The following is a 72,089-nucleotide window of genomic DNA, read 5'->3' as shown; positions in this document are numbered from 1 at the left end:
ATGCGTGTCATAATAATCAACCCTAATTCCAGATAATTCTTTCACAGAATACAGTTAAGGTACTTGTGTCTATTGCGTCAAACATTTATAAAAGCGCATGTATTCTCAGCCCCAAAAATGTAAAGAGTAAAAAAAGGGAGCAAATGAAACTCACCTAATGTATTTTGTAGTAAAAATACATATGACTATAATGAACAACTGAACAATGCAGGGTTGACCTCGGATTCACGAACCTTAGAAGTATTAAAAAGAAATAACTGCCTGGGACGAGACTCGAACCCAAGACCTCTAGCTTACACCACAACACTCCGAACGACTGCACTACCAATGCTTTTCTGTTCAATAACCATAACAAAGCTTAATTGTACTTAACCCATAATCTGTTATCCCATTCTCCTTCTACTTCATTGTTTAATTCGGCCCATTCCCATTGACATGGCCCAACAATTAAACTGAGTCCACAAGCCCAATACTACCCTATGTCTTTTTATTCCCCACGGCTCAACAGAAACTAAGCTGGCCCTCAGCCCAATCATACAATGTAATTAATTCGGCCCAACATGCTGCTCCAGTCCAATAGCAGTGTTGATCGTTGTTAGTTAAATAAAAAAAAATTGCTGCATGCTAGGATCGAACACAGGACCTGCTGTTTAATCACACGCCTAACTAACCACTGAAGCACTCGTACCTTTTTGAATATATCAAGCCATTTAATGTTTTTAAACAGTAATACCTGATCATCATCTAGTATTATTTTCGTGATCAATATTATCATTGTTCACCCCCATGATCATTCTCAAATCATATCACGATCATTATCTTTCTCTTTATTATTCCATCATCATCATTCTAATTAAATTATCATCATTACTTTTCATATAATCATCCATCATAATCATAATCATATATCATATTCATAATCATATATCCTAATACTAACCGTATCCCTCATCATATCATAATCACAATTAATATCATATCAACTATTCAAGTTCTTCTTCATTACCGTAATCCTAAACGTTCACATAACCTTTTCATTCATTAATCGTCATCATTCATCATTATAATCTAACTATCATCATCATAATAACACATCATCACTCTCAATACCATAATCCCTCAAGAAAAAGAAAAAAATAATTTATAAGTGTCAATCCTTTGGGCCCGGTTTCAATTCCCTTTGTCTAAGTTATTATTACGTTTCCTTATTGCATCATAGTTCTCTCCACTAGCTAATAAAGTAGCAAGTGGGTAATTTCTACTAGGTAAATGTCGGCCCACTGTACCCCACGAAACAAAACAATATCACGCATGCTAATATATCATTATCTAGTCACCACTATTTATATCATATTTCTTCATACCATTTGTATCCGTCATTATCTTTATTCCCTAATCATCTTCTTATTATCGATATCATTAATGTAATATAAGCAGGAAACTAAGCTGCAAGTTGCAGCAGTCTAACGGCAATCAGAAAGGGCCAGAAGTAGTAGGTTTTCGAAAAGAAAGTAAATAAATAAAAGTTACAGTAGGATGATGGAGGTTACTGTTTGAGGTGGTGACTTGTGGTGGTGTTCAAGATGGGTTTGGTTCTTGGTTACAGCAGAAATAGCAAAACAAAATAATATGTCAGTTCGATGGTGGCATGATTTCAATCAAACAATAACAGAAACCGATAGTAGTTGTGTTTCAAAATAGGTTTTGTTGGAGTGATTGATTCTATGGTTTATCGGTGGTGGTTGTTGTGATGGTTTTGTTGAAGGTGGTGTAAGGTGACCGTGGGTTTTGTGATGATCATCGATGGTGGTTTTGAGTAAGTAAAATAGCAGTAATTTGTTTTGATGGTTTACAGAATACTCTTGCAAGTTTGTTCATAGTGAGGGTGGTAATAGGGTGGTGATTTTATGTACACCGTATTTATGTATCTCTATATCTAGGAAGGTGGTAATTGAATCATGAATAAGAAAATAAGTTGGAGATAATTTGTAAGGTGACCATTTCATACATTCTATTTTAACAACTGAATTTGATGGGATTAAATGGAAATTGAATGTCGACAGGAGTTATCAATCAGTGACAGAAAAATAGAAAGAAGAAAGGGAGTGCTAACCACTTTTGGATTAATCCTTGTGGTTAAACAATGATTTGTACGAATTAGATTCTGATCTCTCACAATATTAGACAAAAACAAAATTTTAGAAAGTGAGTTCATAGTTTTAATGTTTCGCATAATCTGTGTATAAAGGTGGATCACAAGATTTCAGTTGTTTCATCCAAAAACGTTTATCAAAATATTCTACGAAATTGAGCACCCTGGTAACTAAACTTAACGTATATATAATTTATACCCTTTGTATAATCATCTTAATAATACACGCAAACCAACGTGTACGCTTCTCAAATAGCATACGTCCGTTAAAAGGCTAGTGCTCTAGCTCGGACGGGGATATCAAGCCCTATGGATCCATATACTACTACTCGCGCCCACCAGTTCTTATAACCGGCAGTTACTAGTTACCAAAGCTAAGGGATTTTCGGTTCAAACTCAGTATAGAATTTAATATGTACTTGTGTCCATTGTTTAAAATAAAGTGCATGTATTCTTAGCCCAAAAATATATATTGAAAAAACATTTAAAAAGGGAGCAAATGAAACTCACTTTAGCAGCATATAAAGTCATTCACCAAAATGTGACCGAAACTCGGATTACCAAATAACCGTAGATCTCAGCCTAGAGAACATATGTTGGTCAATAAATGTTTATCAAGCTAGGTTAGGTCATAGTGTATCACAATACTAATGCTCGAGATCGACATACAAAAGTTATCCAAAGTCGTTTCAAAAAGTCAATTTTGACAATAGTTCAACAAAACGAGACGTACCTTATATAAGGATTCATTTACTCGGTTGGTAATATTCAAAAATCCAATTTATCAATCTCACAAACAAATTGTTTAAATATTAATTGCATATTCAAAAGCAATTCCAATTAACGTCAATTATAATTCAGTTGATCATATATTTTAATCCGTTCATCGAAACTATTCGATATCTAAATGAAAAGTTATTGATTTTTCGCCAGCTTTCCAAAAACATGTATATCATATACCTTTTACCAGTAATATATGCATTTAATTCGTGATCTATTATAAACTGTTTAACGATAAAATTTAGCATACAAGCATGCATAAATATATATACTCGAGCACTAGACATGTATACACTATTAATATAAAAAAAGATAAGATATGAATGCTCACGTATCAATATTGTGATTCAATATTGCAGGAAAGTACGTAGACGTAACGGAGATGATAAACACTAGGTTTGACTTGCGAATATTACCCATGAACATTACCCATAACCTCCATGGCAATAGCCCATAATTTCCTTAGCTCTAGCTTGCTCGAAAACTCGTTTTGAAATCATTTGGACATCACTTCGTCGTAATATTTTATGTATATTATTATTTTTGTATCGTAAAAATAATAATACTAATACTATTAATAATAATAATCTTAATATTAATAATATATATATATATATATATATATATATATATATATATATATATATATATATTTAGAGAGAGTCGAGAGATAGATATATGAATGAATCAGAAACAGAAATCGCGAATTTATAGATGTGGCCAGCAAAAGGGTGCCATGCGATCGCATGGCTTCCCAAGCCATTTCCCATGCGATCGCATGGGAAGGTATGACAGCTCACAAAAGTTTTTGTCCTACGCTTGTCGACATATTTATTAATTATATTTATAATATATAATTTATATAATTAATTATATATTATATTAAAGTCACGTGCATAGTTGACTTGTAATTTTTGTTCCGATAAGTCGTACGTCATCACGCGACTTATGTCCCGGTTCCGGTTTTTTGGACGTCCTTTCATACGCTGAGAAAACTTGCATTTTTCGTTTCGTGACTCGTACCTTTGTCAAAATATAGACTTAAATTATCCATAACTATGTCACTCGAAGTGTAGCTTTAATCAATTAAGTGTTTTGGTCATTTGCTTCTATAAATCATCGTCTCGTAGTATATACATATACATATATACATTTTCATTTTGAAATAGTGTTTTACTGTAGCAAAGTTACTGTAGCAAAGTTTTTTTTACTGTAGCAAATAGTGATTTTCGAAAACACTGTAGTTTTTCGGGTACTGTAGCAATTCGAAAATATTGTAGCAAATTAGTGTTTTACTGGTTCATCTTAAACGTTTTAGTTAACTTATCTAAATATCAATCGAATCAATAATCGAATGTTACTATCGTTTACTAAATAACTTGAAATCATATATATATATATATATATATATATATATATATATATATATATATATATATATATATATATATATATATATATGCACATTAAGTTATATATATATTGTTCATAAATTTACGAGAACAGTCAAAGAATAATTGATTACATGAATATAGTTTCAAAACTTTGAGACTCAACATTACAGACTTTGCTTATCGTGTCGAAAACATTAAATCATATAAAGATAAAGTTTAAATTTGGTCAGAAATTTCTGGGTCATCACAATTTAGTAGTAACAAGACAAAATAGGAAACACATTTTATAAAATGTTTTTAAAAAATAAAAAGAACACTTTACGACGACACTCTTCCAAGTGTGTTTTAATATATATTAAACATCTTTTTAAAAGTTTATAATTAAAATACTTATATCGATGTTTGATGCAATCTATATGATTCTAATTATAATATTTTACTCGCAGTAAACTTAATGGAACATATAAAATTAAAAAAACGATTTCACTGTTAGTGTATGTATGTGTGTGTGTATATATATATTATTAATTATTAAAACTATCCATTTTAAGACGTTACTAAACTCATATAATTATTAATAGTATAAAGTAGGTTTCATTTTGCTAGTAAAATCAACAAACAAAAAGAAAAAGAAAAATTGCCTAAAATAGTATAAAAATATTACTTGTGTGTTTTAATGAATAAAGTTAAGCACGAAAAATATAAATAAAATCAATCAAGTGAGTTTATATTAACTAAGTGTGCGATTGACATATTGTATTGTCGTTTGAGGTCTTAAAAAAATTCAAACATGCGGTTCTCTTTTAGTAAATGCAATAAAATATTAGTATATAATCAAAGCATGTAGTATATGTTAAGGATAAGATTTTGAGTAAAATCCTTGTCTTGTGATGAAAACGGTTTTTTTTTTTTTTTTCATCATAGGATTCTAGAATGAGTTTTCTTTAATGTTATTTTCAATTTAGTTAATTTAAGTTTTATAATCGTTACAAATATTTGTGAGGTCTACAATTCTATTTTATATTTATTAATAATATTCTTTATATAAATTAACTAGTATCTATATATGACATATAATTATACATTAGTTCGAGTCGGTATAACACATCCTCCTAAAATCATTTCATCCCTAAAATCAATGATAAAAAATTTGATGATATCGGTCTATGTTTAAAGTACTTTATAATATAAATGGGCATTGACTTGGCATGCAAAATATAAGGATTTTTTATACAAAAGTGCTACTTTGATCATGAAGGATACATGACATGCTAAAATTTATATAATTAGAATGTGTTGAAATTAAATATGGATTGAAAAATTCAGAGGGTCGCTAGTTATGTAAATGTTTCTGAAACTGTTAACTTTTAAATTACCTTGATTGCATGCAAAAGCAAATGTGCAGTACTCCATTGTAGTTTTTCAATACATCAACCTTTTGTTGATTTTTTTTTCATGTACTTTTCGAAAATATTAATTTCAATATTATTATAAATTGTTAATATAATTTATCTAGTATTTATTTATAATAATATATCGTCTAAAATTCTTAAAGAATACAAATTCACATTGTAAGACATCAAAGTAAGTTCGGGTTAAATATATTTTGACATGTATACATTAAATAATAAATAATTTTTAAAACGAAAGGGTTAATACTTAAAGTTCATATAGTTTAACAGTTAAACATGGATCTATCATTGAAACTGTTACTCAAAATTATTAGTGTGAGTATAAACTATATTATTTGCCGATAATTACAACGAAAATCTCTGTTTATAATTTCCTTGTGACCATATCACTTCCCACAAGTCTCAATTATTTTGACTAATCTAAATGTCTTTATTATCATGATCCATTATTATAATTAATTATTAATTATTATAAATATTATTATTATAATTATCAATATCAACGTTGTGTACATGTAGTTAGGTTATTATATTTTACATTTAACAGACTTTTTATCCGTTATCTAAAACAAGGGTTCACAAACTGAGGGTTTTTTTTGTTTTTTTTTTATGAATCAAAGCACATAAGTGCAGAATATAGTCATTAATAGTTGACGTAATAATGTTGCGGATTGCGAAAGTGATGATTGATGTCTCCCGGTGTTTTTAATGGCGATTACAATTACAAGACATGAATGGCTACAAAATGTGGTTCTAAAAGATATAATGATTTTTAGGGAGATGACTCGTGTTAAGTTTTACTTGGGCTATGGAATATCAATATTTGAAGTATGTAATTAAGCTTTTATTAAAGTAGTTGTATTGGTTTTTGTGAAAGGATTTATAACGTAGTGAAAGTAGAGGATGTAAATAGCGATTGTTAAATTGTTGAAAAATGTACATTGTAGCATATTAAAATGTGAACCAATATTATAAAAGTACTTTTTAGAGCATTTTTTTTTCTCGGTATAACCTACACGTAAAAAAAAAATTACACGTTATAGCTTGTACAAAAGAATTTTATTACGGACCTTATAAATATATAATTATTTACATATATATTTTCTTCAGACGTAAAATATAAGTAATGGGTTAATATGCTATTAATCTCGCTTGATTTGTGGTCGGGATTTGGGGATGAAAAATCTTTAGACTTTAGAGATTACATAATCGCCGAAAGATGTCCTAGAAAGAGGAGAGAAAATGAGGTCTGAGGTGTCGGTGCTCATGGTGCTGCTGGTGATGGTGATGATGCTGGTGCTCGTAAATTTTGCACCATATTCTCCAAAGTCACTACCCGAGCGCGAAGCTCGTTGACTTTTTCTATTACACCGGGGTGATTGTCGGTTCGGACGAGTGGATGAATAAGATCTAGAATTTGAGATAATATATAATCATGACGAAATACTCTGAAAATGAGAGTGAAAATGGTATTACGAACAGATTCGACGGTAAGTGCTTCAGGTTCTTCGCCAAAAGGGGAATGTGGCGGATGGAAAGGATCGGCTTCTTCTTGTTTTCAATGATTAAGTAGGCTAAGAACCCATCCTCAATTCATCCAGAATAGATGATGGCTAATCGGTTGATCCATTCCGGTCACACTGCTTTCGGAGCTCGAGTGAAACTCCATATCGGAATCCGAGGGACTTGAACTAGTGGCGAGTTCCATTTCGTACGATTGAATAAAGAATTTTTCGATATGAAATGATTTTCGGCTATCGGATGGTATTCTAATTATATAGAATATCTATATATATGGAACAAAAAATTTCGTAGATTACGGAGGAATTTGCGGAATATGTCAGGCAAAGTTTACAGTAACAGATACGCTAAGATATGAATTAGCAGATATGCTAAGATATAAATTTTGTCTATACACTATTCATGCAATCAATGCAGTAAGATGTGTCTAGACTAAGAATGATAAGCAGGTAATTTTCTAAGGATGATAAGCAGGTAATTTCGACAAGAATTTATAAGCAAAACTTTTGACATGCAGACACGGTCGAAGTCCAGACTCACTAATGCATCTTAACAACTATCAGTTAGACACACTAATGCAAGACCTGGTTCGCTAAGACCACCGCTCTGATAACACATGTCATACCCCGTCCTAATCCACCTGGACGAAGTCATCAACATTTGGTCCCATTGCGAGGTACTGTCCTAAGTATGCCATGAGCGACTCCATGTAATATCTTTAAAATGAGCAAATGGCAGCGGAAGATTTCTTTCATACCTGAGAATAAACATGCTTTTAAGTATCAACCAAAAGGTTGGTGAGTTCATAGGTTTACCATAAAATAATAAAATCCATCATTTTGATAGACCACAAGATTTAAATACAGTACACCTATCTCGTGTACAAAACTACTTTTCATAATGCTTAGCAGAGTAGGTTAGTATTATTTTCTCCCCCGTAGGTTGCCTCGCGATTTTTTTAATAACCGTACACATATCCCGTGCACAAAAATAACATACACATAACCTGTGTATAAAATCATTCTCTCGATACATAACATTCACTTTGCATTCATTGCTTGGCTTGGTAACTAACCTTAACATAGAATGCGCATCAATAATATCCCCAAAACAGAACATCTCGTCTGTATAATATATAAAGTTCAAAGTACTAAACACCATGCCCACTAGCTCTTTCGTCTAGTGAACATTCTGGGTGGGGGTGTTAAACCCGGTAGCTACCTTTAGGATTCGCGTGAATTAGGGTCATACCCGATTCTAATTCTTAGGTTACCAAGCAATAATAATCAGGGGAAAAATATTCACAACAATTAGTGGCAATTATCACGTCCAACTAATTAAATAATAATCCACAGAACTTCTGTCTGCATAATAATTCATTCGAGGAATATTTTGCTTATGTCTATCTCGTCAAACATTTATAAAAGCATCTCAGTTCAAAAATATAGATTTCAAGGCATTTAATAAAGCAGTTGTAAAAACAGCGCATGTATTCTCAGTCCCAAAAATGTAAAGAGTAAAAGGGAATCAAATGAACTCATCTCGAAAGCTCTGCAATAAAATATTCAGATGCGATAGTGACATGTAACGTATACCGTAGACCTCAACCTAATTAAACAGGTTGATCAGAATATGTCTAATAAACTAAGTCACGTCATGTCACATTTACAATGTCCTAGTTATTTTCACACCTCCTAAAATTCGTTTATATATAAATGTTTCATCCATGTGTTAAAATGTGAATCTTGAATGACTTCATTATGCCTATTTAATAATTATAAACTATAACTTGATTAAAAACAAATAGATATGATTTAGGTGCTAAAAACAAAAACTCTAATTCTAATGAAAATCATTTTAACCTCGACGACATTTGCAAACTATGACCATTTAAATTAAATCTAGGGGTTAACCAGTAATTATATCAAAATCATTAACTAAATCGTCAAACTGTGTGTAGTTGAGGAGGTTGACACGTTAATAACGAATTCTGTATATTTAGTTTTGTAAATATGTTGAAACTTAAAGGACTAAAAATGAAAACTTAGATGAATAATCACTCCATCTTCCAACTTTGTGAGTTCGTACAGAAACATGAAACAAACTGAGTATTTATATATTTTCTTTACAAATCATTTAATTATTTTAATTTTATTAACAAAGAAAACTATTATTAATATATAATAAAATTGCTAGTATAGACGTTTTGTTCCTGATTCAATATAAATTTTTTGTTTTAAGTCAAGAAACGATCTCGTATGGTAACCGAAACCAATGGTTTAATTCGTTTAGTCTAAATTAGTTTGCTTAGTTTCGTTATAGATATGAAAACTAGATGTTTAATAGTAACTAGTAACATGCAAATATTAAAATTAGGAATGTGTTTACTTACAGATTGAAGCCGAAAGCGTATAAAAAAAATAAGTACAAGCTTCCCACTTTGCTACCCTCTTTCACAAATTACGTATGTAGTGTTCTTTTATAGAATGAAGTAACTTATTTTCCAGCTGTTGAGAGATATATATAAATGATTTTTTTTTGTCCATTGATTACGGGATTGCATATGTATTCACACATTCCAATTAGATCAAGTGGGGAGGTGGGTCCATATTTGAAAGAGATATTATCCAATATATTCGAGATATGAAATGTATTTGATAAAAGATTTACATATATATGTCAAGAACGGATGCTATATAATCACGCTGTTAGAATTATTATTATGAATTTAATTTAATAAGATGTAATAAAATAGTTTATTAGTATTAAATGAATTATTATTTTAATGAAGGGATGATTTTTAAATATAGAAATATATGAAGACTTTATTTAAATATGGAAACTTTAAACTTTATTGTTTTTTTTTGTTTTTTTTTATCATTACAATCTTACAACAAAGTGACTATATATATAGCCATCCAATGTCGGTGGACATTCTCCAAATATCTTTGATATTTTGACCAATTAAACCATCTAGTTACTTCTAACTAGTACATATTTTCCTAGCTCTTTTAATAAGTACTAGATAATACTAATTACATCCAGAATTATCTAGAAAAAACATTAATATATTAACACTCCTCCTTAATGTTTTTTGATGTTACTCCGAGCATATTGCGTAAGAACTCAAACTTTGATCTTGGTAGTGCTTTAGTGAAAATATCCGCAACCTGCTCTTCGGTCTTGCAGTATTTTAATTCAATGTCTTTCTTAGCGGAGACTTCTCGTAAAAAGTGATACTTGATGTCAATATGTTTTGTTCTGCCATGAAACACAGGATTCTTAGCCATTGCAATTACAGACTTGTTGTCGCAGAATATTTGAGTGGCTTCATTTTGTTTTTCGCCCATGTCTTCTAGAATTCTTCTTAGCCATATAGCTTGATTAGCTGAGTTTGCGACTGCGACGTACTCGGCTTCAGCTGATGTTTGTGCCACTGTTTCTTGTTTCTTTGATGTCCATGAGAATACACCAGATCCAAGTGTGAATGTGTATCCTGAAGTACTTCTCATGTCATCTACCGATCCGGCCCAATCACTATCTGTGTATCCCTGAAGCTTCGAGTCTGAAGTGGGCTTATACCATATACCATAGTCCATGGTACCTTGCAAATATCTTAAAATTCTTTTAGAAGCTCCATAATGTATTTGAGTAGGGTTTTGCATGTACCTGGATAGCAGACTCGTTGCGTACATGATGTCTGGTCTTGTTGCTGTTAGATATAGTAGACTTCCAATGAGACTTCTGAATCTTGAAGCGTATGCTTTCTCCGATCCATCTTCTTGTCTCATTTTCTCATTGACGACTAGTGGCGTCGCGACAGTTTTACAACCGTATAGTTTAAACTTTTTCAGGAGATTTTCTGTGTATTTCTTTTGGCATATGAATATGCCTTCATTTTCTTGACTGATTTCGATGCCAAGAAAATAGCGCATCAATCCAAGGTCGCTCATCTCGAACGTTTTCATCATGTCTTCTTTAAATTCTTGTATCATTCTCTCATTGTTTCCAGTATATATTAGATCATCGACATACAAGGAAATAATGAGAGTGTCAGAGTTACCTTGGGTTTTAATGTAGAGTGTAGGCTCACTTTGACTCCTCCTGAATCCTGAACTTGTGAAGTAGTTGTCTATGCGACTGTACCATGTGCATGGCGCTTGTTTAAGTTCATATAAGGCTTTCTTTAGCTTCAGGACTTTATCTTCTTTTCCTTCCTGGATGAACCCTTGTGGTTGCTCTACATATATTTCTTCTTCGAGAAACCCATTTAGAAAGGCAGATTTCACATCTAGTTGATGAATCTTCCACCTTCGTTGAGCTGCTAATGCCACAAGAGCTCTTATAGTATCCAGTCGAGCTACAGGTGCGAAAGTTTCATTGTAGTCGAATCCAGGTTGTTGTGAATAGCCTTTAGCTACTAGCCTTGCTTTATGTTTTTGTATAGAACCATCAGGGTTGAGCTTTGTTTTGTAAACCCATTTAACTCCAATAATTTCTTTATTTTCTGGAGGATCAACTAACTCCCATGTGTTGTTTTTCTCGATCATTCTTATTTCTTCGTTCATAGCAGTCACCCATTTTTCATCTTTGGCTGCAACTTCATAGCTTTCAGGTTCTATAGTTGTAAAGTTGCAAGTCTCGTATATCTCTGCTAACGCTTTGACTCTTCCAGGTGTTGACTCTGGACTTGACTCGTCTTGTACCAAAGGTAATCTTGTTGATGGAGAAGTTGGTGTAGCAGGGCTTGTTTCACCGGTACTTTTATGTTGTTCAGAATGCTCAACTTGTAGTGGTTGTTGGGCTGGAGTTTCCATAGATATCCGAGGCAGATATGTTTGTTTTTCAACTTTGTCCTTTTCCCAGTTCCAAGAAGCGTCTTCATCAAACTCCACGTCTCGGCTGATCACGATGTTATTAGTCTTCAGGTTATAGACTCGGTAGCCTTTTGACTGTGTGCTATAGCCCAAAAATATTCCCTTCTCTGATTTTTCTTGGAGCTTGTGACGTTTCTCCTTAGGAACATGGATGTAGCAGATAGATCCAAATACTCGTAGATGTTTTCGCCGACGGTTTCCTTCCACTCCATTCCTTTATCGGAGTCTTGTTTTCTACGGCTTTCGTGGGACATCGATTTAGTATATATACAGCCGTGTATACAGCTTCAGCCCAGAAACTGTTTGGAAGGCCTTTTTCATGTATCATTGTTTTGGCCATTTCCATTACAGTTCTATTCTTACGTTCAGAGACACCATTTTGTTCAGGAGCGTAACCAACTGTGAGTTGGCGTTTTACTCCTTCATCTTCACAAAACTTATTGAATTGTGTAGAGGTGTATTCTTTTCCTCTATCACTCCTTAGTGTTTTTATATAATGGCCACTACTTTTTTCTACGAAGTTCTTGAACTTCTTAAATATCGCAAATACTTCGGATTTTTCACACATGAAATAAACCCATGTCATTCTAGAATAATCATAGATGAAAAGAATGAAGTACCTGTTTTGGTTAAGAGACGGGGTCCTCATTGGTCCACATACGTCAGTGTGCACCAGCTCCAGTATACCTTTCGCTCTCAGAGTTTTGTCACGAGGAAAAGGTTTTCGATGTTGCTTGCCCATCATACAGCTTTCACACGTGTCAGTGATTTCTTCTATGTTAGGCAAGTCTCTCATCATATTCTTCTGTTGGAGGATTTTTAGTGCGTGAAAGTTAAAGTGGCCAAATCTTCGATGCCATAGCCATGATTCTTCGACTTGAACTTTCATGGCCGTGTCTCTGATATACTGCCAACGAAGCGGGAAATTGCGATTCTCCATTCGCACTTCGGCTATTAATTTGTTGTTGTGTTTCTTATCACGAATCACACATGATTCGTCTTCGAAGTGTAGAGAGTAGCCATGCTCCATCATTTGGCCGACACTTAGCAAGTTACTCGCTAAGCTTGGTACTAGAAGAACATCATTGACAGATCGAGTGCAGTTGTTAGTTTGGACTGTTATAGTACCTTTACCTTTAGTATCAACAAGTGCTCCATTCCCTAGCTCGACGCGGGACTTTACAGATGTGTTGATACTATGAAATAACTTCTCATCTCCTGTCATGTGGTTGCTGCACCCACTGTCGATGAACCAAGTGTCGTCCCTTTGTTCATTCGCAACATGACAGGCATAGAATAGCTGATTTTTGTTTTTCTCCGGTATATCTTCATTTTCTTTCGTGAAGTTAGCTCGATGATTTTGTTTTAAACGACAATCTTTTTCTAGATGACCAAATCTTTTGCAATTATTGCACTGTGGTTTGCCTTTATGAAAGCAATCTTTCTCCAAGTGATTTGTCTTTTTGCAGATACCACATGGAGGGTAGCTTTTTTTCTTTGATCGAACCCGGTTCTGAGTTTTTCTCCTCCTCTCGAATTTTCTTCAAGATTTTTCCCCCCATTATTAGATTTTTGAGACCTTATTTTGAGTTTAGACTGAAACGCACTTTCAAGTGAGTTTTCACTGCGTCAACTCAGTCTAGCCTCGTATGCTTCTAGAGAGCCAACTAATTCCGTTACTGACAGAGTCTCGATGTCTTTTGACTCTTCAATAGCGGTAATGACATGATCGTATTTTTCGGTCATACTGATAAGTATTTTTTCTACGATCCTTTTATCAGTTATAGAATCTCCATAGGCTCTCATTTGATTTACTATTTCTTTAATTCGAGAATAGTAATCTTTTACGGTCTCAGTGTCTTTCATATTTAAAATTTCAAAATCTCTCCTTAGAGTTAGTAGTTTGACGGATCTCACCTTGACATTTCCTTGAAATTCTTCTTGAAGAATCTTCCACGCCTCTTTGGCTGTCGTAGCTCCCATGATTCGTGGAAAGATAGACGGTGTCAAAGCTTGTTGAATATAGCCTAGAGCAGCAGCATTTCTTACAACATTTTTGTTGTATTTTTCCTGTTATTCAGCGGACAGAGTTTCGTCTTCTTTTGGAGTTATAAACCCGATTTCGACAATATCCCACAAGCTTTGTGCTTGAAAATATGTCTTCATTCGGATACTCCAAAAATCATAGTTGTCGCCATCAAAGATGGGGACAGGAATATTGTATACACCAACGGTAGTCATGGTGTACTCGAACGAACGCCCAAATAGCTCTTGATACCACTTGTTAGAATTATTATTATGAATTTAATTTAATAAGATGTAATAAAATAGTTTATTAGTATTAAATGAATTATTATTTTAATGAAGGAATGATTTTTAAATATAGAAATATATGAAGACTTTATTTAAATATGGAAACTTTAAACTTTATTGTTTTTTTGTTTTTTTATCATTACAATCTTACAACAAAGTGACTATATATATAGCCATCCAATGTCGGTGGACATTCTTCAAATATCTTTGATATTTTGACCAATTGAACCATCTAGTTACTTCTAGCTAGTACATATTTTCCTAGCTCTTTTAATAAGTACTAGATAATACTAATTACATCCAGAATTATCTCGAAAAAACATTAATATATTAACACACGCGGTAAAAAAAAAAATTAAAAATTGAAACTCAACATAACAGGCTTTGCTTATCGTGTCGGAAATATTTAATCATATAAAGAATTGACTTAAAATAAGCCAAAATTTTCCGGGTCGTCACGCGCACTGTCGTGTAGCTGGATTTGTACGTGCTAGTGTCCTTGTACCAGACATATAGTGTCATTGCACTGACACGTGTACAGACTTTGTCGGGTGATGGGCTTACACATATACATCACCGGTCCGAAGTGTACAAGTTGCCTAATGACGATCTCACGTACGTACGCTGTGACGGCTCACGCATACGTAGTATCGGATGCTTGGTCTTATGTGCACACACTGCCTATAGGCGGGCTTACGTGTACTTACGCCGGTTGGCGGGCTTACATCAGTACACTGCCTTCGTCCAGGGCCGTTGACGGGTCATGTACGATAATTCTGGTCTTACGAACAACTAGGTTGATGACGTTTCGTAAATGCCATCTAACTTTCATCTACCATAAGTAGTGTACTTGTGTGATTTACGTCTAACGAATTAAGGTATTCGTTATGCGTATCATTATTGACTTGTCATATACTTAGAAAAAGGTAAATATATACTAAACAGACAATAAATATATTTACGTTAAGAGGTGAGTCTTCTTATGGTTGGATTGAGTGTGTTGGGATTGCCGATCGATCTGCGTATGACCTGCGTGCACACACAGTAAGAATTGAACACTGTTAGCAAGATTTATCTAGCATATTGCACATTGAGGCGATCTGATTAATAAGTTACTTAATTTGAGATTTAGTGTCAATGATGTAGTTTATTGCAATGCCTTATTTATCAAACTTGTTGAAAAAATGGTATTGAACTTATGGATGTGTTTTTTGTATATAGGATAATAGTGGCGTTCTCTTGTAGCTCAAGAGAAATTTGCAGAGCCTAAAGAAGTGGAGGTATTCTTCTCAGATTCCTAACTAGTTTTCAACTTTTTGAATGAACAAGATTTTAACTGTTGATGTATCTCCAGAAAGTTGTTATAACACCGGTTAAGAAGGAGCTTGGCCTTGCATTCAAGGGTAATCAAAAGATGGTAGTTGAAGCACTGGAGGTAAAGAATTTCTCTATTGCTTTTCTCCATGGTTGTGAAAGTTGCTATTCGTGGGGTAGTCCGTCGGGAACGTGAGGGACTAGTTGGGCGTTGACTAACATTGACTTTTTTTTATATTGATCAGATAAATGCAAAGTTGACAGACTAAATCTGACTTTTGACCATTTTGATTTGTTGACTTATACCTGCGTTAACCAGCGACTTTTGACCGACTTGGCCTAGTCGGGGCGGACTACTTCAAAATTCCGACTAATTGGCCTAGTCATCGACTGTTACAAGCACGTGTTGCTCCTTTCAGGCTTAATATGTAATGAAATGTCAGTAAACCGCATGGTTGCTGAGTTATTTACTGAAATGTTGGTGAACCGGATGGTTTCTTTCTATCATTATCCTTAAAATTATTTATATCAATTGCTTTTCTAGCGAGAATGACATTTGTTTGAGTGATATTTATTATGGTTGCATAACGATTGATTATTTGTACATGAACTGAAGCTGTTTCCTCATGAACGAACCTATATCGTAGATGTTCATCACACATTTCAATTTCATAGCTGTAGACTAGTAAACCATTTAATTTGATCTTAAACTGAGTCTGCATGAACTGCTTGAGAGTCTTTATAGCTGATGTATATCAGCTTGAATTATAGGACTAGGACATCACCATTAAACATCCTAAAATAAGTTTCTTTGCTGATGACAAGGGAGTCTTCTAGTCTTCAACCAGTACCATCATCTATTTGTAGTGACGATACTTCTTACATATGTCAGTTTCGGCCGTTTATATTGATGATAGGTCTGACGGGTAAACTACAAAATAGATTTGCTAAAATAATTGAACGAGGTAAATCGCCTAACAGTTATTCAATTGCTTGCAATGTTCCTACCAATAACTCTCTTTGTATGTGACAATATTCTTTATAACAAAGTTTTTGCAATAAGATTTCTGACATTAGTTACAATACAAATTTACAAAATGAAAAAAAAGGAATAGGGTCGGTCCAAACTGACATACGTATGACTAGTTGACCTAATGATGTCTTTGTAAGGATATTAGGACCCAAAACAACGCAAGTGATTCAACAAGGTCACTCACCGATAGTAATTCTACAAGATTACTAACCCACTTAATGAACGAAAGATTATAAATGCAAGAAATGTAAATCGACACAAGAGATAACGTGGTTATATGCAATCGTTGTGATTGCTTTAGTCCACGGACCAACTGGAGAATGTATTTACTGAATATTTGTGGTGTGTATACAATGAGTTACAAGAGGGTCTATTTATAGAATGGTTTAAGGAGTAAGCTAAAAACAATTCCTTGAAGCTTCGTGTGAGTTTCCTGACAGCTTCATGGAGGCTACATGTGAGTTTCCTGACAGCTTCGTGGAAGCTACATGTGAATTTCCTCACAACTTCGTGGAAGCTACATGTGAGTTTCCTAATAACTTCGTGGAAGCTACTTGTGAGTTTCCTAACAACTTCGTGGAAGCTTCGTGTGAGTTTCCTGGAATCTTCCCTCTAATTGTTTAAAGTTCTCCATATCTCCAACAATCTCCCACTTGGAGACCTTGAACAAACCCAAACTTCGTCAACCCAAAATATCAACGATCTAACCAAGAACGTTAAACCACCATTATACCGCCAAACTCCATTTGGGACAAGCACACTCAACACATACTTCGGATGAGCAGACTTTCGATACAAGGTCTTCAACACTACTTGTTAGAATTGAAACATTAACTCTCTAATTCTCTAGTTGGGGTCTTCTCTTATCAATTCATTTGAAGACCAATTGAGGTAATGCAAAACCTCAATTTCTCTGTCGTAACAACCTTAGTAAACATATCAGCAGGATTCTTCGTACCAAGGATTTTCTCCAATAATAAAGTACCATCATTTATATGTTTTTGAATAAAATGATACCTTATCTTGATGTGTTTCGTACGACCATGAAACACCGAATTCTTCCCAAGATGAACCGCACTTTGATTATCACAATTCAAGACGCAGTAGTCTTGTCTTTTACCCAACTCACCTAAGAAGTTTTTCAACCAAACAAGCTCTTTAGAAGCTTCTGCAATAGCCATATATTCGGCCTCGGTGGTTGACAAAGCAACACTCTTTTGTAGTCGAGACATCCAACTAACCGCCGTCTTCCCTATTGTGAAAACATAACCCGTAGTGCTTTTCCCCGAATCGTCACATCCACCCAAATCAGCATCCGCATAACCCCTAAGTATGACATTGCTTTTAAAGAAGCACAATCCCATATTAGAAGTACCTTTTAAATAACGAAGCAACCATTTGACCACTTCCCAATGCTCTTTCCCCGGATTAGACATATAACGACTTACAACTCCCACTGCTTGAGCAATATTGGGTCTTGTACAAACCATGGCATACATAATACTACCCACGGCCGATGCATATGGAACCTTTTCCATATCCGTTTTGTCTTTTACCGTCTTTGGTGATTGACTTTTCGATAACTTAATCGTCCTACCCAAAGGCATAGAACGAGCCTTTGAATTTTCCATATTAAACCTCTCTACTACTTTCTCAATATATTTAGATTGAGACAAGTATAGAGTACCTTTCACACGATCACGCACAATACTCATGCCAAGTATTTGCCTAGCACCACCAAGATCTTTCATCTCAAATTCACGGGAAAGTAATCCCTTCAATTTGTTAATTTCGGACATGTTAGAACCTGCAAGTAACATGTCATCAACATACAACAATAAGATTATATAAGAAGACTTGAGTTTCTTCAAGTAGCAACAGTAATCCGCTTCACATCTTAAGAAACCAATCTTCTTCATAAAATCATCAAACTTCAAGTACCATTGCCGAGGTGCTTGATTCAATCCATACAAACTTTTCTTTAGCTTACAAACTCACTTCTCTTTACCCTTTACCTCAAAGCCCTCGGGTTGCCTCATATAGATCTTTTCATCAAGGTTACCATGTAAGAATGCGGTCTTCACATCTAGTTGCTCTAGATGTAAGTGTTGGTCCCTTAATAACAACAGGAGTATTGTAGAGGGGGGGGGGGGGGGTGAATACAATTCTTTTCTTAATTAACTAGTCAGTTAAACACGTTTAGTATTCAGTAGTAAATAAGATAGAGTCACAGGTAATTTTCAACGGTTATTCTTTATTGATTAAATCAGAAAGAATCACAACTATCCTTGGCGGAAATGATAGTTGGTTGATACAGATTACCTAGATTATAGCTAAGAGATAAACTAAAGCTATTACACGGTTTGGACTCTAACAGATAAACCCACACCACTAGTTTTTACAATAGTGGATACAACAATATATATAGTAGTTCTATTAACCGTGTAATTAATCTATTGTCCACTAGTACATTGGATGCCTTGTACTTGTGGGGACAATTGTGTCAGAAGGCATGCTCTCCTTCTTTCCTCTTAGGTAGCTATTTGCAGGAACACACCAATTCGGTTTGGCACTACCATTTGATTTAAACAAATGGAATGTTGTGTTCCCTAGGTATGAATAAAGTATAACACATGTCTGCACATGCGTTCCACTTCTACATTCCCACGTGGTCTTGTAAGGTCACTTGTCAGCCGCCGACTCCTGTCCTTTTCTGTTCAACTTTGTCTTCGACTTCTGTTGAATAGTGCGTTGATGTAGACCACTCTGGGAAACTACCATGCTTGTAATGGAGCATGGCTGTCTTGTGTTGTATGCTGATATCCAGACTTACTGGTCCTTCATATGTTGAGTCACTTGATATTCTTGATTTGCTGGGTGCACATCCTGTGCTGATTCAAAGAATACATTTCTACCTTGTGCTGATAGACTAGGCAGCATACTAAACACTCGACACAGCTATATTAGCTGACTATACATAAATAAACTTGTGCTGGCTGCACATAACACTTTAGTGCAAATAAATATTGTTTTGTCATAATTAAATCCTTAATTATTTTGGGGACTCAACAATCTCCCCCTATTTGATGATGACAAAACCTATGACTTGAAGAGAAAACACTAAAGCCAGCACTTAGGGACCTAGTGAGAGTAGACAGTAAATTCGTCCCTTTAAGTTTGTTTTGGGATCTTTTGATGAGTTATCTATATCTTATAATTTGATATGATTTTGAAGATAAACTCACTTTACTTACATTACATCAGATATATATAATAATTACAAGATAATTCGTAATAAAAAGTAAATTACAAAAGATACAAGTTAAGCACATAGGAGACTATCTATCTTTATCCCTTTCTCTTTCTCTTTCTTCATCAGATAGCTCCTCTTGTTTAATCTTCCAGGCTTCAGGGAACAGGAGAGGTAATTCAGCAGGGTCAAAAACAGGGATGAAAGGAGGTAGAACAATTCGGCTTCTCCCAGTTGGTCCTTCACCAGTAGGTTGCTTCCCTTTAGGCTTTTAAGCAAGAAATTCATCAACATCAACTACTGGTGCATTCCCAAACTTAGTTGCCTTCTTGAACAGCTGTTGGAGTTCAGTCTTAAGAGCACTCTTGATAGCACTCTCACCTTTACCAATGAAATACTCCAAGATTTCTATCCATTCACTGAATCCAAGAGTTCTTAAGTCATCAAAACTAATCCTTTCTTGAACATTGTTATCCCTGACAACATTGAAAGCCCTTTTTGTCCCTCTGTTTACCTTGATAATTCTGCAGGGATTAGATCTTCTATTCATCACATTACCATACCTGCTCTTATAATAAGTATCAGGAAACTCAATATTGTGATCAGGTACTACAGGAGCAGTGGTAGGTACTTTCTCAGCAGCTTCTATCTTATCAAAAACCTTATCCTGTTCTTTGACAATGGCTCTGGCTAGTTTGAGGGACTCAGCCTGTTGCTTTCTGTCAGCAGCCAATCTGTCTTCAATATCCTGAAGCCTTGATCGTTCAGCAAGTTCAGCATCAGCAGCTTCTCTGGCTTCCCTTTCAGCAGCTAAACCCATCAGATAATCATCATAAGAAATGTTCAGGGATCTTACTGCTTCAACCATCTTTCTACCCTCTTCAGTACTAAGGGCAGCACAATACTCCCTTATATCCATACCCAGCTGGAGAGCATCTTCAAAATGAATTCTTTCATCAGTAGTGGAGAGCCTGAGACCACTGTTATTCAAGTACACCCTAATGTCAATGCCATGGGTTAGTGCAGCAATATAGTGTGGCTGATCAAGAGGATGATGCAGCAGCCTGACTTGACGAATTCTTTCATTAAGCTCAATTTGTCTTTGTTCAAGCAGCTCTGGAACAGTGATCTGAAGTCTGTAGGCTTCTCTTTCATCTGGGTTCATTTTTCTGATGTTCGGCTCACCATGGGTTACTGAGTCATCTTCCCAAGTGATATGTTTGTCATGAATCCTTGGGGAAGATGGAGGATACATAGATGATTCATAGCTGCCAGATGAACTAACTGGATGCTGATTGACCCGGTTATCCTGTGTTCTGTCAAAGTAAGCTTGAATCTGGGGAGGAAGAGGAGATAGAACAAGTGTTTGGCCGTCTCTTCCCCAGACTGTGAAGTCAGCAGGATCAACCGTTTCATCATCTACTTGTTTAGCACCCAGCTCAACCGGCTTTGCTGGGTCTTTAACACTTGTACTACCCAGCAGCACACTTCTGGCTGGGTCTTCTATCACAGCACTCCTTGCTGTGTCTTCAATGCCAGCTGACTGATTAGTATCAGCTGGCTCAACCACTTTAGTACCTTCATCAGCTGCCTCGAATAGGGGTCCTTTCCTCAAGGGCTGATTGTCCCTAGGAGCAGATTTCACCCTGTATTTGTCAATAGGCCTGGGTTCAGCTGATGGTTCTTGTGTCGATACTGGTTGAATAGGAGGCAGGTAAGGAACAATAGCAAGATGCTCCCCCTGACTAATAACATCATCATCATTAAGGATGATTGTTTCTGTTGGCTGTGTTTGTTGTGTAGCTGGCTGAGCAGCAGATGCTGGTTGAGGAGTAGAGCTGGCTTCTAACATAGCATCAACCCATTTCATGAAAATATCAGCTCTAACTCCACCAGTTGACTCAGTAGAATCAAGGTAATCCTTCATCTCAGCCAGAGTCATGTTCCTGATTCTTTCTGCTCTCTGTGCATACAGCTTTGCCCTCTGTTTGTCGTATTTGACCATGAACTTGGCATTTCTTTTTCTTGCCTCTTTTCTGTGTTTATCAAAGGCAGTCAGGTCATCATCGATTTCCATTGCTTTTGGACTCAGCCATCTTCTGTGCATAATCTTACGACGTTTAAGTTCAGCAAAGGCCTCAAACTTGGCATTGAAGGCATCATCTAGTTCCTGCTGTCGCTTTTGATGTCTCTCTAACTTCCTCTTCATTTTACGTTCAATAGATTGAGATAGCACAAAAGCTTCAGCTACAGCCATATCAGAAACATCACTGGGCTTACTGCCAGAACCAATATCATCCACTGGTGTGGCAGACACACTGGGTTGAGTACCACCAGTTGCCTGTGCACCACCAGCTTCAGTATGAGCGTTGCTGGGCTTAGGGCCAGTGTCTTGACCATCACCATCACCATCTCCATCTCTCCTTGGTTGTTTAGGAGCCTTTTCATGTTCATGCTCCCCCTCAGACTGTTTTCTCTTTTTAGATTTCTTTTTGGACTTTTTCTCCCCCTTTTTGTCATCAGCACGGGCAGTAGGGTGAATAGAAGGGGAGACAGTAGCATCAAGATCACTGTCTGACTGAGGAGCAGAGAAGGCAAAATTGTTCCACTCAGCAACCTCTGGAGTAAGATGGGCACCAGGATCCACACCAAATTGTCTTAGCAGAAGATTGGAGGATCTAACTTCATTCCTGGCTACACCCATAGCCATTTGTTCAACGATGGCTCGAACATCACCTTGCAAAGCAGCCATTCGTTGTATGTTTTCAACCATCTGAACATAGGCAGCAGCAGGAATCATGTTAGCCATTTGAGCTTTCTGCGATTCCAATCTCTCATGTAACACCCTGTTCTCCTCATTTAAGAAAGTATTTCTGCGGTTAGCAGCATCCAAATCAGCTTGGAGTCGGGTGATATTTTCACAGTACTCATTGTGAGAGATAATTCGCCTTTCAAGCTCCTCTTCATCTTCGTGGTGCTTTGTGATTGCTTCGACTGCCACATCAGCAAAAGCACATACCTGCTGGAGTTTAAGATCAATAGGAGTTGTAACAGCCTCTCCAGCAGATCTGACAGCAGCAGAGACACTATCAACAATAGCTCTGCGAATAGTTTCCTCCAAATTTGGTGTGATCCCTTGCAGTGTCTTATAGACAGCAAAGGTGGAAATATCAGCAACCTCATCTGCATTGAACTTTAAGTATGCAGAGGTTGAAGGTTGGTCAGCACAAGCTAACAGAGGAGTATCACCGTGGGGTGGTGGAGATGGAAGGTCAGGAGCTGACTCATCACCATGATCACCATCGTTTTTACCTTCGCCCGAAGGCTTAGAACCACTGATATCCTTGTCAGCATTATTATCAGCATTGTCATCAGTAAGATCCACTGGTTTGTCTTTGGAACCAGTCACGTTATCATGAATGACTGGTTCGCCCTTACCAGTACCTTCATCAGCATCCTCATCAGAAGAAGATGAGGAGGAAGAAGCTGAGGAAGAAGAAGGTACTGGCGAATCAGGGACATTTTGCATAACACACTTACCAGTAGTAGGATCGATGACAAACTTGAGAGGCCTCCATGTACCAGAAAATGGCGAAGCAGCTGGAGCCATACCAAAAACATGATAGTAAGGCTGTTCATTGATTTGCTCCAGCAGAGCTATCCTCTCATAAATTTCTTCTCTAGCTGGTCTATCAAGCTGAGATAATAGCTCAACCATCTCTTCACGAGGTAATCTGCTGGCTGAGACTATTGCAGATTCGGGATCAATGGTCAGCTGATCGACCAGCATAGCAATCTTGGGAGAGATTGAAGCTCCCTTGAAAATGAAGTTAGGAACAACTTCATCTGGATCTGGTACCTGCACAACATATGGCTTTGTTTCCTCAGTAACAGAAGCCTTAGTCGAATCAGTAGTTGTGTCAGCAGAGGTACCAGCATCCTTAACATCAGCAACCTGTGCACCAGTATCAGAAGGAAAAGTAGCACTAGTACCAGCATCCATAGCAGAATCAGATGGAAACGTAGCACTAGCACTAGCATCAGCTGTAACAATACCAGAATCAGAACCAGGAATGACAATAACATTAGCTGCATTCGGCTGAATGGTTTCAAACTCCATCTCAGCAGTTGGTTCAGTAGCAACCAAAATTGGACCAGTAGGATGACGAACTGCAGATTCTGTAAGAACTTGACGTTCCATAGTAGAAGAATCAGAAGAATCAGCAGGCTCATCAGACATTAATGCAGAGTCCACTCTTGGCTGGGTGACAGGTTCATCAAGAAGAACATCCTTGACAATATTGTCAATAACCTTCTCAAGAACAGGAGGTTCTTCCATGATAACATCTTCCACACCAGCAGCAGCAGAATCAACAGTACCAGCATCAGCACCACCAATAACAGAATCAGTGGCACCAACACCAGTAGCAGAGGCAGCAATATCACCAGTAGGAATAACAACATCTTTATTTTGCTCCCCCTCTGCCTGTTCATCTACCCTGCTAAGAACTGAAACAATAGAACAAGTTATGTTAGCAACTGTAGAACCAAATAAATTTGACTCAACAATTGCATCTGTTTTTGGTCTCTGGGGACCGACTTGTAATTTGGTCAGCCCTTCGAATGAGACAGAAGAAGGTGTCTGTAAGTACAGCGGTGACTCTGCTGACTCATTGGCAACACATGTTGACCCAGATAGTGTAAGAGATCTGGCTGGTAATGATGTAGGAGTGTGACTCTTATCAGTATCCGAGTAACGTACTGGCTGTGCAGTCACCTGAGCTGGTTCAACACGATGAAGACCCAGCTCAAGCCTGCTTTGGGGGTCAGTTATGTTCTCTGCTGGTTGTACTGTCAGCAGAGAGTATTGCATTAAGTTCATTTCAGAAAAATGTGGAAGTGCCTGGTTAGAAGAGTATGGGTTGCTACTCTTCTTGACACCTGTTTTAAAACCAGTCAGCTTGGGAGCCAGGGTTATACCTTTAACTCCCTCAACATTTTTCAAGTCAGCAGTTAAAAAATTTTCAATTAAGTTAGATTGTTCTGCTGTTTGGTCTAGAAACGCACCAGGTTCCATAACTACATCCTTTGCAGGAGCAGCAGCTGAGACTGGTGCAATCTCCCCTGTGGTTCGCTTGGAGCCAGCTTTAGCACGCTTAGGTTTGCCTGTTACCAAGAAATAGATGAGCAACGGATTCCAACACTAGAATTGGGTAGTTAGTATATAAGACTAGGGCTGTTCTTTATGATCAGAGAGCACTTGATTCTAATACAACTACTGCTTTACCAGTATATGAGACGGTGGCTGTACTAGTTGAGGTAGCTAGCTGCTTCCTTCGCGTTGCTGGCTTTCGCTGAGGACCCTCCCCCTCAACTGGTGCAGAACCAGAGGCAGTCGATTGGGTGGCTCCACGATGAGCAGCAAGATACTCATTCATTGCTGGTGTCAACTCAGCATATGGAGCAGCAGGTACATCCTTTGGCATGCCCCCTTGTTTTACTGGGACCTCAAATGATTGATCAGCAATTTGCTGATAAGCTTCACCCAGTTCACTTTCAAATACTAGGCTTAAGAATCGTGGAAATGGAATCAAGTTGGTTCTGACTCTAGCAGTCACCATTTCCCTTAGCCTCAAATAAATTTCAAGGGCGTAATCGATGTTCCTGTTGAACAACAACCCATGACCAAGCTTGAGCTAAAAATCTGAGCATTGGTCAAAGCTTCCTGACTTTTGACTCATGCACTGAGTCATCAACCCAAAGAAGTAGTACCATAGAGGTGGCATATGCTTTCTCAACGGTGTATGTGCCACTGGTCCAGCAAACCCAATGGTCTCCAACACCTCCCTTCTTAATTCGTCACTAGTAGGTGAAGCAACAAATGGTCCACCGGGCAATTGAAGAGCACGTCTAATAGCTTCGACGGTGACAGAGCAATTTAGGGTTTCAGTCACCATGCCACGAATACATGGAACGTTGCCGGGAGTGGTGGCAACAGTGGCAGTATACCAAAATCGTGCCAAACAGGCAGCATAGAATCGGGAAGGTACACCGGTGATGGCTCTTGCCAGAGGTGATTGACGGATGTATTCGATGAGGGCCTCATACCCATTGTTAACCTTCGATTTAGGGATAGAGAGGGCATGTGCAGCATTGCCTCTAGATAGGCGAATCAGTGAGTGATCAGGTGCATTGGGAGCCCTAATCAGGTTGGGGTGGAGATTGAACAGTGGTCCTTGAACGACGTGTTCTTGAACCACCAGTTCCTCCGGTGCCGGTGCCGGTTGTGGGGCAGGTTGTGGTTGCTGTTGTGGTTCAACTGTTTGAGGTTGTTGTTGCTGTTGTTCCTCTTGCTGGCTTGCAGCACGTGGTGATTGCTGTTGTTGTTCTGCCATTGATGAGTGTAGGATGAAGATTTGAAGATTGAAGATTGAAAAAGTTTTAAGAGTAAAAGTGTGTGTGTTTTGAATAATGAATAACCGAAGGTTATTATGTAAGATGAAACACACTTTTATCCGTTGTGATTGGGTGAAAAAGTGCAGGAGAGAGAAAATTACTGTCATCTGCAGGCGCGTGGGCAGATGTGACAGACTGGCACGTTTTCAAGGGGAGACAGACTGTTGACATGACATTTATACGGCTTAAACACTCATTCCTCCCATTTAGCATTAAATGCATCAGATTTCATTTCAAACAAATTGATTTAAAACCTCAAAAATAATTTTTGTATTAAATACAAAATACTTTTGTTACATTTAATATGTCATGAATTTAATTTAAATCATTGGAAGTAAATGAGTTTCCAGTTTTAAGGAATCATTAAATTTGGAGAGCTATTTATTATTTCATTGAAAACATTTAAGTAACCAAAATATAAAAGACCTTGCTGTGCTGGTTGTTTGACATGTAGGCAGTAAGTAAATAAATGTGACTTACTGGTTTGCCCTACACGTTGTAGAGCCAGCACACCAACAAAAGTTGTCTTTTATTTAAAGATTTGTTATTAGATTTCAAACTCTCTTCACGTTTGCAGCTTCTGCATAAATCAATTCTTAGGTAGTCAAACATTTCAGCTTTTTCATCATCATTATAAGTTCAAAAATTATCAACCTTATACATCATTTCAGTTTTCCATTGAGGAGAATCTCTGTTTTGATCAGCTTCCCTCATATCAGCCAAAAACGTACTACCACCATCATCCTCATCAGACTCCTCGACCTCTTTGGCCATCAAACACAGCTTTTTACCAGTAGCATAACCAGCACCATCATCATCAGTATCACTATCAGAAGATGAGGACGTGCTGGCTTCATCCCAGTCATGATGTTCAGCAACTAGAACCTTTTCTGGCTGTTTACCCTTCTTGTCAGTCTTTGCACTTTCCTTCATCTGAGCTTTCATAGCTTTGTACTTGTTTTTGTACTTATCAGCTTTTGAGAAAGAGTTAGCATGTGACGTGAAAGGTTTCTTGGACATGCATTCAGCAGCAAAATGTCCAACCTTCCCACAATTAAAGCACTCAGATTTAGGACCCTTGACTGACTTGCTGTTGTACCTAGCATTTGGCTTTTTGCTCCCTTTGTATGACTTGCTGGTTCTACTACGATTGAACCTTTTGAACTGCCTAGCCAGCAGAGCCATACCTTCAGCAAACCCTTCTACATCACTTTCATCTGTACTGCTTTCTTCAGACCCAGTACCACTTTCCTCAACACTATCAGCTGACTCTTGTTCTGCCAGTAACTTTTGAACCAGTAAAGCTTTTTGAGCTTTCTTCCATTTAGCAGCAGCAATAAGAGCAGCATCATCATTTTTAGATGATTTTGAAGTGGTGGGGGCAGACCTAAAGTTTTCTTTCATGTTAAGTTCAAACTTGGCTTCTGCCTTCTCATGATTCCAAAGGGAACTGTAGAGAGAAGACAGGTTAAAGTTCTTTAGGGTCTGTGTGGTTCTTAATGGGTCAGTAACAGGTTTCCATTTACATGGCAGTGCATCAATGAATTTGTTCACTTGTTCAAATTCAGTGTAGGTCACATTTAAAGTGGTCAGGTCTGCTATCAAAGAGTTAAACCTAATGAAGGTTTGCTTAAGGGTTTCATTCTTATAGGCAAAGAACATTTCATATTCTCTTTTAAGAGCAATCATCCTGTTCTGCCTAACTTCTCCCATACCCTCATAGGTGACATCTAGGTAGTCAAGCATAAGCTTAGCATTTTCTTTTCCCTTGATCAGTTTGAACAGTGGGTTAGGCAAAGTTATGGCTAACAGGGTTCTGATTTTAGGGTCAAGACCAACTCGACGTTTATCCTCATCATCCCATCTAGAGGGAGTGATAATAACCTCTCTGCCAGGGATGGCAGGAGTGTCAGCTGTTGCTGGTGCACTACCAACTGTCTCAGTGGGAACGAAGGGGCCATCTTTGGCAATTCCAGGCATGAGTGAATCCACAGACTCAAGATGGAGCATGAACCTTGCCTTCCAGGTTTCATACTCATCTTCATCAAACTTAGGTGGTCTGTTAGACGAGCCATTCTCAAGGTAAGCTGAGTTTGAATACGAAGCCATAAGAGAATTCAGATCCAAGATATTAATTATCAAGACTGACGCTCTGATACCAGTTGTTGGTCCCTTAATAACAACAGGAGTATTGTAGAGGGGGGGTGAATACAATTCTTTTCTTAATTAACTAGTCAGTTAAACACGTTTAGTATTCAGTAGTAAATAAGATAGAGTCACAGGTAATTTTCAACGGTTATTCTTTATTGATTAAATCAGAAAGAATCACAACTATCCTTGGCGGAAATGATAGTTGGTTGATACAGATTACCTAGATTATAGCTAAGAGATAAACTAAAGCTATTACACGGTTTGGACTCTAACAGATAAACCCACACCACTAGTTTTTACAATAGTGGATACAACAATATATATAGTAGTTCTATTAACCGTGTAATTAATCTATTGTCCACTAGTACATTGGATGCCTTGTACTTGTGGGGACAATTGTGTCAGAAGGCGTGCTCTCCTTCTTTCCTCTTAGGTAGCTATTTGCAGGAACACACCAATTCGGTTTGGCACTACCATTTGATTTAAACAAATGGAATGTTGTGTTCCCTAGGTATGAATAAAGTATAACACATGTCTGCACATGCGTTCCACTTCTACATTCCCACGTGGTCTTGTAAGGTCACTTGTCAGCCGCCGACTCCTGTCCTTTTCTGTTCAACTTTGTCTTCGACTTCTGTTGAATAGTGCGTTGATGTAGACCACTCTGGGAAACTACCATGCTTGTAATGGAGCATGGCTGTCTTGTGTTGTATGCTGATATCCAGACTTACTGGTCCTTCATATGTTGAGTCACTTGATATTCTTGATTTGCTGGGTGCACATCCTGTGCTGATTCGAAGAATACATTTCTACCTTGTGCTGATAGACTAGGCAGCATACTAAACACTCGACACAGCTATATTAGCTGACTATACATAAACAAACTTGTGCTGGCTGCACATAACACTTTAGTGCAAATAAATATTGTTTTGTCATAATTAAATCCTTAATTATTTTGGGGACTCAACAGTAAGTCCTCGGATGCAACCATAGAAAGTACCAAACGAATAGTAGTCATCTTCACCACCGATGAAAATATCTCTTGGTAGTCAACTCCTTTCTTTTGTTGAAAGCCTTTAACCACCAAACGAGCCTTGTACCTTTTCTTGTCATCCAACTCATTCTTGATTCGATACACCCATTTACTTTGCAACGCCCTTTTATCATGAGGTAATTTCACTAGTGACCAAGTTTTATTCTTCTCAAGTGACCCCATCTCTTCTTTCATGGCAAGCTCCCATTGTATGGATTCTTTTGTCTTCCTTGCCTCAAAGTAACTTTCGGGTTCACCATTCTCGGTATAGAGCAAGTAGTTTGCTGATGGAGAATACCTAGGATTAGGTTTGGGCATTCTAGTCAAGCGTCTTAGTGTAGGAGCAACCGAAATGGTTGGACCGGTTTCATTTGTGTCCTCCTCATCACTAGAACTCGCACTATGTTCGGAATCATCACCGCTTTCCGAACCATCTCCATCATTAGCATTTTCTGATGCCTCACCGTTAATTGGCAATTCATTGTTACCCGTACTCCCACTAGAACCTGCAAGATCATCAATAGAAACATCGTCAAAAGTAACATGACCCGGTTTAGAACTCCCCGTTTCCGGTTTGCCATAAACCGAATCTTCATCAAATGTAACATCACGAGAACGAATCACTTTTCTAGCTTCGTTATCCCAACAACGATAACCCATTTCATCCGACCCGTAACCTACGAAAATGCACTTCTTTGACTTAGCTTCAAGCTTGTCTCTATCCGCATCTTTGGTCTTCACATAAGCATTACACCCAAAGATCCTAAGGTGATTATAACTCACCTTCTTACCTTGCCATTCTTCCTCGGGAATTCGGAAATCCAACGGTGTTGAGGGTCCCCTATTTATCAAATAAGCCGCCGTATTTACTACATCCGCCCAAAACATCTTAGGCAAACCGGCATGTAGTCTCATACTCTTAGCCCTTTCATTTAACGTACGATTCATACGTTCGGCGACCCCATTGTGTTGCGGTGTCTCCGGTACCATTTTCAACATTCTAATACCGAGCTTTGCACAATGGTCTTTAAACTCAAGACTACCATATTCCCCTCCATTATCTGACTTCAAGCACTTGACTTTCAAATTAGTCTTATTTTCTACCATAGCTTTCCACTTCACAAAAGTATTAAATACATCGAATTTAGCTTTAAGAAAATAAACCCATAACTTTCGAGTGGAGTCGTCAATGAAGGTGACATAATAGCGAGAACCTCCATGTGATTCTACATTCGTTGGACCAAATACATCCGTATGAACAAGCTCTAATTTCTCCAAATTAGGAGCATTCACCGATTTCCCAAAAGTCACCTTCTTTTGCTTCCCATATACACATGGTTCGCAAAACCCAAGTTCTACCTTTTTCAAATCCGGAATTCTCCCACTCGAAACAAGCATCTTCATACCCTTCTCACTCATATGCCCGAGTCTTCGGTGCCATAGAGTTGATTCAGACTCAACATTAACCATAGCAACCACCGTGTCTTCATCAAACACTTCAACCATATAAAGAGTTCCCCTTTTATGTCCACGAGCCACGACACAACTACCCTTAACCACCTTTCATTGGTGGTTTTCAAAAGTAACCGCGTTACCTTCATCATCTAATTGACCAACCGAAATAAGTTTCCTTTTTAATTTAGTAATGTACCTTACGTTTTTCAAGGTCCAATTAGAGCCAAGAGTATTCTTCAATACAACATCTCCAATGCCCTCTATATTGAGTTGTTTGTCGTCCGCCAATCTCACCTTGCCTTGATATGAACGAAAATTCTTCATCATGCTTTTGACATGAGTAGCATGAAATGAAGCTCCCGAATCCAAAATCCAAGACTCCATAGAATTTTCAACACTACATAAAAGTGCATCATCACTTTCTTCCTCGGTCAAGTTCACACCTTTCGCCGGACCATTTTTACAATTCCTTTGAAAGTACCTTTTTTTATTGCAACCCCAACAAACAGCTTCACTTCTATCTTTCGATGGATACCTCTTCTTAGACTTCTTTCTACCATTCTTCTCACCGCGATCAAATTTCCTACCACGGTTGTCGGTACTTAACAAAGAACCGGATGTCGATTCCCCCGAGTTTCTCCTACGAGTATCTTCACCAAGAATCAAATCCCTTATTGCTTCAAACGCTAGCTTAGTAGTTCCCGTAGAGCTACTAACCTCGGTAACCGTACCCGACCAACTTTCCGGTAATGATGAAAGCAAGATTAGTGCTTTTAATTCATCATCAAACTTAATCTCTACCGATTCAAGCCTTGAAACGATATTATTAAATTCATTGATATGATCCGTTGCACTCGTACCTTCCTTCATCTTTGTATTGAACAATTGACGCATGTGAAATACCTTATTAGAAGCGGTAGGTTTCTCATACATGTTAGAGAGTGCTTTCAAGCAAGCAAACGTCGTCTTCTCATTCACAACGTTGTATGCAACGTTCTTAGCAAGTGAAAGACGAATAGCGCCCAAAGCTTGATGATCCAAAAGCGTCCAATCGGCATCGTTCATGCTTTCAGGCTTGGTCTCTAACAAGGGTTGGTGTAGCTTCTTTTGATACAAGTAATCTTCAATTTGCATCTTCCAAAAGCCAAAGTCTCTCCCATCGAATCGGTCGATTCTAAACTTTCCGTCTTCCGCCATCGTTCCCTTAACGAAACCTTATGCCCTGATACCAGTTGTAAGGATATTAGGACCCAAAATAACGCAAGTGATTCAACAAGATCACTCACCGATAGTAATTCTACAAGATTACTAACCCACTTAATGAACGAAAGATTATAAATGCAAGAAATGTAAATCGACACAAGAGATAACGTGGTTATATGCAATCGTTGTGATTGCTTTAGTCCACGGACCAACTAGAGAATGTATTTACTGAATATTTATGGTGTGTATACAATGAGTTACAAGAGGGTCTATTTATAGAATGGTTTAAGGAGTAAGCTAAAAACAATTCCTTGAAGCTTCATGTGAGTTTCCTGACAGCTTCATGGAGGCTACATGTGAGTTTCCTGACAGCTTCGTGGAAGCTACATGTGAATTACCTCACAACTTCGTGGAAGCTACATGTGAGTTTCCTAACAACTTCGTGGAAGCTACTTGTGAGTTTCCTAACAACTTCGTGGAAGCTTCGTGTGAGTTTCCTGGAATCTTCCCTCTAATTGTTTAAAGTTCTCCATATCTCCAACAGTCTTGACCTATTACTGACCTGCTGATAGTCTCACCTTACCGAGTCGAAAGTACACAGACTTATGTTGAATCTTCTACACGGTAGTGTTTAATGTGATTTCCCTTTGCATTTTGTTAGACGATGAATGAAAAAGAGGCGATGGGCATGAAGGCTGCTTTAGAATCCAAAGGAGAGGCAGAATTTGAAGTGTGCACCCTTGATAACCCGAAGGTGTTGATAAAGAAAAACATGGTTTCAATATCAAAGGAAATAAAGAAAGAACACCAGAGAGTTTTTACTCCGTCTGTGATTGAACCATCGTTTGGTATTGGACGAATCATCTATTGTCTCTATGAACACTCCTTCTACATGAGACCAAGCAAAGCTGGGGATGAACAGTTGAATGTTTTCCGTTTTCCCCCTCTTGTGGCTCCCATCAAATGTATTGTCTTCCCGCTCGTCCAGAATCAGAAATATGAGGAAGTTGCTAAAAAGATTTCAAAATCTTTGACTGCTGCTGGAATTTCTAACAAGAAAGATATCACAGGGTTTTTTTTTTTTTAATATACTCCTTTTTTTGCCCATTTACTTGTGTATAATGCTGTATTTATCTCCAAAGGGTCAAATGGGTAGAAAAGGTCAGCTTAAATTTGGTAAAATGTACTCCCTCCGTCCCATATTAATTGTCCCCTGACAAAAAACACACAATGTAAGAAAATGTCATAAAAGTGCTGTAATTTCTGTTTACTTTCTAGTTTTACCTTTACCTTTTTTTTCCTTTAATTCTATCCCCATACATTAAGGGCATAATAGAACTTAAGCTTTTTATTCTTTTCTATTAATGGAAGTGGACAATTAATTTGGAACATTCCACTAAAATGGAATGCTAGACAATATATTAGGGACTGAGGGAGTAATGGATTATACAATTATAAGTCTTTTCACTTAACTTTTTGTTTTTCTACTTGATTTTTTGAACCATTGTCATAAGAGCTATGACAACCCTTTTAAATCAATTTAAGTTTTTATTATTATTATATATATTAGACCACTTGTATTGGTAGAAGGCGTTTCTTGTGGTGTCGCTTTTTTGCACTTTTTGATGATTAGGACGTGTTACTTTTTTGAGTGGAGTAGTGGTGGTGTTACTTTTTAGTGTTGGTTAGGAGTACTGTGATGATGTGTTAAAAAGTAATTGGGTTTATTAAAATGGGGTAAAAATAATATTTTAAAATAACAAAAAATAATAAAAAAACAAGTGCCGGCCGTGACTTGCCTCGTCACTTTCGAACTGGAGCCTCAAAAACGCCGCGAAGTACCTCCGGATTACGCCGGAAAATGGCGTTTCTTGTCTCCACGTCACCTTGTGACGCCGTTTCTCTCGACGGATACAAATGGTCTTAGTCATTATGTATATAAAGTATAAATAAAAATTGTGAAAACAATCTTTATATGCAAATGACAAACCTGTGATAGTTTGATTTGCTAATCTATTTATAGGTACATCCATCGGAAAACGATATGCGAGAACCGATGAACTTGGTGTGCCGTTTGCTGTTACCGTGGATTCCACAACCTCGGTAACAATTCGGGAGAGGGATACCAAGGAACAAGTTCGTGTGAATGTGGATGAGGTGGCAGCGGTTGTGAAGGATGTTTCTGAGGGACGTATCACATGGGCTGATGTATTACAGAAATACCCTGCTCATGTTTCTGCTTCTGCGGATGAGTGAAAGCTGCTAAGATTTATCAAGACCTTATATTTCTTTACAATTTCTTTTTTTCCATCTTAAACCTACTGTGCTAAGATTTATCACTCAATTTTCTTTCTTGGATGCCAAAGAGATGTATAACCTCTAAAGCCTTCACTCTGTGTGCAACTTGTATTCTAAACCTTGAAAGGTAACTCTTCCTTATACAATCTTTGAACATAGGCTCAGGTCACACATATAACATGCTTCTTTTTTCAGGGTTATTGTTGGCACTTTGTTGGGCGAAAATGGCACTCATGATCACTGTCAACTTTTAAGGCTCCTTTGTTGTTGTTGAAAAACTCTAAAAAATCTGATGGCCACATTTTGTGAGGAGAATATTGGAACCAGTCAAAACTCACTTGCTGCCTTACACTTTGAAGGCAAGTTTCCTGCTTTATGGCTCTTTAAGTCATTACTCTCACTGCAGCACATGTTCTCCAAAGATGAAGACTCCCAAGTGCACGATATGATGGTTTCACTAACGGATTACACATCATATGTGTTTTTGACACTCATAAAGGGTAGTTTTGTCCACGCAAGCAATTTTCTTATATCTGCTAGGAAAGTTTATCAACCAAATGTTGTATCCACATTTGATCAAGAAGATAGTGATGATCATTCAGAGGGTGATGTTGCATGCAAATTTATGATCCAAGTTGCTGAGACACTACAAGATCACTCACAAATCATGCATACCCGTCCAGGTGAAACCACTTTATATGAAAGTTCTTCTATCATTGCTTGCTTTCAGGGATTTTTGTGGGGCCTCTCATCTACGTTATCCCATATGGACTCGCTAAACATCAACCTGAAAGCCATATTTCTTAGAAGAAATTTTGAACCAGTTGACAAGTTAAAACTCTACATTGATAGTTACACATCATTTATAAACAAGTTTTTGTTTGAGTTGGTTCTTCAAGATGACAAGCTACTTAAAACCACGGATGAAAGCTACAAATTAGAAAATGTGGATATGGGCTGCTTGCATATAAATAATGCCTTTTTGAGCAGCCTTGTAGCTGGAGAAAATGTTGAAGCCACATTTTTCCTCAGACAGCTATTTCTTGCATATTCAGCGATTGTCAGGCTGAATTTACAGATCAAAACATCGGTGTCATTAAATTTGGTTAATCTATTACTAAGTAGTTCAGATAGTTTGCTAATGAAGTTCTCAATTAACACAAAACCACCATCAGAGTTTGGTTTCGTCTTCTTAGATGGGGTTGGAAAGTTTCTTGAAGAATTTTCAAATCACCTTTCTACAACCAACTCTACTTTGCCTACAAACGTTTATTCAAGATTGGTTGATTTGCACTTAAAAGCTATTGGGAAATGTATTTCTTTACAAGGGAAAGGAGCTACTTTGGAATCTCATGATACTGAATCAAGAACAAAGACAATGAATGATTCTGAATGTGCTTATCCTGGTGGATCTTCTAGCTTAGATGAACTCAAAAACCGATTACGGATGTCTTTTAAGGTTTTGGTCAGAAAACCATCAGAGTCGTACTTATCCTCTGCAGTGCAGTCTATAAGAAAAGCCCTGGTTGCTGCTGGTGGGGGAAAAGTTTCTTCCATTGTCGCTGCTAGCATTGATTGTTTAGATTTAATTCTTGAAGCTATTACAGGTAAATTCTTACTTAAATGCATCATTTATTGATATACCCTTTTAAGATATGTATATTTCATGTGTGCCGAATTATAGCTACTAGTATAAAAATTTATTGCATACTGACGATTATATTGGTCTTGAATAGGGCAGAAGGGCTTGGACACGGTGAAGGCTGATATCTTGGGTTCAGTGGGTTGCATCTTCAACATTATATATCATTTGCAGGGCCCAAGAATCTTTTACAAAAATCCCATTTCTAATTTAGTTAGTTGTGCTGATCCTGATCCAGGATCTGTAATACTTATGTGTATTGAGGTACTTACTAAAGTGTCTGGGAAACATGCTCTTTATCAAATGGATGCGTGCTCTATGGGACAAGCACTCACTATTCCAGCAACGATCATTCAAAGTATTCTCCAGCTTAGCTCCTGTCTAAGGTCCTCTAGTATCGCAGATAAGAATCAGAGCATGGATAAGCAACTTTTAGATCGACAATATTCAGTTAATTTATGTGCTGCATGTTGCCAGATGTTGTACACTTTTCTTAGGCATCACAAAAGGTTCGATCTTAAATATGGTTGAAAATGTTTCATATTGTACAAGAAGATATGGCATAATTGGCTGGTTGTGTGGGTTGGTAGTAGATCTAATAGAAATTCTTTTACTAGTTGGACTTTTTTGAAGAACTTTCTTGCACACTTTCTATTTTTATTTGTATATGGTACAATAGGTAAAGTATCCAAAATGAAACTTCGGTAAAGATGGTACCATTTTTGTGCCAGTTACCATATTTCAAGAGTAAAAGCTATAATAATCACTACCCGAATTGACCCATTCTTAGGTGTGATTGCACTAATTAACTGTTGTAAATTTAGTGTAATTTTGGGTTTTAATCTACACTTGTAAATGGGTTTGGAGATACGGAGTGTACACCCATTAAGTGATAGATTACCTGGACCCAAAAGTGATTTTGTATTATTTACTATCATGACTTGGTCTACCTGAAATTTGACTAAGTGTTTTCAGTACTAAGTTTTCTTAGTAAGCTGAATTTTGGCTAAGTGTTTTGTGCTGGTTGTTCTGCATTGCTGGTCCTTGTACTGGTTGTTCTGCATTGCTGGTCCTTGTGCTGGTTGTTCTGCATTGCTGGTCCCTGTGCTGGTTGTTCTGCGAAGCTGGTCCCTGTGCTGGTTGTTCTGCGCAGCTGGTCCCTGTGCTGGTTGTTCTGCGCAGCTGGTCCTGTTTGCTGGTTCCCCTGCGCTGCTGGTCCTGTATGCTGACTTTTGCGCTGCTGGTCCTGTATGCTGACTTTTGCGCTGCTGGTCCTGTTTGCTGATTTTTGCGCTGCTGGTCCTTTTGCAGTGCTGGTTCTTAAGAGACAGCAGTAAGAAAACACTTAACACAATTTTGAGTGATTACGGAAGAATTATTCTTGCACCCACTTTTGCTTTAGTGGTTGAAGGAATAATACTTGTTTATTATAAAGTGATCACTCATGCTTTGATAGTTGTAAAATATAATATTTGTTTATTGTAAAAGTAACAACTTTTACTTTAATGATGGAAGTGATAATATTTGTTTATAGAAATATTCTTCCTGTAACCACTTTTGAATATTATAGAAGATACTTTTATTAATCAATTGGCCAATTGATTTTAATAAAAGTCTCTTTCATGATTAAGGGTGTATATAAATATATTAACCAATATGCATGAGAGATATACACAAGTTACGAACACCAAAATATTCTTCTGCAAAAGGAATTCTTGTTTCTGCCAAAACAAGAATTTAATGTATGTCTTATCCCAAAGTGATATTCGTGTAACCCAGGCTATAAGGGTCGAATAATTACTTTCGGAAAGTGATACCACGATTCAGTGATTTATCCGGCTATCGATTATTTTACCCTACACGAAAGAATTTAATAAAACCTCCAACAATCGAAAGTAATTATTTGTTATAATCGATGGCAGCTACGATGAAACACATGACGGCGAATTTCTCCAAACTTGATAAGTTTGAGGGAATTGATTTTAGGAGATGGCAAAAGAAGATGCACTTCTTTCTGAGCAGCATGAGTGTGGTGTACGTACTCAGCACACCAATTCCTGAAGATCATGGTGATGATGCCACTATTGAACAAATTCGAGAAAGGTGCAAGTGGGAGAACGATGACTACATCGCTAGAGGTTTAATCCTCAATGGTATGGCTGATTCCCTTTTTGATATTTACCTAAATGTTGAATCTTCTAAAGAACTATGGGACTGTTTAGAAACCAAGTATATGTCTGAGGATGCTTCTAGTAAAAAGTTCCTTGTGAGTAATTTTAATAATTACAAGATGGTCGATTCTAGACCGGTCTTGGAACAATACAATGAGCTCATTCGTATACTTGGTCAATTCACACAACATAAGATGAACATGGATGAGTCTATTCAAGTCTCAAGCATAATTGATAAACTACCTCCATCTTGGAAAGAATTTAAACATTCTTTGAAACATAAGAAGGAGGAGTTAACTCTTGTTGAGTTGGGTAGTCATCTGCGTATTGAGGAATCCCTCAGGTTGCAGGATAATGACAAGCCAAAGAGCAACGAAGTTGCTGGTACGTCTGTTGTCAATATGGTGGAACATAAAAAGTTCACTAGTAATAATGACAAAAAGGGCAAACGTAAACATCAAGGTTATAACAAGGCTAATCCGAACAAGAAGTCTAAATTGACTTGTTGGAAGTGTGGTAAAACTGGACACATGAAAAAGGATTGCAAGGTTATTTTTGGTAATAATAATGCCAAAGGATCTAGCACAAGCGGTTTGGGAAATGGTTTAAACAACCACAACTCGAAAGGTCAGAATATATTTAATAATTCAAATGAGAATTATTATGTTTCATATATATCTGAGGCTTATTTTGTGCAGGATGATGATGTCGCGTGGTGGGTTAACTCGGGAGCCACCACCCATGTATGCAAGGATAGATTTTGGTTCAAGACTTACGAGTCCGTGACTGATGGATCAATTCTTCATATGGGAAATGAGTCAACAGCCTCTGTTCATGGACGTGGAAGTGTGGATTTGTGTTTTAGTTCTGGAAAAATTATTTGTTTGTTTGATGTTTTGTATGTACCACAAATAAGAAAAAATTTGGTTTCCAGTAGTGTGTTAAATTGTTGTGGTTATAAACAAGTGATTGAATCTGATAAGTTTGTTTTGTCAAAACATGGTATGTTTGTTGGTTTTGGTTATTTATGCAATAGAATGTTTAGACTTAACATTAATCACTTGAATGTTAATCTTGCTTTTATATCTACTTCTAGCATAAATAATTCTACACTTTGGCATGCTAGACTAGGACATGTACACTTTAAAAGAATGCAAGATATGTCTAAAGATGGATTAATACCGGCCTTTGACATGAACAATGAAAAGTGTAAAACGTGTATGTTAACAAAGATCACTAAGAAACCATTTCAAAATGTACATCGTGATACTGAAATTTTGGAATTAATACATAGTGATTTATGTGATTTGCATGCTACTCCTACTTTAGGGAACAAGAAATATTTTGTGACTTTTATTGATGATGCTTCTAGATTTTGCTATGTTTATTTGTTACATACTAAGGATGAAGCATTAGATAAATTTAAAATATTTAAAACTGAAGTAGAATTACAACAAAAGGCTTTGATTAAAAGACTTAGAACGGATAGGGGAGGTGAATACATTGACCAATCGTATTTCCAATCCGTTGGTATTATCCATGAGACCACAGCTCCTTATACTCCACAACAAAATGGTATATCTGAAAGGAAGAATAGGGTCCTTAAGGAAATGGTTAATTCCATGTTATCCTATTCGGGTTTAAGTGAAGGATTTTGGGGGGAAGCTATGTTAACAGCTTGTTATTTGCTTAATAGAGTTCCTAACAAAAGAAACAAGATTACACCTTATGAACTTTGGAATAAAAGGAAACCTAACTTGAATTATCTTCGGGTATGGGTCTGTAGGGCGGTTGTAAGACTACCTGATCCCAAGAAGAAAAGTTTAGGTGAAAGAGGTATAGATTGCATATTTGTTGGATATGTTGAACATTCCAAGGCATATAGGTTCTATGTAATAGAGCCTAATGAGTTTGTCTCAATCAATTCTGTGATTGATTCAAGGGATGCAATCTTTGATGAAAATCGATTTTCATCTATACCTAGACCAAAGGATATGATTCCAAGTAACAATGGAATCAATAAGGATTGTAATGATGAAGTCTCTGAAAAGGCTGTTGATCAGTCACTTGAGCTTCGAAAAAGCAAAAGAAAAAGGAAACTTAAATCATTTGGACCAGATTTTCAACTATACTTAGTTGAAGGTTCTAGGGATGACGTTTCTACCCAATATTCGTATTGTTTCAATGTTGATGATGATCCTAAAACATATGATGAAGCAATGAGGTCTCAGGATGTTGCATTCTGGAAAGAGGCAATTAATGATGAGATAGATTCTATCATGGGCAATAACACTTGGGTGTTAGCTGATCTACCTTCTGGTTGCAAACCTTTGGGTTGCAAATGGATTTTCAAAAAGAAGATGAAGGTGGATGGAACTATTGAAAAGTTCAAGGCAAGGTTAGTCATTCAAGGCTTTAGACAAAAGTCTGGAATTGACTATTTTGATACTTATGCTCCCGTGGCACGTATCACTACCATTAGACTGCTGATTGCTTTGGCTACGATTCACAATCTAGTTATTCACCAGATGGATGTGAAGACAGCATTCTTGAATGGTGAATTGGATGAGGAGGTTTATATGAACCAACCTCAGGGCTTTGTCATGCCAGGAAATGAAGGCAAGGTGTGCAAACTTGTGAAATCCTTATATGGTTTGAAACAAGCACCTAAGCAATGGCATCAAAAGTTTGATGAAGTGATTTTATCTAGTGGTTTTAAATTAAACCAAGCAGATAAATGTGTATATAGTAAATTTGATGATTCTGGTAAAGGAGTTATAATTTGTCTATATGTTGATGACATGTTAATCTTTGGGACTGACCAAAGTCAGGTTGATTTAACAAAAGAATTTTTGTCATCAAAATTCTCCATGAAAGATATGGGGGAGGCTGACGTTATCCTTGGCATTAGGATCAAACGTGAAAGCAAAGGAACTTCGATTTGTCAATCTCATTATATTGAGAAGGTGTTGAAAAAGTTCAATTGCTTTGAATGTAATCCTGTGAGTACCCCTGTTGATCCAAGTGAGAAGCTTATGCCTAATCAAGGTGAAGCTGTATCACAACTTGAGTATTTTCAGGTGATTGGCTGTTTGATGTACGCCATGACTTGTACAAGGCCGGATATTGCTTTTGCTGTGGGAAAACTGAGTAGATATACTAGTAATCCTAGTACTCATCACTGGCAAGCAATTAGGCGGGTACTGAAGTACTTGAAGAAAACTATGGACTATAGTTTATCTTATAATGGGTTTCCTTCGGTAATAGAAGGATATTCTGATGCGAGTTGGATAACCAATTTTGAAGATCATTCTTCAACGAGTGGTTGGGTGTTCTTGCTTGGGGGAGGTGCTATTTCATGGGCTTCTAAGAAGCAGACATGTATTACCAACTCAACGATGGAATCTGAGTTTGTTGCTTTAGCTGCTGCTGGTAAAGAAGCAGAATGGCTTAGAAACTTGATCCATGAGATACCATTATGGCCTAAACCTATAGCACCCATGTCTATCCATTGTGATAGTGCTGCGACATTGGCAAAGGCTTATAGCCAGATGTACAATGGAAAGTCTAGACACTTAGGTGTCAGACATAGCATGATTCGTGAACTCATCATGAATGGGGTGATTTCTATAGTGTTCGTGAGGTCACAACAGAATTTAGCTGATCACTTGACGAAGGGATTGGCAAGAGACTTGGTGAACAAGTCTGCTGTGGGGATGGGTTTAAAGTCCACATAAATTTCTAATTATAAGATACCCAATTCCCTTCTGATGAAAATTAGAAGTTGAATTCAATGTGGAAGGCTTATACTTAGAAATTTGGAGTACAAAATTTTGTATCATCCTAAGGTAAGGTATGTACTCGGACCTGTTGAAGGTGAGGATGAAGTTTAGCTTCTTAATGGTTTATTTGAAAAAGTGCAATAGCAGGTGCATGACTGAAATGAACTACCTATGTGAATGTGAAGTTTTGCCGCTTCAACAAAGCTTGGACTTTTGCTTTAGATACATTCATGAATGGATATGGACACATGGCTTGTAAAGTGTCAGGATAGCTTTAGAGTATTTGAAAACTTATATGTATGTTATTTTCAGTTATTCAAATGGGTTGAAGGGTTCAATTCTTAGAACACCCCGATTCTCGAATATTTGGAATGTGTAATGTACTAAGGTGAAAATTCAATCTTCAAGATATTTTCATTTATGCATGAGTTTTGTTTTAATTTGTTTAATTCTCATGAAACGAATTGCACTAAATTGGGGAGGATTGTTGTAAATTTAGTGTAATTTTGGGTTTTAATCTACACTTGTAAATGAGTTTGGAGGTACGGAGTGTACACCCATTAAGTGATAGATTACCTGGACCCAAAAGTGATTTTGTATTATTTACTATCATGACTTGGTCTACCTGAAATTTGACTAAGTGTTTTCAGTACTAAGTTTTCTTAGTAAGCTGAATTTTGGCTAAGTGTTTTGTGCTGGTTGTTCTGCATTGCTGGTCCTTGTACTGGTTGTTCTGCATTGCTGGTCCTTGTGCTGGTTGTTCTGCATTGCTGGTCCCTGTGCTGGTTGTTCTGCGAAGCTGGTCCCTGTGCTGGTTGTTCTGCGAAGCTGGTCCCTGTGCTGGTTGTTCTGCGCAGCTGGTCCCTGTGCTGGTTGTTCTGCGCAGCTGGTCCTGTTTGCTGGTTCCTCTGCGCTGCTGGTCCTGTATGCTGACTTTTGCGCTGCTGGTCCTGTATGCTGACTTTTGCGCTGCTGGTCCTTTTGCAGTGCTGGTTCTTAAGAGACAGCAGTAAGAAAACACTTAACACAATTTTGAGTGATTACGGAAGAATTATTCTTGCACCCACTTTTGCTTTAGTGGTTGAAGGAATAATACTTGTTTATTATAAAGTGATCACTCATGCTTTGATAGTTGTAAAATATAATATTTGTTTATTGTAAAAGTAACAACTTTTACTTTAATGATGGAAGTGATAATATTTGTTTATAGAAATATTCTTCCTGTAACCACTTTTGAATATTATAGAAGATACTTTTATTAATCAATCGGCCAATTGATTTTAATAAAAGTCTCTTTCATGATTAAGGGTGTATATAAATATATTAACCAATATGCATGAGAGATATACACAAGTTACGAACACCAAAATATTCTTCTGCAAAAGGAATTCTTGTTTCTGCCAAAACAAGAATTTAATCTCTGTCTTATCCCAAAGTGATATTCGTGTAACCCAGGCTATAAGGGTCGAATAATTACTTTCGGAAAGTGATACCACGATTCAGTGATTTATCCGGCTATCGATTATTTTACCCTACACGAAAGAATTTAATAAAACCTCCAACATTAACTTATCAAACTGCAGGGAAAGTTTACGGCACATTGCACTTTACAAGCTTCTGTTACTGTTCTTCTTCATTGTTTGGAGATGGTGAGTAAAGAGCAAACTGTCGAAAAGAGCTATTTGGTATGGGGGGTACAAGAGGGAATAAAATGTGGTGCTTCCCTTCGAAGAATATACGAAGAGGTAAAATAATGTTTGGATGTGATGATGATTTTAGAAGTTGTAACAAATCACACGTTTTGAGTATTTTTATTCTTTTTCTTATTGCAGATAAGGCAACAGAAAGATTTCATCGGCCAGGATTGTCGCCTGTTTTTATCCAGTTACATAGTTGTATATTCAGGATATGGTCCTCACAAAGCTGGCATCAGGAGGTGAGTTTCGTCATTATACATTTGAACCTTTTATTTCAGCAGCCGTCTGGATATCGTATATCTTATACAATATACAATAACTGTTTATTAAAAATAACATTTTTACAGAAAAGGTTTTAGTGGTCAACTGTACCTGTTTTGATGTATACCAAAGTTTCCTGTTTTGACTTGGTTGCCTATACTCGACCGCTTGTCTTGTTGATTTTTCACTTCTGTTAGGCACATATAACACTGATACACACACCATTAGAAAGATTTTTTCTCTTCTAATACAATTGTTAAAAGGGACCCAGTTCACTTCCAGATCAATAGGTATTGGACTGGACTGGACCGAGCATTTCCTGGTTCAGTCAGGACTTGTTTGTGCTCTGTTTTTTGGTTTTGCCTCTTGAAGTGACTTATGTGCATATTATATTTATTATCTGCACAATCATTTGATAAACCTGGATGAAAATACAGGGAAATAGATGAGGCATTGAGACCTGGTGTATATGCTTTAATAGATGCGTGCTCGGCGGATGATCTCCAATACCTTCACACTGTATTAGGAGGTAAATACATTACATGTTTCTCTTAATAATATGGTTTTATTTATGACAGTGAAGGTTTTTTGTTTTTGAGTAATAAGGGAGAATGTTGCATGGGTGATATATAATGATCTTCCTTCATCGAACATAATTATGTATAACTGCTTGCTAACTGTTATTCTGGTATTGTTTCGCAGAGGGTCCTTGCAGAAACACTTTGGCAAATCTACAACACGATTACAAATTGAATTTCCAGTATGAAGGAAAAGTGTAACTGAATGAAGTCTTCCTAGTTTTTTGTTCACGTTCGGTTTATAGTGAAGTTTAACTACACACAAATCATCTTGGAGCTGAAATACATCCAACAGGATTATTGTGAGATGCTGCTTATCAAATCCGCCCCCTATAAAATCATGCATCTGCTTGGAGCCCAAGTGTTTGTGATAGAAATCTACTAGTTTTCGGGGTTCTAGACTACTTCTTGTATTGATAATATTATGTATTTTATAGGAATATTAAGTCAACAATTTGATTTGTTTTTTATAAGTTGGATCAATTTTTTTTATAAAAGGATTTCTTATTTATTAATTATTTTGATTGTTGTAATTTGATCATTCATAATAGTGGGTGGTTAGCCTTATTTTGATTGTTGTAATTTGATCATAACAATAGTTTTTTTCTAGTTGTTTTAGCTTAAACTAGTTCGGTTCAGCCCGCGCGATGCGGCGGGGTCTTTCGGTCCGCGTATTCATATTTAACGCAGTTTTATTGACAGAAGAAAAAACGGCCCGTGTGTTATGCGTTATTGTTGGTGTCGTCGTCTTTAGTGTTTTTTAAAATATGTTCGGTTCGAACATAGTTTATTTTTGTTGATAAAATTATTTCAAGCCTGACGGTGCTGGCGAAAAAATTTAACTCCTGGCGAGCAAGAAAATACGGGTTGTCGTTGTGTTTAGCGTTTTTTAAAAAGTTTCTGTTTCGAACGTAGTCAGTATCGATTTGTTCATAAAACTATTTCGAGTCTGACGCTGCTGTCGGAAAATTTTAAGCCGCGGTGAGCGGGAAGATACGGGCTGTCGTATTTAGCGTTTTTTAAAAAGTGTCTGTTTCGAACGTAGTTAGTCTCGTTTTGTTCGCAAGAATATTTCGAGTTTAACGGAGTGCTCTGTGAAATTTGAATCGGAGCGAGGAGGAAGATACGGGCTGTCGAAGGCGTTGAGGGAAGTTTTTATTTTAAGTTTCAGAATTGACAGTTTACTCCCGTGAAGTACAGGGTTTTTTTTATAAGCTTGTAAAAGTTGAGGGGGTGTTTTGGTTTTTTTGAGGTTGGGTTTGAAAAAATGTGGTTTCATGTGGTGGGGTGGCCAAAACGACCACAAACTCCACCACTTAATGTATTAATGTATTAATATTAACTAGAAAGTTACCGACCGCGCGTTGCGGCGGTGGCGTTCGGGTCATAATGTGGGTGGCGGGAAAATTTACTCGTGGCGAGCAGGAAGAAACGGGCTGTCGTTGTGTTTAGCGTTTTTTAAAAGGTATCCGTTTCGAACGTACCTTTTATCGTTTTGTTCATAAAATTATTTCGATTACGACGCTGCTTTCGAAAAAATTTAACTCGCGCCGAGCGGGAAGATACGGGCTGTCGTTGTGGTTAGCGTTTTTTAAAAAGTGTCCGTTTCGAACGTAGTTAGTTTCGTTTTGTTCACAAAAATATCTCGAGTTTAACGGTGTGGTCGGTTGAATTTAACTCGGAGCGAGGAGGAAGATACGGGCTGTCATAGGGGTTGGGGGAGTTTTTTATTTTAATTAAGTAAATTGACGTTTTACCCCCCTGGATTTAAGGGTAGTTTATGTAAGTTGTCGATAGTTGAGGGAGTTTTTTGCATTTTTTGGGTGAAGTTTGGTCAATTGTCTTTTTGACCAAATTTTGGACGGGGTTGGGGTCAAACCACTAAACTTCTCACGACTATTAGTATATAGGTTAATTAATATTTATATATTAATAATGTATTAATATTAATATTAATTAATATTAATATTAATAATGTATTAATAATACGGAGTACATAATAATATGATTGAGAGGGATATATTAGTGATTACATAACACATAGAGATTGTTTTTCTTTCTAATTTGCCCAAATACAGACGAAAAGATTTACAATAATAACACTCCCTAATTCATCCCTCTTCATCCTAAAATAAATTCGAGAATGCCATTTTATAATTTTTTTCAACACTTTCTTTTCCTATCTACCTAAAAAAAAATCGAGAACGCAACGTTAATAATTTTGTAACTTTCAAGTAAAATGTAAACTTATTTCCAAAAAAAAAAAAAAAAACCCATCATCAAGTAAAAATGAAATATTTTACGACGGGCAACCGAAGACTTTCACCAAATCTTTCTTGATTATTTTAATCTTCTCTTGAGTAGAATCATGAAAAGCTTGCTAATTACTTGTCATTTCTTTTTTTTTTTAAATGACCGACAATGAGATATCTTTTCTTGAAATGGCCGACATTGAAATATTTTTTCTTCTTTTGAAATGGCCAACAATGAAATATTATTTTCATTTTTTAAAATGACTGAAAATGAGATATATTTTCTTGAAAATCTTGCCTTTCTTTTTATCTTGTTTTTAAAATATGGCTTTTGATTATGTACCTCCGATATTCATTTGGAACTAAAAAGTACTTCGTAATTCACTTGTCAAAACTTGATATATTTGACCACATGAAAATCTGGAAGTATAGTCTATTTTGATTTTGATATGGTCATGTCATTCATCAACTATTTTTGCTCCGTAATAGATTGTCAAATGGACATTAGTTTTAATCTGCTGAATAATATAATGAAACAGGTATGTATATCCGTTCCTAATACAATAAGAACAAAAATTGAAATAAAAACAAAGTTGACTTTTTCTTTTTCTTTTTTGTAAAATGAATTTTTAAATTTTCGGAGGTTAATTTTTTAAACTGGTGAGTGACTCATAATTGTGTTCATCGAAGCTTTTATGATCTACGGAGTATATGATAGGATGCTTTCATTTGAACAATTCTCGTTCTAGCATTTTTTAAGAAAGTTTTTTTTTTTTTTTTTTTTTTTTAAATAATAATATCCGAAAACAGAATCTTTGAGTGGACTACACCAAAGCCCAACTAAAGCCCAAAATAAAACCCTAAAAATCTTTAAATCCTACCGGAAAGTGGTCCATCCATCGGAACCGCTGCATGCGTTCATATCTCACCTCCTTATCATCATCATCTCACCGTCACATATTCACCAAGTTCCGTCGTTCCCTCTCTTCACATCCACCGCCAACCGTCACGATGTCCACAGAAGACTCACTCCGTCGCGCACTCTCCGACAAGCAATCGACAATCGACGCTCGCGGTAACGAAATTCGTCAGTTAAAATCTTTCGGCGCATCCAAATCGGAAATTGATGAAGCAGTTAAAGCACTGAATGCTTTGAAACTTGAGAAATCTTCAATTGAGAGTCAATTGAAAGCTTCGATTTCAGGTGAAGGTAATGGTTCGGCTGTTAGTAAAGAAGCGTTTCGTCAAGCTGTTGTGAATACGCTTGAACGACGTTTGTTTTATATTCCATCGTTTAAGATCTATAGAGGTGTTGCTGGTTTGTACGATTACGGTCCTCCTGGGTGTGCCGTTAAATCTAACGTCCTTGCTTTCTGGCGTCAGGTATATTTATGCATCTTTCACTTCAATTTCAAATTGTAACATAAATATAATATAATTATGGCTGATACCGTAAGCGGTGTCAAAATTTATATGTTTGCTTACCAGAGATTTAAATGCTATGAAGTTTTAGTTTAATTTGACTCAATGGCAAAATGAATATATATATATAAGTGGTATTTTTGGACATTTCATCTTACAGTCTTACACTTAAATTTCAAGTATTCACAGACTGATTTATGTACATATAGGATTCTAATATGCTAAATTTGTTGAAATGTTGTTCAGCATTTTGTATTGGAAGAGGATATGCTAGAAGTTGATTGTCCATGCGTGACTCCCGAAGTAGTGTTGAAGGCATCTGGTCATGTAGATAAGTTTACTGACCTTATGGTTAAAGATGAAAAGACGGGACTTTGTTACAGAGCCGATCACTTGCTAAAGGATCATTGTAAGGATAAGCTTGAGAAGGACCTGGCTATAAGTGCGGAGAAGGCTGCCGAACTGAAGCACGTGCTTGCTGTTCTGGATGATCTTTCTGCTGAACAACTTGGTGCCAAGATTAAAGAGTATGGTATAGTGGCACCAGATACAAAGAATTCTCTATCAGATCCTTATCCGTTTAATCTCATGTTTCAGACTCAAATTGGTCCGTCTGGTGCGAGCACTGGGTCAGTAATAGTCTTTGTAATGAGTTATCATATGTTCAGTAAATTGTTGTACTCTATATAATGATGTTATTGTTTTACCTTCTTGCATTTATATGGCTTCATATGTTTTCATTATGATATGATTCAGGTACATGCGTCCGGAAACCGCACAAGGAATATTTGTTAACTTCAGAGACTTATACTATTATAATGGGAACAAGCTTCCATTTGCTGCTGCTCAAATTGGTCAGGCTTTCAGAAATGAGGTCATGTGCTTTGGTGAAAGTTTGAGATTTAATCCTTGCTACTCTGTGAATTCTTGCTGCTTTGTGAATTTGGTTTTCTGATATATGTTTCTCACGGTTTCAGATATCTCCCCGACAAGGTCTATTAAGAGTCCGCGAGTTCACACTTGCTGAGATAGAGCACTTTGTGGATCCTGATGACAAATCACACCCCAAGTATTCTGAAGTTTCAAAACTAGAGTTTCTCATGTTTCCAAGCGACGAACAAATGTCAGGGCAGTCTGCAAAAAGGCTCTGTCTTGGTGAAGCAGTGTCCAAGGTTGGTTTTCATTAGAGTGCTTATACTACTGTGTCTGTTTCAGATCAACCCTATTATGTATATAGCTACTAAACGTTACTGTTTTCAGGGGATTGTTAATAATCAAACCCTCGCGTACTTTATTGGGAGAGTATATCTATTCTTGACACGTCTAGGGATTGATGAAGAACGATTGCGGTTCAGGCAGCATCTTCCAAATGAGATGGCCCATTATGCTGCAGATTGCTGGGATGCTGAAATCGAGTCTTCTTATGGTTGGATTGAGTGTGTTGGGATTGCCGATCGATCTGCGTATGACCTGCGTGCACACACAGTAAGAATTGAACACTGTTAGCAAGCTTTATCTAGCATATTGCACATTGGGGCGATCTGATTAATAAGTTACTTAATTTGAGATTTGGTGTCAATGATGTAGTTTATTGCAATGCCTTATTTATCAAACTTGTTGAAAAGATGGTATTGCACTATGCTTTCTTTGAACTTATGGATGTGTTTTTTGTATATAGAATAATAGTGGCGTTGCTCTTGTAGCTCAAGAGAAATTTGCAGAGCCTAAAGAAGTGGAGGTATTCTTCTCAGATTCCTAACTAGTTTTCAACTTTTTGAATGAACAAGATTTTAACTGTTGATGTATCTCCAGAAAGTTGTTATAACACCGGTTAAGAAGGAGCTTGGCCTTGCATTCAAGGGTAATCAAAAGATGGTAGTTGAAGCACTGGAGGTAAAGAATTTCTCTATCGCGTTTTTCCATGGTTGTGAAAGTTGCTATTCGTGGGCTAGTCCCTCGGGAACGTGAGGGACTAGTTGGGCGTTGACTAACATGGACTTTTTTTTTATATTGATCAGATAAATGCAAAGTTGACAGACTAAATCTGACTTATGACCATTTTGATTTGTTGACTTATACCTGCGTTAACCAGCGACTTTTGACCGACTTGGCCTAGTCGGGGCGGACTACTTCAAAATTCCGACTAATTGGCCTTGTCATCGACTGTTACAAGCACGTGTTGCTCCTTTCAGGCTTAATATGTAATGAAATGTCAGTAAACCACATAGTTGCTGAGTTATTTACTGAAATGTTGGTGAACCGGATGGTTTCTTTCTGTCATTATCCTTAAAATTATTTACATCAATTGCTTTTCTAGCGAGAATGACATTTGTTTGAGTGATATTTATTATGGTTGCATAACGATTGATTATTTGTACATGCACTGAAGCTGTTTCCTCATGAATGAACCTATATCGTAGATGTTCATCACACATTTCAATTTCATAGCTGTAGACTAGTGAACCATTTAATTTGATCTTAAACTGAGTCTGCATGAACTGCTTGAGAGTCTTTATAGCTGATGTTTATCAGCTCGAATTATAGGACTAGGACATCACCATTAAACATCATAAAATAAGTTTCTTTGCTGATGACAAGGGGGTCTTCTAGTCTTCAACCAGTATCATCATCTATTTGTAGTGATGATACTTCTTACATATGTCAGTTTCGGCCGTTTATATTGATGATAGGTCTGACGGGTAAACTACAAAATAGATTTGCTAAAATAATTGAACGAGCTAAGTCGCCTAACAGTTATTCAATTGCTTGCAATGTTCCTACCAATAACTCTCTTTTTATGTGACAATATTCTTTATAACAAAGTTTTTGCAATAAGATTTCTGACATTAGTTACAATACAAATTTACAAAATGAAAAAGAAAGGAATAGGGTCGGTCCAACCTGACATACGTATGACTAGTTGACCTAATCATGTCTTGACCTATTACTGACCTGCTGATAGTCTCACCTTACCGAGTCGAAAGTACACAGACTTATGTTGAATCTTCTACACGGTAGTGTTTAATGTGATTTCCCTTTGCATTTTGTTAGGCGATGAATGAAAAAGAGGCGATGGGCATGAAGGCTGCTTTAGAATCCAAAGGAGAGGCAGAATTTGAAGTGTGCACCCTTGATAACCCGAAGGTGTTGATAAAGAAAAACATGGTTTCAATATCAAAGGAAATAAAGAAAGAACACCAGAGAGTTTTTACTCCGTCTGTGATTGAACCATCGTTTGGTATTGGACGAATCATCTATTGTCTCTATGAACACTCCTTCTACATGAGACCAAGCAAAGCTGGGGATGAACAGTTGAATGTTTTCCGTTTTCCCCCTCTTGTGGCTCCCATCAAATGTACTGTCTTCCCGCTCGTCCAGAATCAGAAATATGAGGAAGTTGCTAAAAAGATTTCAAAATCTTTGACTGCTGCTGGAATTTCTAACAAGAAAGATATCACAGGTTTTTTTTTTTTAATATACTCCTTTTTTTGCCCATTTACTTGTGTATAATGCTGTATTTATCTCCAAAGGGTCAAATGGGTAGAAAAGGTCAGCTTAAATCTGGTAAAATGTACTCCCTCCGTCCCATATTAATTGTCCCCTGACAAAAAACACACAATGTAAGAAAATGTCATAAAAGTGCTGTAATTTCTGTTTACTTTCTAGTTTTACCTTTACCTTCTTTTTTTTTCCCTTTAATTCTATCCCCATACATTAAGGGCATAATAGAACTTAAGCTTTTTATTCTTTTCTATTAATGGAAGTGGACAATTAATTTGGAACATTCCACTAAAATGGAATGCTAGACAATATATTAGGGACTGAGGGAGTAATGGATTATACAATTACAAGTCTTTTGACTTAACTTTTCGTTTTTCTATTGATTTTTTGAACCATTGTCATAAGAGCTATGACAACCCTATTAAATCAATTTAAGTTTTTATTATTATATATATTAGACCACTTTCGAACTGGAGCCTCAAAAACGCCGCGAATTATTTTGAGTGGAGTAGTGGTGGTGTTACTTTTTAGTGTTGGTTGGAGTACTGTGATGATGTGTTAAAAAGTAATTGGGTTAAGTATTAAAAGGGGGTAAAAATAATATTTTAAAATAACAAAAAATAATAAAAAAAACAAGTGCCGGCCGTGACTTGCCTCGTCACTTTCGAACTGGAGCCTCAAAAACACCGCGAAGTACCGCCGGGTTACGCCGGAAAATGGCGTTTCTTGTCTCCACGTCACCTTGTGACGCCGTTTCTCTCGACGGATACAAATGGTCTTAGTCATTATGTATATGAAGTATAAATAAAAATTGTGAAAACAATCTTTATATGCAAATGACAAACCTGTGATAGTTTGATTTGCTAATCTATTTATAGGTACATCCATCGGAAAACGATATGCGAGAACCGACGAACTTGGTGTGCCGTTTGCTGTTACCGTGGATTCCACAACCTCGGTAACAATTCGGGAGAGGGATACCAAGGAACAAGTTCGTGTGAATGTGGATGAGGTGGCAGCGGTTGTGAAGGATGTTTCTGAGGGACGTATCACATGGGCTGATGTATTACAGAAATACCCTGCTCACGTTTCTGCTTCTGCGGATGAGTGAAAGCTGCTAAGATTTATCAAGACCTTATATTTCTTTACAATTTCTTTTTTTCCATCTTAAACCTACTGTGTTATAAGCAACTTAATGTTACATGAGCACTCACGTCTTTTAATGTATTGAAAAAAGGAGTAAAAAGAGACTGTATTTTGCTTTTGGGATGTTGTGCAAGAAGTAGCTCTTGCCGATTGTGTTACTGGTCAGATGTATTAGATTGCCGTGGATCTAATGATTGTTTTTATGTTTTAATTATTAATCAAGTTTAAAATGATGAACAAGCGTCAAGTGGGTTTTTTATGAACATGATTAAAACAAGGGTAGTTGTATATCCTTGACATTATTTAATTCAGTCTGATTTATAATATTTAATTCAGTCTGATTTATAACCTAATGCTATTTACTTTTTAGCCCTTGCCACTTATCTATTTAAGTGTTTTTTTTTTTTTTTTTTATTATTGAATTTCAGTATTAACTATCGTTTGAGTGGTTTTTTGGGTATGGGTTCATATTTATTGAAAAAAGCTTCTGGTAATTTAAATGTCTTATTACGTGGTTTGCGTAGCACGTATAACTCGTCCAAGTTGAAATTTGTTTTGAAGCCCGAGTGGTTAGTTGATCACGCTTGCATTGCATTAAATTAAACGTGATTGTTTTTGGCTGGTTGCAGAAAATTAGTTCCAATTAGGCTGAACTGGAGCCAAAACTTAAAAACAATACTTCCATCATATGAAAAATGTGTTAACATGTCATAAGAATATTTGTTCACTTTCAATAAAATTACTTTTAAATATCATTATACTCTACTCTCAACCGTTTATTTTTACATAGATTGTCAAATTTACATAAAATAATGGTAAACTTAACATGATCAACAAAATATTTTAATTCCAACAAAATTTATACGAGACATTATTTTTGAGACGTAGAATTATCTTTTCTAACATGACTTCCAAGTTCGGTTTATGAACCAATAAATTCATGTTATGAACCACTACCTCTCCCAAACTATTGATTTCATTGATATTTGAAGTGGGCACCTAAGATGTCGTAAGGCAGTGGAAGAATAAATAAGGTGAAACGTAAGTTTCAGAATAACTTTATTCAGCATGAATATTTAGTGTTCTTGTTGTTCTCGACTTATGGAAAAGTCTTGTGGACTTGGGGGTGATAATAACTACTATATGAGTATTCGTTTTTTTTTTTTTTTGGAAAAAAAAAAAAAAATGCACCTTGTGCATATTGAAATGTTATTGGTCCATTTTGAAGGCGGAGTCGAATGAGATTCGCTAAATTGAAGTGGCTCGTGGGTGCCAATAGGATCTCAACTATGATTATACACTCTAAAGTACTTTACCCCCAATCCAAAGCCAAATGAGGATCGACAATCAAGCAGCAACTTTCTTGGCTGTAACAGAGTTAATAATGGTTGCGAAATCAGAACCCTGCATAAAAAATAACAATCATGAATAAACCTAAAATGTATCTATATACATTGTGTTCAACCGGTAAACCAAGAATGACATGCACAAGAGTAATATATTACATAGGACAGGACGGGCACAGCTAGAGCTGACTAGCATGTATTCATAATTTCATATACATAACGATAAACAGGTGGGCCCACGAAACAACAAAAGAAAAATAAAGAATACCTTTAAAGAAGCACCACCAACGAGAAATCCATCAATGTCTTCTTTTTTGGCCAGATCAGCTGAATTGCCTGCATTTACAGATCCTGGGAAAGAATTTACTTTACGATTATCAACGGTAGTCACTAATACGAAGTTAAAAACAAACAAACATTATGTACCAAGTGGATTCTTGAATTAGCCTTCAAAAATGAAAATATGTTTGCTTCATAGCTCAACAGGCAATGGACTTTAAGGCACTTATTATTTATCGTTGACAAGAAATAAAGGACACTTGTACCGTTCAGTTGGTTGTTGAACATAAACAGATCACTTTGGACGTAACAGATATTTATATTTATTTATATATAATATATAATATAAAAGTATAATATATTGTTTAGTGGCAATACCTCCATAGATGATACGTGTCTTAGAGGCAACTACGTCCGATACATTTTTAGCTAGCCAGTCACGAACAGCAACATGTACTTCCTGAGCCTGCTCAGGTGAGGCCACCTTACCAGTTCCAATAGCCCATACAGGTTCGTATGCAATTACAATGTTATCCCAACTGGGCACCGCATCTGCAAGCAATCAAGGATGCTTATTACATCAACCAAGGCATATTAACAACTATTGCACATTTGAATTCCCCAAGATTGTCAAAAAATTGTCTAAAATCAAATTAATTGTCATGTTAGGAATATAATCACATACACTACCTATATTGCAAGAAATTGTAGGAGATCATGGTATGTGTATTGTTAAGAAATTTACTTACATCGAGGATGTTGCTAGTACAACCCATTCAAGAATGTTGCTATAATAAAAAAAAAGAAAGTAAAATCCTACTTCCTACCGCCTACCCAGATACAACCCATTGAGGAACTAATACTTTTAAACACAAAAACTCAAATGGAACTGAAGATAAGAAAGAATAAGTGTTATTCACAACTAATCAACCATCATAAGCATACTGCATCAGAATACGGGCAATGCACCGGACCAGTTTTTGGAAGAGACACACATATCCAACAAGTCCCAGTTAAGATAGCATACATAAAAACATGTCTGTGACTTGAGTGTGCCTAACACCCTCACTTGTCTCATTCATTGGCATAATGCAAACCCATACTGGTACTAATTTGAATTGAGTACAAATTTTTCAACTTTAGAGCTTTCGTAAGTGATAATGCTAAAACTAAAAGACAAGCCAAATAATATGTGCTAAACAGAAGACGTCTATATTTCACAGGAACAAGCTGAAGAAAAGATAATGAGGGAGCAACATTAAGGTCATGTTTTGACTTCAAATAACATGAGGAGTAAAACTTGAATGAATTGTAGTGTAGTAATCATACCTGCATAGGCTTGCAATTGCTTAAAGCAAACTTCAAACGTTTTGCCAGCTTCTCTTTCTTCCAACAGTTCTCCAATGCAAGCTATTACACCAAGGTTCTGGCCCAATGCATAAGCAGCCTTCTTACCTATGAACTGATTATATTGGTAGTGCATGAGTTACCGATATAAAGCCCATCTATTTATACCTTCCAAATGGCCATGCAAGTTTGCTAATAATAAGAAAGTTGATTGCTCATAATTTATTTATTTATGGTTTACATAATATATAAAAATCTCACCTGATCATCTTCTCCAATCACATGTCTCCTCTCAGAATGCCCAAGAATTACCCATTTGCATCCAATATCTTTCAATTGTTCTGCACTGCAATTACAAGTGGTGAAGTTACGTCAGAAACTCACTATGCATTATAACCTGGAAAACTATTCCCGTCAGAAGGTAAGAATTTTGCAGATTGGTAGATGTTATTTTATATGTCCCACTAAACTAATACAGAGTTCTTTCATATCTTAGCAACTTTTATGATGTTGTATCTTTTATGTATATTTGAGCTTTGATTACACGCATAGGATCCTGTCTAGGTTCTATGATATTCTTCTTGAGGAACGAAATATATACAATTACCCAACACAACCAATTAGTAAATGAGCTAACAAGTAGTAGGCCAGTTATGCTCTAGTGTATAGTACATTTTAAGTGTATATTTAGGCAGATGAAGATGAATACCTGATCTCTCCAGTAAATGCACCACCTTTCCCAATCCAAGAATTTTGAGCAGCTATCTCAATGCGGTCAGTTAAAGAGCTCTTTACTTGGTCAATATAAATAAAAGGGGGTCCCACAACAACATCTGCAGAGTTCAAAGTACTAAACCTTAGACATTATAAATAATTCTTCTTGTTACATAAATTAAAATGATCAAGCAGGGAATGCTAAATACAAGGTCAACATCCTTAGCTGAAAAATAGAAAGCGACTTGCATCAGACAGATTACACAAACTTATTTGATGGAAACCACACATAACCAGTTGTATATTTCACTTTAACCAAACACGGATGAAGAAGAAAGAACTAACCAACATCAGGCTCCAAAGTTGCACTGTTCAAGTCTGAGACCAGCTGCTTGATAGAATCTTTTGTTCCGTTCTAGAACCAAAAAGGACATTACAAACATTAGATGAAACAAAAATTAGATGGAAAGTGAATATCGATTCACTTACCAAAGTAATGGACAAACGGTGAAGGTTTTCATTATCCGATCAGCTGGAATTAGGTGTAAATCAGTGGAAGATGACATTTTACAAAAGCATCCATCTTTAATCATAACATTTAGTATGAGAACGAGACTAACAAATATCCAGTCTTACTCTTTAATTTCAAATAACATGTACGTAAATACTAAAATTATATTTGTGTGGCATATTACAACGCAGTAAATCACTACAAGTATCTTTATTAAAAGATCATAGATACATGTCACAAAGTTATGACGTCACAAGCATCACAGGTTCATTTGGTAGTTGTAAAGTACAAGCCCAACACTTTAGTGGGTTTTTTTTTGGTTCCATTTGGGCCCGAGTTTCCAACTCGTTTTAGTGGTTATTGATTTTGTTGATGCCAAAAGTTTGCAGTGTCTAAAGTTTGTAATCATTTATGAGAAAATAGAAGGGCGTGATCACTTACACACTTCCAGTTGCCGCCAACGAAGAACTGTAACAAAAAAACATAATATCAATTGTCAGTCAACAATCTTTTAAAATCTGGGCATTAATGTAAGAGATGGTAAACATAGAGAGAGTAAAATGTACACCATATCCATGCATATAACATGTACCATGTGCATTACCAATGTGATTTTGTAATGCAATTACTTCCCAAAACTTGAAGATCAACTAAGGCATAATCCGTTTAAAACATGGTCTAAAACCACATCCTATCCTTTAGAGGAGCTTAATCCGTTTTCCAAAGTAACTTCAAGTCAACATAGATCCCTTAGCTCACTAATACTCGTATTTTTCATTGTTATGTGTTGATAAAAAAATTCACTAAATCCGAAAATATTTCATCAAAAATACGTACATTAATAGAATAAAATTAACGTATACACAAAAAAATTAGTAGTACGAGATTAATTTAAATCTATTTTTAGTAAAAGAACTAATAGTGAATCTTACTTTTCCGGTGCCAGCCATAGCAACGATGCTACTGCAACGCCGAGAAGAAGAAAAGGAATTGACGGATTGAGTTGTGAAGAGTGAAGAAGAATCGAATTTCAATGAAGAGCGGCGGAGACTGGAGAAAAGAGGCGGAGAAGCCACAGCGATGGTGTATTTATGGCCGGAGAGTTGAGAGGCTGCAGGAGTTAGAGATGTTGAAACCATTGCCATTGCTGATTGTTGACTGGTGTAGTAGGTACAAGTAAAACCCTAATCTTGAAATTGAAATTGAAATTGAAATTGAAATGGGTGCTGGTAGACTGGTACTGGTGGTGGTTGGCTGCTGTTGTTTTAAGAAACGAAGGGTAAAGGTGCCCGTGAAGCGATGAGTTTAATGATGATTCCTTTGTTTTACTTGCCACGTGGAAACTTTTTTTTTTTTTTTCATTAAAGGTTTTTTTAATTAACTTTATGAATAAATAATAAATTTATATAATCTAATTTAAATTTTACTACCTCCACATCCGTCAGTGTTATACTTATAATTGTTTGATTTTTCAAATCTCTATTGTAAACTTTGATTATAAATATTTTTAATTGTGTTCTATAATATTTGATAAAAAATTATGTAAATGAATTGAATTTTAAAATTGATAAAAAAATCGCCGTTCAAAAAAAAAAAATTAATAGACATTTGTAATGCGACGAAAAGATTATTATTGTATATTACCATTAGTGTATTTATCATATATCATATATTATTATTATCAGGGGCGGATCTTAGTAGAGACGGGGAGGGGCGCCCGCCCTCGCTGATTTTAAGCAATTAGTGTGTAATTATATTGATTTTAGATGAGATTATACTTTGAGACTGAGTTTTATATAAAGAAATACAGAGAAAAGTAAAGAAAAGAAGAGTAAACGTTAAATTAACTGACCGTTAACCGATTAAAATCACCTCGCATTGAAATTTTTTTTTTCACAACTTTTTTTTACTTCCTTTTTTCTCTTTCTTTTTCATTCTTTTATTTTTTAACGTTTAATTAACCGATAATTTTTTTAAAAACGCTAAATTATCCGTTAAAACCACCCCGCAAGGAAGTTATTTTTTTACAACTTTTTTTTTTGGCTTTCATTTTTCATTCATTTATTTTTTGAACATTTAATTAACCGATCTTTAACTGCTTTTTTAACGTTCATAAAACTAACTGTTAACGGATCAAAACAACCTCGTAGCGAAACGCAGTCTTTTTATCCTCGTTAAACACAAAGTTAGTGAAAGATTACATTTCACATAATAGCATACAACATAACACAGTTGCAAACCAGAAAGAAAAAAAAAATTAAACCCATCAAGCTTCAATCATATTTTTTTTTTTCACTTCTTTTATTCCATTTACTTTTTTATTCCTTTATTTTACAATTGTTTAGTTAACCTTAACAACTTCACTTCCTTTTTTCCTTTATTTTTTCATTAATTTATTTTTCAATCGTTTAGTGTCAAAACCCCGTCCCAATCCACCTGAACAACGTCATCAACATCTGGTCTCATTGCGAGGTATTGACCTAAATATGCCATGAAGGACTCCAAGTAATGTCTTTAAAATGAGCAAATGCACAGCGAAAGATTTCATTCATACCTGAGAATAAACATGCTTAAAAGTGTCAACCAAAAGGTTGGTGAGTTCATAGGTTTATCATAACAATCATTTCAATATATTAATAGACCACAAGATTTCCGTTTACATAAACGTTTTAATAAAAATATTCTAAGTGGTTGAGCACTTGGTAACCATACTTAACATTTAATCAACGTCACATATTCCCTTTATTATGAAATCTCACTACACTGTACCAAGTGTAGTCACTGAAACGAAGTACTGTGCAACCGTTGAATACTGGTCGTCCAGTCCGATTGGGGTTGTCAGACCCGATAGATCTATCAACAGGATTCGCGTTTACAATACAGCATGTAAATGGTAGTTACCAAGCTACAGGGAAGTATGCCAGTGGTACAACTCAACGTAGAATATATTTTAAGTACTTATGTCTATTTCGTAAAGCATTCATAAAAGCAGCGCATGTATTCTCAGCCCAAAAATATATATTGCAAAACCAATTAAAAAGGGAGCAAATGAAACTCACAATACGATATTTTGTAGTAAAAATATTCAGACGACGATACTGAACAATGTAGGGTCCGCCTTGGATTCACGAACCTATATCAAGTATGTATATTAACACATATAATAATATTCAAATAAATTTATATTTTGATATTAATAATATACTTGTGATATTAAATTTAATATTAATAATTACTTAAATATATTTATTTTATATATATTCTATTAAATTATCATAATAATCTAAATCTATTATATGCTTTATTAAAATATTTTGGATAAGTACTTAGTATTAATATTTTTAAATACTTATAATTTTTAATATGATAACATTTTTAATAAATTCGAGTTATATTAAAACGTAAACGAATAAAAAGTATTTTATTAGTAAAAGTAGTATACTTATTATATATATATTTCTATATATTTAAAGTTTGTATCTAATTTATAATATCTATCTTTTTAGTTTATGATCATAAACATATAGTTATATTTTATATACGAAATATATTTAAAACTAAAGTTATAGTTAGTAATATTAATTATAATAATAATAATGATAAAAATAATGCTAACTCTAATAAATTTAAAAATAGTGATACTTTTAGTAATAATTATTATAATAATAGTAATACTAATAATAATAATAACTATAATAATAATTTTACTACTAATGATAATAATGATAATAATTTTTAAGATAATATTACTAATAATGATAATCATATTAATAATAAGGATAATACTACTAATGTTTAATTATAATACTAATACTACCACTACTAATAATAATAATAATATTAATAATACTAATAATAAAAATAAAAATAAATAGATAAATAACTACCTCATGGAAGTAGCCCTAAAAATAATGCCCAAATCCAGGTTTGAACCCGCAACATCCCGTTAACCAAATAACATCTTTAACCGTTCCTCTGTTGCTTACATTATGTTTTAATTTACACCCTTAAATCTCTTATCCTATAATTTCGGCCCAACAGGAATAACTTAGTCCAATATTCACAAGCCCAAGAGAAATAGACTCACGGCCCATTTGTGTTGAACTAAGCCCAATTCGTTACCATAATTAATTGGGTTTACTGTATGCAGCCCAAATGTTGTAAAAACAAAAAACAAAATATTTTCCACGGCCGGGGATTGAACTCGCAACCTCTCGCTAATCACAAACACATCATACCACTCCACCAAATCAGATTTTCTGAAATAATAGCAAACCGAAATATATTTAACTTGTATCTTTCTGTTTCCATTTACTTCTTCATGGGATTATCATTTTCTCTATCCTCACCCATCATCTTCTTCATTGTAATCATCATCATGATTTTGTTCTTCGTTACAGTAGAAATAAAAGAACATCACCGAAATAGCTGTTGTGAAATGTCCCGTTCTTATTGATTAAAAACGTTCCATATTAATTGATTTCGTTGCGAGGTTTTGACCTCTATATGAGACGTTTTTCAAAGACTGCATTCATTTTTAAACAAACCATAACCTTTATTTCATCAATAAAGGTTTAAAAAGCTTTACGTAGATTATCAAATAATGATAATCTAAAATATCCTGTTTACACACGACCATTACATAATGGTTTACAATACAAATATGTTACAACAAAATAAGTTTCTTGAATGCAGTTTTTACACAATATCATACAAGCATGGACTCCAAATCTTGTCCTTATTTAAGTATGCGACAGCGGAAGCTCTTAATAATCACCTGAGAATAAACATGCTTAAAACGTCAACAAAAATGCTGGTGAGTTATAGGTTTAACCTATATATATCAAATCGTAACAATAGACCACAAGATTTCATATTTCAATACACATCCCATACATAGAGATAAAAATCATTCATATGGTGAACACCTGGTAACCAACAATAACAAGATGCATATATAAGAATATCCCCATCATTCCGGGACACCCTTCGGATATGATATAAATTTCGAAGTACTAAAGCATCCGGTACTTTGGATGGGGTTTGTTAGGCCCAATAGATCTATCTTTAGGATTCGCGTCAATTAGGGTGTCTGTTCCCTAATTCTTAGATTACCAGACTTAATAAAAAGGGGCATATTCGATTTCGATAATTCAACCATAGAATGTAGTTTCACGTACTTGTGTCTATTTTGTAAATCATTTATAAAACCTGCATGTATTCTCATCCCAAAAATATTAGATTTTAAAAGTGGGACTATAACTCACTTTCACAGATTTTTACTTCGTCGGGAAGTAAGACTTGGCCACTGGTTGATTCACGAACCTATAACAATATATACATATACATATATATCAAAGTATGTTCAAAATATATTTACAACACTTTTAATATATTTTGATGTTTTAAGTTTATTAAGTCAGCTGTCCTCGTTAGTAACCTACAACTAGTTGTCCACAGTTAGATGTACAGAAATAAATCGATAAATATTATCTTGAATCAATCCACGACCCAGTGTATACGTATCTCAGTATTGATCACAACTCAAACTATATATATTTTGGAATCAACCTCAACCCTGTATAGCTAACTCCAACATTCACATATAGAGTGTCTATGGTTGTTCCGAAATATATATAGATGTGTCGACATGATAGGTCGAAACATTGTATACGTGTCTATGGTATCTCAAGATTACATAATATATAATACAAGTTGATTAAGTTATGGTTGGAATAGATTTGTTACCAATTTTCACGTAGCTAAAATGAGAAAAATTATCCAATCTTGTTTTACCCATAACTTCTTCATTTTAAATCCGTTTTGAGTGAATCAAATTGCTATGGTTTCATATTGAACTCTATTTTATGAATCTAAACAAAAAAAGTATAGGTTTCTAGTCGGAAAAATAAGTTACAAGTCGTTTTTGTAAAGGTAGTCATTTCAGTCGAAAGAACGACGTCTAGATGACCATTTTAGAAAACATACTTCCACTTTGAGTTTAACCATAATTTTTGGATATAGTTTCATGTTCATAATAAAAATCATTTTCTCAGAATAACAACTTTTAAATCAAAGTTTATCATAGTTTTTAATTAACTAACCCAAAACAGCCCGCGGTGTTACTACGACGGCGTAAATCCGGTTTTACGGTGTTTTTCGTGTTTCCAGGTTTTAAATCATTAAGTTAGCATATCATATAGATATAGAACATGTGTTTAGTTGATTTTAAAAGTCAAGTTAGAAGGATTAACTTTTGTTTGCGAACAAGTTTAGAATTAACTAAACTATGTTCTAGTGATTACAAGTTTAAACCTTCGAATAAGATAGCTTTATATGTATGAATCGAATGATGTTATGAACATCATTACTACCTTAAGTTCCTTGGATGAACCTACTGGAAAAGAGAAAAATGGATCTAGCTTCAATGGATCCTTGGATGGCTCAAAGTTCTTGAAGCAAAATCATGACACGAAAACAAGTTCAAGTAAGATCATCACTTGAAATAAGATTGTTATAGTTATAGAAATTGAACCAAAGTTTGAATATGATTATTACCTTGTATTAGAATGATAACCTACTGTAAGAAACAAAGATTTCTTGAGGTTGGATGATCACCTTACAAGATTGGAAGTGAGCTAGCAAACTTGAAAGTATTCTTGATTTTATGAAACTAGAACTTTTGGAATTTATGAAGAACACTTAGAACTTGAAGATAGAACTTGAGAGAGTTCAATTAGATGAATAAAATTGAAGAATGAAAGTGTTTGTAGGTGTTTTTGGTCGTTGGTGTATGGATTAGATATAAAGGATATGTAATTTTGTTTTCATGTAAATAAGTCATGAATGATTACTCATATTTTTGTAATCTTATGAGATATTTCATGCTAGTTGCCAAATGATGGTTCCCACATGTGTTAGGTGACTCACATGGGCTGCTAATAGCTGATCATTGGAGTGTATATACCAATAGTACATACATCTAAAAGCTGTGTATTGTACGAGTACGAATACGGGTGCATACGAGTAGAATTGTTGATGAAACTGAACGAGAATGTAATTGTAAGCATTTTTGTTAAGTAGAAGTATTTTGATAAGTGTATTGAAGTCTTTCAAAAGTGTATAAATACATATTAAAACACTACATGTATATACATTTTAACTGAGTCGTTAAGTCATCGTTAGTCGTTACATGTAAGTGTTGTTTTGAAACCTTTAGGTTAACGATCTTGTTAAATATTGTTAACCCAATGTTTATAATAACAAAAGAGATTTTAAATTATTATATTATCATGATATTATGATGTACGAATATCTCTTAATATGATATATATACATTAAATGTCGTTACAACGATAAACGTTACATATATGTCTCGTTTCAAAATCATTAAGTTAGTAGTCTTGTTTTTACATATGTAGTTCATTGTTAATATAATTAATGATATGTTTACTTATCATAATATCATGTTAACTATATATATAACCATATATATGTCATCATATAGTTTTTTACAAGTTTTAACGTTCGTGAATCACCGGTCAACTTGGGTGGTCAATTGTCTATATGAAACCTATTTCAATTAATCAAGTCTTAACAAGTTTGATTGCTTAACATGTTGGAAACATTTAATCATGTAAACATCAATCTCAATTAATATATATAAACATGGAAAAGTTCGGGTCACTACAGTACCTACCCGTTAAATAAATTTCGTCCCGAAATTTTAAGCTGTTGAAGGTGTTGACGAATCTTCTGGAAATAGATGCGGGTATTTCTTCTTCATCTGATCTTCACGCTCCCAGGTGAACTCGGGTCCTCTACGAGCATTCCATCGAACCTTAACAATTGGTATCTTGTTTTGCTTAAGTCTTTTAACCTCACGATCCATTATTTCGACGGGTTCTTCGATGAATTGGAGTTTTTCGTTGATTTGGATTTCATCTAACGGAATAGTGAGATCTTCTTTAGCAAAACATTTCTTCAAATTCGAGACGTGGAAAGTGTTATGTACAGCCGCGAGTTGTTGAGGTAACTCAAGTCGGTAAGCTACTGGTCCGACACGATCAATAATCTTGAATGGTCCAATATACCTTGGATTTAATTTCCCTCGTTTACCAAATCGAACAACGCCTTTCCAAGGTGCAACTTTAAGCATGACCATCTCTCCAATTTCAAATTCTATATCTTTTCTTTTAATGTCAGCGTAGCTCTTTTGTCGACTTTGGGCGGTTTTCAACCGTTGTTGAATTTGGATGATCTTCTCGGTAGTTTCTTGTATAATCTCCGGACCCGTAATCTGTCTATCCCCCACTTCACTCCAACAAATCGGAGACCTGCACTTTCTACCATAAAGTGCTTCAAACGGCGCCATCTCAATGCTTGAATGGTAGCTGTTGTTGTAGGAAAATTCTGCTAACGGTAGATGTCGATCCCAACTGTTTCCGAAATCAATAACACATGCTCGTAGCATGTCTTCAAGCGTTTGTATCGTCCTTTCGCTCTGCCCATCAGTTTGTGGATGATAGGCAGTACTCATGTCTAGACGAGTTCCTAATGCTTGCTGTAATGTCTGCCAGAATCTTGAAATAAATCTGCCGTCCCTATCAGAGATAATAGAGATTGGTATTCCATGTCTGGAGATGACTTCCTTCAAATACAGTCGTGCTAACTTCTCCATCTTGTCATCTTCTCTTATTGGTAGGAAGTGTGCTGATTTGGTGAGACGATCAACTATTACCCAAATAGTATCAAAACCACTTGCAGTCCTTGGCAATTTAGTGATGAAATCCATGGTAATGTTTTCCCATTTCCATTCCGGGATTTCGGGTTGTTGAAGTAGACCTGATGGTTTCTGATGCTCAGCTTTGACCTTAGAACACGTCAAACATTCTCCTACGTATTTAGCAACATCGGCTTTCATACCCGGCCACCAAAAATGTTTCTTGAGATCCTTGTACATCTTCCCCGTTCCAGGATGTATTGAGTATCTGGTTTTATGAGCTTCTCTAAGTACCATTTCTCTCATATCTCCAAATTTTGGTACCCAAATCCTTTCAGCCCTATACCGGGTTCCGTCTTCCCGAATATTAAGATGCTTCTCCGATCCTTTGGGTATTTCATCCTTTAAATTTCCCTCTTTTAAAACTCCTTGTTGCGCCTCCTTTATTTGAGTAGTAATGTTATTATGAATCATTATATTCATAGATTTTACTCGAATGGGTTCTCTATCCTTCCTGCTCAAGGCATCGGCTACCACATTTGCCTTCCCCGGGTGGTAACGAATCTCAAAATCGTAATCATTCAATAATTCAATCCACCTACGCTGCCTCATATTCAGTTGTTTCTGATTAAATATGTGTTGAAGACTTTTGTGGTCGGTATATATAATACTTTTGACCCCATATAAGTAGTGCCTCCAAGTCTTTAATGCAAAAACAACCGCGCCTAATTCCAAATCATGCGTCGTATAATTTTGTTCGTGAATCTTCAATTGTCTAGACGCATAAGCAATCACCTTCGTTCGTTGCATTAATACACAACCGAGACCTTGCTTTGATGCGTCACAATAAATCACAAAATCATCATTCCCTTCAGGCAATGACAATATAGGTGCCGTAGTTAGCTTTTTCTTCAATAACTGAAACGCTTTCTCTTGTTCATCATTCCATTCAAATTTCTTCCCTTTATGCGTTAATGCAGTCAAGGGTTTTGCTATTCTGGAAAAGTCTTGGATGAACCTTCTGTAGTAACCAGCTAGTCCTAAAAACTGGCGTATGTGTTTCGGAGTTTTCGGGGTTTCCCACTTTTCAACAGTTTCTATCTTTGCCGGATCCACCTTAATACCTTCTTTGTTCACTATGTGACCGAGGAATTGAACTTCTTCCAACCAAAATGCACACTTTGAAAACTTAGCGTACAATTCTTCCTTCCTCAATACTTCTAACACCTTTCTCAAATGTTCACCATGTTCTTGGTCATTCTTTGAGTAAATAAGTATGTCATCAATGAAAACAATGACAAACTTGTCAAGGTATGGTCCACACACTCGGTTCATAAGGTCCATGAACACAGCTGGTGCATTAGTTAAACCAAACGGCATGACCATAAACTCGTAATGACCGTAACGTGTTCTGAAAGCAGTCTTTGGAATATCATCTTCTTTCACCCGCATTTGATGATACCCGGAACGTAAGTCAATCTTTGAATAAACAGACGAGCCTTGTAGTTGATCAAATAAGTCGTCGATTCTCGGTAGTGGGTAGCGGTTCTTGATGGTAAGTTTGTTCAACTCTCGGTAGTCGATACACAACCTGAATGTACCATCTTTCTTCTTGACAAACAAAACAGGAGCTCCCCACGGTGATGTGCTTGGTCGAATGAAACCACGCTCTAAAAGTTCTTGTAATTGGCTTTGCAGTTCTTTCATCTCGCTGGGTGCGAGTCTGTAAGGAGCACGAGCTATTGGTGCAGCTCCTGGTACAAGATCTATTTGAAATTCAACGGATCGATGTGAGGGTAATCCCGGTAATTCTTTCGGAAATACATCGGGAAATTCTTTTGCAATGGGAACATCATTGATGCTCTTTTCTTCAGTTTGTACTTTCTCGACGTGTGCTAGAACAGTATAGCAACCTTTTCTTATTAGTTTTTGTGCCTTCAAATTACTAATAAGATGTAGCTTCGTGTTGCCCTTTTCTCCGTACACCATTAAGGGTTTTCCTTTTTCTCGTATAATGCGAATTGCATTTTTGTAACAAACGATCTCCGCTTTCACTTCTTTCAACCAGTCCATACCGATTATCACATCAAAACTCCCTAACTCTACTGGTATCAAATTAATCTTAAATGTTTCGCTAACCAGTTTAATTTCTCGATTCCGACATATATTATCTGCTGAAATTAATTTACCATTTGCTAATTCGAGTAAAAATTTACTATCCAAAGGCGTCAATGGACAACTTAATTTAGCACAAAAATCTCTACTCATATAGCTTCTATCCGCACCCGAATCAAATAAAACGTAAGCAGATTTATTGTCAATAAGAAACGTACCCGTAACAAGCTCCGGGTCTTCCTGTGCCTCTACCGCATTAATATTGAAAACTCTTCCACGGCCTTGTCCATTCGTGTTCTCCTGGTTCGGGCAATTTCTAATAATGTGGCCTGGTTTTCCACATTTATAACAAACTACATTGGCATAACTTGCTCCGACACTACTTGCTCCGCCATTACTCGTTTCGACACCATTTGTTCCTTTCGTTCTATTAACCCCTGGTCCGTAGACCTCACACTTCGCCGCGCTATGACCATTTCTTTTACACTTGTTGCAAAATTTGGTGCAGAACCCCGAGTGATTCTTTTCACACCTTTGGCATAGTTGCTTCTGATTGTTGTTGTTGTTGCGGTTATTATTGTTGTTGGGATGATTGTTGTAGTTGCTGTTGTTGTTGTTGTTGTTGTTGGGCCGTTTGTTGTAGTTGCGATTGATGTTGCGATTGTTGGGATAATTGTTGCGATTATTGTTGTAATTGCTGTTGTTGTTGTATTGGTGATTCTTATCACCGTTTTCCTCCCACTTTCTTTTGACTTGCTTCACATTGGCCTCTTCAGCAGTCTGTTCTTTAATTCTTTCTTCAATCTGGTTCACTAGTTTGTGAGCCATTCTACATGCCTGTTGTATGGAGGCGGGCTCGTGTGAACTTATATCTTCTTGGATTCTTTCCGGTAATCCTTTCACAAACGCGTCGATCTTCTCTTCCTCATCTTCGAATGCTCCCGGACACAATAGGCACAATTCTGTGAATCGTCTTTCGTACGTGGTAATATCAAATCCTTGGGTTCGTAACCCTCTAAGTTTTGTCTTGAGCTTATTGACCTCGGTTCTGGGACGGTACTTCTCGTTCATCAAGTGCTTGAATGCTGACCACGGTAGTGCGTACGCATCATCTTGTCCCACTTGCTCTAGATAGGTATTCCACCATGTTAACGCAGAACCTGTGAAGGTATGCGTAGCGTACTTCACTTTGTCCTCTTCAGTACACTTACTTATGGCAAACACCGATTCAACCTTCTCGGTCCACCGTTTCAATCCGATCGGTCCTTCGGTTCCATCAAATTCCAAAGGTTTGCAGGCAGTGAATTCTTTGTAGGTGCATCCTACACGATTTCCTGTACTGCTAGATCCAAGGTTATTGTTGGTATGTAGCGCAGCCTGTACTGCGGCTATGTTTGAAGCTAGAAAAGTACGGAATTCCTCTTCATTCATATTCACGGTGTGTCGAGTAGTCGGTGCCATTTCCTTCAAAATAGTTAAATGGAACAAGTTAATCATACAGAATATTAAGAGTAGTTAATAGTATTTCGTAGCATAATATGAACTCATTTATAAAAGCTTTTTCTTCATATTAGCGTTTTATAAGTTTAAATTCGGGTAGTACCTACCCGTTAAGTTCATACTTAGTAGCTAATATACAATTCAACTACTACAATTCTATATGAAAAACTGATTATAATAATATTTCGCGTTCAAACTTTTATACAATATTTTACAAACTTACAATACCGCTTATTTTACATAAAGCATGAAATATAGCACACAATAACTTTGATACAAGATAGTTGTGAAGACAATTCTAGCTAGTACACAAGTCGTTCAGCAAAGGCAATAAAGACACGTAATTCATACGTCCAGAAACAAGTCATGCATTCTGGTTTTACTAGGACTACTTCCCATCCTTGGTCTTGTGCAACATAACCGTTATGGCCGTTGATAAGACAGCGTGTTGTAACGTCATCAAAGGGACGAGGGTTACGTAATGTCCAACAGTCCCGTAATAATCTAAAAACCTCATTTCTTACCCCAATTACCGACTCCGTCACTTGTGGAAACGTTTTGTTTAATAGTTGTAGCCCGATGTTCTTGTTCTCACTTTGGTGAGAAGCGAACATTACTAATCCGTAAGCATAACATGCTTCTTTATGTTGCATGTTAGCCGCTTTTTCTAAATCACGAAGTCCAATATTCGGATATATTGAGTCAAAATAATTTCTTAACCCGTTGCGTAAAATAGCATTTGGGTTCCCCGCAATATATGCGTCAAAGTAAACACATCGTAACTTATGGGTTTCCCAATGTGATATCCCCCATCTTTCAAACGAAAGTCTCTTATAAACCAAGACATTCTTGGAACGTTCTTCGAATGTCTTACAAACTGATCTCGCCTTAAATAGTTGTGCCGAGGAATTCTGACCGACTCTAGACAAGATTTCATCAATCATGTCTCCGGGTAGGTCTCTTAAAATATTGGGTTGTCTATCCATTTTGCGTTTTTATACTGTAAAATAGACAAGAGTTAGATTCATAAAAAAAAAATACTTATTAATACAAGCAATTTTTACATATATCATAAAGCATAAGCACACTATATTACATATATTACACCACATGAATACAAATATCTTATTCCGACTCGCTTGTTTCTTCTTCTTCGGTTTTGGTTCGTTTTGCCAAGTTTCTAGGGATATATGATTTTCCCCTAATATGAGCCGTCGTTATCCACATTGGTTTAGAAAAACCTGGTGGTTTAGAGGTTCCTGGGTCATTTTTACAACTTAAGGACTTCGGGGGTTGACGATACATATAAAGTTCATCGGGGTTGGAATTAGATTTCTCTATTTTTATGCCCTTTCCCTTATTATTTTCTTTTGCCTTTTTAAATTCAGTTGGGGTAATTTCTATAACATCATCGGAATTCTCGTCGGAATCCGATTCATCGGAGAATTGGTAATCCTCCCAATATTTTGCTTCCTTGGCGGAAACACCATTGACCATAATTAACTTTGGTCGGTTGGTTGAGGATTTTCTTTTACTTAACCGTTTTATTATTTCCCCCACCGGTTCTATTTCTTCATCCGGTTCCGATTCTTCTTCCGGTTCCGATTCTTCTTCCGGTTCCGACTCTTCTTCCGGTTCCTCTTCGGGAACTTGTGAATCAGTCCACAAATCATTCCAATTTACATTTGACTCTTCATTATTATTAGGTGAGTCAATGGGACTTGTTCTAGAGGTAGACATCTATCACATAATATCAAACACGTTAAGAGATTAATATATCACATAATATTCATATGTTAAAAATATATAGTTTCCAACAAAAATGTTAAGCAATCATTTTTAAAGAAAACACGGTCGAAGTCCAGACTCACTAATGCATCCTAACAAACTCGATAAGACACACTAATGCAAATTTTCTGGTTCTCTAAGACCAACGCTCGGATACCAACTGAAATGTCCCGTTCTTATTGATTAAAAACGTTCCATATTAATTGATTTCGTTGCGAGGTTTTGACCTCTATATGAGACGTTTTTCAAAGACTGCATTCATTTTTAAACAAACCATAACCTTTATTTCATCAATAAAGGTTTAAAAAGCTTTACGTAGATTATCAAATAATGATAATCTAAAATATCCTGTTTACACACGACCATTACATAATGGTTTACAATACAAATATGTTACAACAAAATAAGTTTCTTGAATGCAGTTTTTACACAATATCATACAAGCATGGACTCCAAATCTTGTCCTTATTTAAGTATGCGACAGCGGAAGCTCTTAATAATCACCTGAGAATAAACATGCTTAAAACGTCAACAAAAATGCTGGTGAGTTATAGGTTTAACCTATATATATCAAATCGTAACAATAGACCACAAGATTTCATATTTCAATACACATCCCATACATAGAGATAAAAATCATTCATATGGTGAACACCTGGTAACCGACAATAAC

General features: G+C 36.2%; 3 protein-coding genes across 3 annotated transcripts; 2 read left to right on the top strand and 1 right to left on the bottom strand.

Annotated features, from left to right (window-relative positions):
• The first annotated feature begins 11,393 nt into the window (after window positions 1-11,393).
• LOC139864362 (glycine--tRNA ligase, mitochondrial 1-like) lies at window positions 11,394-34,662 on the top strand. Its single transcript, XM_071853148.1, has 6 exons — window positions 11,394-11,493; window positions 11,875-12,017; window positions 15,679-15,729; window positions 15,804-15,884; window positions 33,006-33,415; window positions 34,369-34,662. The coding sequence occupies exons 1-6, from the start codon at window positions 11,394-11,396 to the stop codon at window positions 34,598-34,600; spliced, it is 1,017 nt and encodes a 338-aa protein (XP_071709249.1). The 3' UTR covers window positions 34,601-34,662.
• A 13,216-nt stretch (window positions 34,663-47,878) lies between these two features.
• Window positions 47,879-53,334, top strand: LOC139886385 (glycine--tRNA ligase, mitochondrial 1-like). Its single transcript, XM_071870187.1, has 9 exons — window positions 47,879-48,408; window positions 48,694-49,076; window positions 49,204-49,321; window positions 49,425-49,619; window positions 49,708-49,932; window positions 50,126-50,185; window positions 50,260-50,340; window positions 51,499-51,907; window positions 52,827-53,334. The coding sequence occupies exons 1-9, from the start codon at window positions 47,938-47,940 to the stop codon at window positions 53,057-53,059; spliced, it is 2,175 nt and encodes a 724-aa protein (XP_071726288.1). The 5' UTR covers window positions 47,879-47,937; the 3' UTR covers window positions 53,060-53,334.
• An 802-nt stretch (window positions 53,335-54,136) lies between these two features.
• Window positions 54,137-58,565, bottom strand: LOC139855444 (triosephosphate isomerase, chloroplastic-like). The gene is made up of 9 exons (XM_071844670.1): window positions 58,224-58,565; window positions 57,733-57,759; window positions 57,126-57,195; window positions 56,776-56,899; window positions 56,328-56,412; window positions 56,049-56,181; window positions 55,098-55,271; window positions 54,709-54,791; window positions 54,137-54,498 (listed from the first exon to the last, which is right to left on the bottom strand). Exons 1-9 carry the CDS (start codon window positions 58,434-58,436, stop codon window positions 54,442-54,444), a joined length of 966 nt encoding a protein of 321 aa, XP_071700771.1. The 5' UTR covers window positions 58,437-58,565; the 3' UTR covers window positions 54,137-54,441.
• Window positions 58,566-72,089: the final 13,524 nt, after the last annotated feature.

This window comes from Rutidosis leptorrhynchoides, chromosome 1 (assembly GCF_046630445.1).
Source record: "Rutidosis leptorrhynchoides isolate AG116_Rl617_1_P2 chromosome 1, CSIRO_AGI_Rlap_v1, whole genome shotgun sequence".
NCBI lineage: Eukaryota > Viridiplantae > Streptophyta > Magnoliopsida > Asterales > Asteraceae > Rutidosis > Rutidosis leptorrhynchoides.
This window is presented reverse-complemented; position numbering and strand designations above follow the sequence as displayed.

Coding starts and splice junctions, on each gene's coding strand:
- LOC139864362 (XM_071853148.1), top strand. CDS start 11,394: ATGCGACTGTACCATGTGCATGGCGCTTGTTTAAGTTCATATAAGGCT. Junction 12,018..15,678: donor TAGCAGGGCTTGTTTCACCG/GTACTTTTATGT, acceptor ATAGGATAATAG/TGGCGTTCTCTTGTAGCTCA. Junction 15,885..33,005: donor TGGTAGTTGAAGCACTGGAG/GTAAAGAATTTC, acceptor GCATTTTGTTAG/ACGATGAATGAAAAAGAGGC.
- LOC139886385 (XM_071870187.1), top strand. CDS start 47,938: ATGCGTTCATATCTCACCTCCTTATCATCATCATCTCACCGTCACATA. Junction 50,341..51,498: donor TGGTAGTTGAAGCACTGGAG/GTAAAGAATTTC, acceptor GCATTTTGTTAG/GCGATGAATGAAAAAGAGGC. Junction 51,908..52,826: donor TAACAAGAAAGATATCACAG/GTTTTTTTTTTT, acceptor ATCTATTTATAG/GTACATCCATCGGAAAACGA.
- LOC139855444 (XM_071844670.1), bottom strand. CDS start 58,436: ATGGCAATGGTTTCAACATCTCTAACTCCTGCAGCCTCTCAACTCTCC. Junction 57,760..58,223: donor CTATGGCTGGCACCGGAAAA/GTAAGATTCACT, acceptor TTTTTGTTACAG/TTCTTCGTTGGCGGCAACTG. Junction 54,499..54,708: donor TTGGTGGTGCTTCTTTAAAG/GTATTCTTTATT, acceptor TTTTTTATGCAG/GGTTCTGATTTCGCAACCAT.